The 72,089-nt window shown below is 43.8% G+C and overlaps 1 long non-coding RNA gene across 1 annotated transcript; it reads right to left on the bottom strand.

The window, feature by feature from the left end:
• Positions 1 to 53,559: 53,559 nt before the first annotated feature.
• LOC109029362 (uncharacterized) lies at positions 53,560 to 67,481 on the bottom strand. Its single transcript, XR_002008422.3, has 5 exons — positions 67,311 to 67,481; positions 66,731 to 66,810; positions 66,002 to 66,105; positions 56,264 to 56,432; positions 53,560 to 53,731 (listed from the first exon to the last, which is right to left on the bottom strand). It is a non-coding gene; the product is annotated as an uncharacterized lncRNA (long non-coding RNA).
• Between the last annotated feature and the right edge of the window lie 4,608 nt (positions 67,482 to 72,089).

Here is a 72,089-nt window from a genome sequence, read left to right as displayed (position 1 = left end):
ATATACATAACAGGCTGGGTGCGGTGGCTCATGCTTGTATTCCTAGCACTTGGGGAGACTGAGGTGGGCGGATCATGAGGTCAGGAGTTCGAGACCAGCCTAACCACCATGGTGAAACCCTGTCTCTACTAAATATTCAAAAATTAGTCGGGCGTGGTGGTGCCCGCCTGTAATCCCAGCTACTCGGGAGGCTGAGGCAGGAGAATCTCCTGAACCCGGGAGGCAGAGGTTGCAGTGAGCTGAGATTGCTCCACTGTACTCCAGCCTGCGCGACAGTGAGACTCCGTCTCAAAAAAAAAAAAAATATATATATATGTATATACATAAAATTTTTCAGTTTAACCATTTTGAAGCACACATTTCATTGGCATAAAGTACACCCACATTGCTGTGCAACACTCACCACCATCCACGTTCAGAAGTCTCTCATCTTCCCAAACAGAAACTCTGTACCCGTTAAACACTAACTTTTCATTTCCTCCTCCCTGCAGCCCCTGGCCACCACCACTGTTCTCTATGTCTCAATTTGACTGTTCTAGGTAGCTCACATGTGTTGAATCATACAGTATTTGTTCTTCTTTTGTGTCTGCTTATTTCATTTAGCATAATGTCCTCAAGGCTCATCCATCATCCATGTCTGACTCATTTTTTAAGTATTTTAGTGTTACTCTTAAATCTGTTAGGGCACACTGCTAATCTACAGAGATCTCCAACAAGCTCTTTTGTAAGAGACTCGATGGACTGAAATATTTTGTTTACAATATAAGAGTTCCTCTCACAGAGCCTCTGGAAGGGATGTGAAGAGGCCATATTAACATCACCCACCCATAAATACCCACCTTCACTTTGCCACCAGGAGCAAGTAACTGGAGATGTTGCATTTCTGTATTTAGTCTTGAGAAGCAGTGAGTGGAAGATGAAGCTAGGATTCATTTTGATTAAAAAAAGTTCTGGAAGGAGCTTTGAAAACATGTAATAAAATCCTCTTGCTTAACAGAGGCTCGGGGAACCTAAATGAATTGCTTCCATTTGCACAAGGTGGGCAATACAGTGTCATGATCACAAGTTTCAAGTTTGGCTTCTATTACAGCCCAGCCAGCCTCTGGGAATCACATGGGCCTCGGGAGATTACTGCAGAAATCCAGATCCCAGTGCCCTCATCTACAATATAGGAGCTGCTATGGTTTGAATGTGCCCCCCAAATTTCATGTGTTGGAAACTTAATCCCCAATGTGGCAGTATTAAAATCACCTTTAAGAGGTGATTGGATCATGACAGCTCTGCCAGCATGAATAGAATAATCTGTTTATGAATTAGTGGGTTAATGGGTTAATGGGTTATCACAGAAAGGGAGCTGATGTCTTTATAAGAAGAGGAAGAGAGACCTGAGCACATGAGCACACTCAGCCCCCTCGCCATGTGATGCCATCTCAAGACCCTGCAGAGAGTCCCCACCAGCAAGAATGTCCACACCAGATGCATGCTCTCAACCTGGGACTTCATAATTGTAAGCAGCCTCCATAACTGTAAGCAGTAAGTACCTTTTCTTTATAAATTATCCGGTTTCAGATATTCTGTTATAAGCAACAGAAAACCGACTAATGCAGGCACCATAACTGTACCCATTTCATACAATTGGACAGGTACAATTTAAGGTGCCTGAATTAATGCCTGGCAATAATAAATGATCAATAATGGTAAGTGCTATTATTATTATTATTATTATCAGGGTCTTGCTCTGCCACACAGGCTAGAGTGCAGTGGCAACATCATAGCTCACAGCATCCTTGACCTTCTGGGCCCAAGTGATTCTCCTGCCTCAGGCTCCCAAGTAGCTAGAACTACAGGCATGTGCCACCATGCCTGGCCAAAGTGCTATTATTAAATCAAATGTATTATTATTGTTAGGACAGGAGATTCCATCTACATGAGTTTGTACCTGCGCTGGAGGAATAAGGAAGCAGGCACCTAAATCACTGATTTGCAACTTATATTAGCCTGGGCAACAGAGCTAGACCCTGTCTCAAATAAATACACACACACACACACACACACACACACGTATATATGTATATATATGAAATGAAATATATATATGCATATATATAAAATGTGCATATATATGTGTGTATATATATAATGTGTGTATATATATATGTATATAATGAAATGAGTGCAGTTATGGTGCCTGCATTAGTCTGTTTTCTGTTGCTTATATCAGAATATCTGAAACTGGATAATATACATATGTATTATATATAATATACATATATATTTGAGACAGGGTCTACCTCTATCGCCCAGGCTGAAGTACAGCAGCATAATCATGGCTCACTGCAGCCTTGACCTGCTGTGCTTAAGCAATCCTCTCACCTCAACTGCCCAAGTAGTTGGAAATACAGACGTACGTCACCATGTCTGGCTGATTTTGTTTTATTTTTTGTAGAGACAAGATCACACTGTGTCAGCCAGGCTGGTCTTGAACCCCTGAGCTCAAGCGATCCACCCGCCTTGGCCTCTGAAAGTACTAGGATTATAGGCATGAGCCACCGTGCCTGGGCCCAAGTTACATTTAATGTGAAGGAGCAAAAGGTCTACATTTCTGGAACTTTCTGTACATTGTAACTTTCAAGATTAGTCACAATTCCCTTCACAACCCAGATGTGTAACCTTCTACTGCTTGTCCTCCTCCTCCAGAGGTGTCTGTGTTCGTAGAGTTTTCTCATCTGTTTCTCCCACTGCAGAACGATCTCTGTGCTGCTCCGCTCTGGTTGTCTGCCTTGCCTGGCAGAGGGGAGACACCCAGATGGCTTCTCCTCACACGGTTCTGCCACCCAAACTCCAAAGCACAGGGAGTGGTCCAATTAAAAAGCTGGGCACATAAGGAAAGGCAAGCATTAAAGGCCAACTCTGTTGTGCTTAAAAAAAGAAGAAGAAGAAAGAGAAACGAAAAAGAATAACAGCATGTAAATATTGTGTTTCAGGTTCTCTCGTGCTAACTAAGGAATATGGACAGCTGTTTTGAATGGGCTTAGCAACTATTCATTTTGAGTGGAACCTCCTTGACAGACTAGAATGAATGAGAAAGAATGCCTTGAGGAGAACCTCCTTATTCAGGCACAGCGCCAGCATTGCTCCTTTTAGCCGTCTGCTGCCTTCCCAGACGTTGTGGGCGAGGCGAGCTGTGCCCGAAGAAGACACCTCTTTTAGAGGGCATCTGTGTGAGTGCGGACATAGGCAGGCTCAGGCACCAAGTGTACAATTCCAGCGTGTCATTTTCATTCTGAAGCGTTGAAATGTCTTATTCATTTCTGAAAACATGTGTGCCCGCTTGGCGTCTTGCTCAGGGGGCACGAAACAAATCAGGATGGAGAGGAAAATGACCAGAGCCCACATTTCCTAATTATGTGTTTTCTCTCCCCCATCCCTTCCCATCTCCACTCTTATCCCGCCCTCCTGCAGCCCCGTTAACATGACAGATTTGGAAAGGTTTTCCCCCTGCACCCTCTTGGCAGTCCCTCTGGGCTCAGGGTTTCTGCGCTGCTTATGAATTCAGGATGCACGGGCTGTGCATCGGTGCTGCTGCCTGGCTTGGCTGAGACCACCTGACTCTGCCAAGGACTTTGAAACATGCAAGCCGGAAGAGGAAACAATATCTCTGTTGAGAACAACTGCCCTTGGCCTGAATCCGTCAAACAGGATTTATTGGGAAAGGAGGAGGGAAGGCAAGAGGAGGGAGAAAAATATACAGAGTATATTAAGTAAACACAAGTCCAGGTATGGCTCAGCGTTGCAGGGAATGGCAGTGAAAATAGGAACCTTAGGCCTGTTTTCAACACACAGCCAAATGGAAACTTCTACTTCAAGCCAGATTAGAGTTTCATCCTCAACAAGTGTGCTGGGCGTGATCCTGGGCCTTCTGTAGATGTGGTCTCATTTAATTCTCCCAAAGAACATTGGCAGGGCCATCCCATTATTTTTGATAAAACTGAGACTCGAAAAGTCAATGAGACCACCAAAGCTGCAGCTCCTAGGACTCAGGTCTTCTGGATGTGTGCCCAGTAGTTACCCTGACTCCACCAGAAAAGAAGAAGTAATCACTCTTAAAAAGTATGGCCGGGCGCGGTGGCTCACACCTGTAATCCCAGCATTTTGGGAGGCCGAGGCAGGTGGATCACCTGAGGTCAGGAGTTCAAGACCAGCCTGGCCACCATGGCGAAACCTCATCTCTACTAAAAATACAAAAATTAGCCGGGCATAGTGGTGGCAGGTGCCTGTAATCCCAGCTACTCGGGAGACTGAGGCAAGAGAATTGCTTGAGACTGGGAGGTAGACGTTGCAGTGAGCCGAAATTGCACCACTGCACTCCAGCCTGGGCAACAGAGTGAGACTCAGTCTCAAAAAAAAAAAAAAAAAAAAGATTTACCTGAGGTTATAATTAGCCATGGTAATGTAAATGTTAACGTTAGGGGAAACTGGGTGAGAACTCTCTGCACAGTCTTTGCAACTTCTCTGTAAACCTAAAACTATTCCAAAATAAAAAGTTTATTTTAAACAAATAGGCCGCAATCTGGCTGTATAAACACTTCCAAAAGGGATGCAATACAGATAACGCCTGTCAGCCTGCTATTTTGTCCATCTTTAAATTAGTGTTGAGTAGCACAGGGCCTGCACAGTCAGCGTTTGTTAAGTGCCACCAGGGCTGTGCTGCTCACAGGAAGAAAACCAGAGGGGGGCTGTGCAGTGCAGTAATCGGGCCCTGATACAGACTAGGGGGTCACGGGCAGCTTCTCTGAGAAAATAGTATGTACACATTTTAACTTACTGATTTATGAGTGTGCTGATAAGTATATTATATTGTTATGTGTTGTATTAGTCTGCTCTCGCACTACTATAAAGAAATACTTGATACTGCGTAGTTTATAAAGAAAAGAGGTTTGATTGGCTCACAGTTCTGTAGGCCGTACAGGCAGCATAGTGGCTTCTGCTTCTGGGGAGACCTCAGGAAACTTACAGTCATGGTGAGGGCAAAGGGGAAGCAGGAATGTCTTACATGGCTGGAGCAAGAGCAAGAGAGAAACGGGAGGTGCTACACACTTTTAAACAACCACATCTTGTGATAACTCACTCACCACCATGAGAACAGCACCAAGGGGATGGTCCTAAACCATTCATGAAGGATCTACCTGCATGATCCAATCACCTCCCACCAGGCCCCACCTCCAACACTGGGAACTACAGTTCAACATGAGATTTGGGTGGGGACACAGATCCAGGCCATTTCACATGTTGAAACTACTTTCAGTGTGTGCTGTGTCTTTTAGCTTTATCATATCTTTGCCATGAAAATACATTTTTTAAAATGACAATTAGCAGCCTCCCTCAGTCTCTAAAATGACAGAGAGACTGTCACTTGGAGTTAGTGTGATTTGGGGGAAGAAGACATTTTGGAGCCAGAAAGATGTGAGTTCAAACCTCAGTGAATGGACTGAGGTGTCTGGCTGCATAATCTTGGATGATTGTTCTGGGTCTCTTAACTTCAGGTTCTTCCTATGTAGAGATAATCATATCTACTTGACAGGCTCATGAACATTAAAATATATAAATAGATGGTATTTACTGATACCTTGTATGTGCTCAGGAAATGAATGAATTGATGAATGATTACATATTATCAAGATTTAAAATTAAAAATTCACTGGGAGCAGTGGCTCATACCTGCACTTCTAGTGACTCTGGAGGCTGAGGTAAGAGGATGGCTTGAGCCCAGGAGTTTGAGGTTGCAGTGAGCTATGATTATGCCATTGCACTCCAGCCTGGGCAGCATAGCAACAACTGATCTCTACAAAAAAAATAAAATAATAGAAAATTAGTTGGGCATGGTGGTGCATGCTTGTAAGTTCCTACCTACTTGGGAGGCTAAGGTGGGAGGATTGCTTAAGCCCAGGAGGTCAAGGCTGCAGTGAGCTATGATTGAACCACTGCATTCCAGCCTGGGTGACAAGAGTGAGACTCTGTCTCTGAAAAATAAAAATAAAAATAAATTCACACCTAATTTAACAAAAAAAATCAAGCATTGATAAAGGAAAAAAAGTCTACTGGTTAATCTATTGGTTAAAGAAATTGCACGAATAATTACAGCAAATTCTACAGGTTCTCATCAGTCAGTATTTTGAGCTGATCTTGAGCACGGCGGGGGCATCCAGGCACAGGTATGAGTGTTGGGTATCAAACAGATCTGAAAGCAGCTCCTCTCCCCCACAGATGCTCACTATGAGCAGATCCGGGTTGACACAGGCACTTAGAGCTGTAGGCATCCTGTAGGCTCCTGGTGGCAGGGCTGTGGGAAGTCCCAGTGGGGCAGGCAGAAGTATTTCTATGCCTACAGTGGGACTGTGGCTGTGATTTGTCATGAGGCTCTAAAATTATTCACCCTTGGTCTTCTTCTTCTTCTTCTTTTTTTTTTTTTTGTAGAGATGGGGTCTTGCTATGTTGTCCAGGTTTGTCTCGAATTCCTGGCCTCAAGGGATCCTCCAGCCTTGGCCTTCCAAAGTGCTGAGATTACAGGCAAGAACCACAAGTACTCAGCCCACCCTTGGTCCTTGAAGGAAGATAGAATGCCAGAGAGTTGTCTAAGGAGGGCCCACCACGACCAGCTGCAGCACCCAGGTATGCTGGAGGGGTAGGCGCCAGCCTGCCCATGGTGTGGCACATCCCTTGGAGAATCATGTGCCCTTCCACATGGGGGTATGGCATCCTGGAGAGACATAAAATCTCCTTCTGTTCTTGCAGGGCCAAACTGTCTTTTTTATTAGCTATCTCTATACCCGGCTGTTGTCTTTACTGTCTCATAAAATTAGCCTGACAGCCAAGGAAAGCGAAGGCAGATGCATGGCCTGAATTTATTAGCCTGAATCTGATTCCCCAAGCAGCAACCTGGAAGAAGTTCTGCCTATCACTCACTGAGATTTCTTTTTTCCCACTCACTCAGTCGTCAGCAGAAAATGCCGTATTGTTGCAGAAGGGAAGCTCACGCCTGGGGCAGCCTCCTCTTCTATAAAATGTGTATATGTGAGGGGTAGGAGGTGGGCAGAGGGTGGACTAGATCAGTGCTTCCCAAAATCTGTCTGAACCTCAATCAGCTGTTTAAAAATACGGATTCCTGGGTCCCGTCTCTAATGTGCTAAGTGAGAGGCTATTCAGGTAGAACCCAGAAATCTGAATTTTTGAAAGCTCCCCTTGATGGTTTTGCTAATCAGTCGAGATTGGGCATCATGGATCTACCAGGTTACTTTGGTCTGGAACATTCTAGATTCTGGAAGCCCAGCTCCTCCCCTAAACCATAGTTGTCAGTCCCATCTCTGTATAAAAACTAGAAATCATTTCCTAACAACCCAGAGAAGTTCTACAATCAAAGGAGTTTTTCTGCCTAAAATGGCTTCAAAATTTTCTCCTCCCCACGGATCAGTTGGCATCAGGGACAACAAACACACCATGGCCGTGTCTATGCGAGGTGTGGCCTGAAGCTCAGGAGCACTGGCATCACCTGGGAACTTGTTAGAAATGCCGATTCTGGGGCCCCATTCCACACCTCCTGAATCACAATCTCCACTTGACCAGGATCCCAGGGCGACCCGAACCTGGTAGACCCATGATGCCCAATCTTGACTGATTAGCAAAACCATCAAGGGGAGCTTTCAAAAATTCAGATTTCTGGGTTCTACCTGAATAGCCTCTCAGCACATTAGAGACGGGACCCAGGAATCTGTATTTTTAAACAGCTGATTGAGGTTCAGACAGATTTTGGGAAGCACTGATCTAGTCCACCCTCTGCCCACCTCCTGCCCCTCTCACACACACACAGTCTGAGACAGTGCTGGTGTCAATTACTGCTTCTCAACTGGGCTGCGTGTGAGAATCATCTGGAGAGTTTTTAAAACTACTGATGCTTGAATCCCAAGCCCAGGGATCAGGGAGGATTTTAAATTCCCCAGGTGACTCTTAACGAGCAGCGAAGCAACAACTGGATAAATGGTTTAAAATTAAAAGGCAAATGAGCTTTGGGGAAGGAATGTGGAGGGGGTTGTGGCGAGGGGTTCTGTATCTCATCACTGATTTGGCTTTCTTCCTTCATTAAATGGATAAAATCACAAAACAGAGAAAGAAACAAACATTTCTTCCACAAACAGAACTGGCCCTGAAAACCTCCTGAAACTGGCAGACAGGAGGAAAGCAAGGTGGAGGATGCTAGGATATGAACTGTCTCACTGTCATGAGACAATTTCCAGTTTTTCTTGGAACCTGAGCAGATGAGGCAGCACTTTCGGGGACACGCTCATCTCTCCCCTGCCTTGGAGCGGGGCATTCCCAAGTCACAGACACTGTGCGAGTACAACCCATGATGGGGAACCTCTCTCTCCCTCTTAACGGGAAAGTGCTTCTTCTGCTCTGGCTGAAGCAGATTCTCTTTCTGTCGGAAGCTAAGTATGCATTGTATAGCTATTGGGATATAATAACCATCCATTTTGGAAAAATAACAAAAGGCTTTTATGAAACTCCAATTCTGTGAACTTTGACAAAACTTGATTCCCAATATATCAAGACTCTCACAAACCTGTTTCATCGAAACTTTCAGGGTTCTTGCCCACCCCCAGAGGCCATCTCCACTGCTTCCAGCCAGAGAGAAGAGATAGTTCCAGATCCTTCCATGTGGGCTCATAGAGGGAACTGGGGGCCAGGGGAGGGTGTCAGAGGGCTCAGATTTGACTTGGCTTAGACACGACCCCGGAGATTGCCAGTTTTCTCACCTGGATTCTATCTACCCACTCTGTGGAACACAGAGCAATTGTACCTGGGTGAAGGTTAGTGAGTCCAAGTGCATGAGGCATCATTGTGGGCTTTCCCTGAGTCTGAAGAAGCCCGAGGCCTGGTGTTAAGGTCCCTGAGTTCTCAGCCCACCCCAGACCCTGCAGCGCTGTGGGAGATGCTCCTCCCCTGGCTTTGCTTAGAGATGGATCTGAGGTCACCCAGGGACCCACAGCTGCATCCTCCGCAGCGTTCTGACTAACCCTGAGTCAAGTGTTAGGGCTCAGAAAAGCTTCAACAATAAAAATAGCTCCAGGAAAGTGGCAGCTTCAATTCTTCCTGCCTTCGTGTGGGTGAGTGCCTCTTTCCACACCACTCACTGGGAGGCTCTTGGGAAACACATCTGAAACTCCAAATGAAAAGAACGGATCCAGTTAACTCTCCCAGACTTAGGGGTAAATGAAAAGAACGGATCCAGTTAACTCTCCCAGACTTAGGGGTAAAAACTGAAGCTCAGAAGCATCGTAATTGTTAAATGATGGCAGCTTGTTCTGGTGGCCTGGCCGCCCCTTCTCTGGAGCAGCTGGGCTGTACATTGAGTTGGGACATCATCCGCAGAGGACTTTTTAGATGGACTTGAGATGACCAATACAGAGGAAAAATAGCCATGACAGCTGAGACCTGGTAGTAGAGCCCAGAGACCCCACAACAGGCTCACCTGACGTGAGGTTGGCTGTAAATGTGAGTCCTAGAGAAGGGAGCTGGGCTCACTGTCCGGCCCTCTGCCGTCTGGAGCTGTCCTCCTGGTGCCCTCAGGGTGGCCCTGAGGAAGGCGCTTGGCTTCTGGCTCCAGGGCTCCATCAAGAGCAAAGGAGAGGTGAGCCCTCCAGGCTATTGAGGAAGAACCCTCTGACACTGTGACTCTTTTAGGATTTTCAACCCAGGAAAAGAAAAAAGAAAAGAATGCTTGTGACAGTATAAGATGCTATTTCAGGACAAGAAACAGTATTTTGGGTGAATCTAAGGGAGTCATTTTGTGAAGTTTCAGACAGAAGCAACAACAACAACAAAAATTTAAACAGAGAGCCCAAGAGGGTTGGCATGGCCTCATCAAGAAGAGGTTTGCCTCAGAATCTTCCATAAAAAGCCTGAAAAGCAGCACAAAGTGCGGACCAGAGGGAGCACATGCTGTAGTTATCAGAGCATCCCCTGCTGGCAGCCTTCCCCACCCAGAAAACACATTTGGCTTCAGACACCAAGGATACAGGGGACAGAGAAAGAGACACAGACAGACAGAAACAAAGAGAAGCTCGAAAAATAACTCTACGCTGTATTCATTCTTACTGAGTGCTTACCATGGAGCAAGATGCTCTACTAGCTCCTGGGACAAAAAGACATTCTAATTTTCATTGCTAAGGGGCAACTTTTTTTTTTTTTTTCTTGAGACAGAGTCTCACTCTGTCACCCAGGCTGGAGTGCAGTGCTGCAGTCTCGGCTGACTGCAACCTCCGCCTCCCATGTTCAAGCAATTATCCTGCCTCAGCTTCCTGAGTAGCTGGGATTACCGGCACACATGCCGAGTCTCCTTTGCCTTCCGCCATGATTGGAAGCTTCCTGACGTCTCTCCAGAAGCAGAGGCTGCTACGCTTCCTGTCCAGCCTGCAGAACTGTGAGCCAGTTAAACCTCTTTTCTTATGCATTACCCAGTCTCAGGTAGTTCTTCATAGCAGTGTGAGAATGAACTAACACAACAGTAGCTGGCCCAGAGTAGCTGTTCATAATAGTGGACTCTTGGGATTAAATCACCAGCTAATTTTTGTATTTTTTGTGTGTTTTAGTAGAGATGGGGTTTCGCCATGTTGGCCAGGCTGGTCTTGAACTCCTGACCTCAGGTCAGGTGATCCACCTGCCTTGGCCTCCCAAACTGCTGGGATTACAGATGTGAGCCACCGTGCCTGGCCTGCAACTTTTGATTTTAATCCCAAGAGTCCACTATTATGAATAGCTACTCTGGACTAGCTACTATTATGAAACCCATTGCCTCATTTCATCCCCATGGCAAAGCTATGAACTAAACTGCACTGGACATTTGATAGGAGCATAGACATTGTGTTAGTTCATTCTCGCACTGCTATGAAGAACTACCTGAGACTGGGTAATGCATAAGAAAAGAGGTTTAATTGGCTCACAGTTCTGCAGGCTGGACAGGAAGCATAGCAGCCTCTGCTTCTGGAGAGCCCTCAGGAAGCTTCCATCATGGGGGAAGGCAAAGGAGACTCAGGCACATCTCATGGCTAAAGCAGGAGCAAGAGAATGAGAAGGGAGGTGCAACACACTTTTAAATGACCAGATCTCTCAAGAACTCACTCACTATTGCAAGAACAGTACCAAGGAGATGGTACTAAACCATTCCATTCTTGAGAACTCCACCCATGATCCAGTCACCTCCCACCAGGCCTCACCTCCAAAACTTGGGATTATAATTGAACATGAAATATGGATGGGGACACAGGTCCAAGCTATATCAACATTAGAGCTAGATCAGGCTTCAAAGCCAGCCTTGGCCACTTATTTGCTGTGTGGCCCTGGATGATTTGCTTGACCTCTCTGTGGCTCAGTTTCTTTGTCTATAAAATAAAAGTAGTACTCATGTCTACCTTGCGAGATTGTTGTGATGATTACATAAATATATATATAATATATATTTGTACTATATAGTAATGTATATTTTATATATATACATATATATACATATATATGTATATATATATATGTAAAGCACCTAGAAAAGTGACTGGCATACAGTAAACACCATATAAATGTTGGGTATTGTTATCGTCCCCATTTTACCCATGACAGAATAAGCCTAGAGAGGTGAACCACGTGGCTGGGCAGCTGGGCTCTGAGCTCAGGACTCACTGCCTTAAACAAACATCTAGCAGGATTATCCCAAAGAGCTTTGTGACTTGTGAGGTTACTGCCAGTATTGCCTCTTGCAGGAGCGTGTGCAGGGCCTGCTGCTCACCTTAGGCACCAGCAAGTAATTTATCTGAATGGGGTTCCATGCTGTGGTTATGGACAGACGCCCTGACTCACTGTGACCCATACAGAGATGAGTGGCTGGCTGTGCAGTGGAAGCCACAGCATTCCTGCATCCCTAAACGACTGACGTCAGCTTGGCCCTCTGGAACCCAATGGTCTGTGCCAGCTTTCCAGAACCTTCCTTATTCTCCCCTAGGGAAGACGTTTCTCTGTTGCCTCCGGGTCTTGAAAGTGTTATTTGTAGACATGATTTAAAAAGTACTCACACCTGGGTCCCACTCCTGGCGATTCTGATTTAGCTGGCGTGGGGTATGTCCTGAGTATTCATTTTTTCCAAGTTATCCAGATGATTTTAATGTGCAGAAAATTTGAGAACCACTGGCTGAAGCAGTTCCCTGATAGAAGATGTGACCACGTCCCTAGCATCCGCCGTCTCCTTCCTAATTCCCACAGGGTTATGTGGCATCTGGAAACTAAGAGACTGGATTTCCTCCCTTGCAGCAAGGTGTGGCTGTGTGATTTATTTTTTTGAGGATGAGATGTGCCTCTTTAGGTACCCCCTCTCTCCTCATTCTTCCAGCAGGTGGAGAGTAGACACAGGATGGGGACTCTAACCCCCATCAGAGAAGAGCCTTTCTCTGGTGATGAGGCAGTGATGTAGATAAAGCCTGCATCCCAAGCCACCCCAAGGATTAGAGTCACCTGCCTGCCCTGGGTTGCCCACCTAATGAGAGAAAAATAACATTTCATCTGTTTGAGCCTCTGTGATTTTAGTTCTCTTTGTTAATACAGCTAAGGTTGTATTTCAGAAAATGACTACTGGATTTTTTTTTTTTTTCTTTTTGGAGACAGAGTTTTGCTCTTGTTGCCCAGGCTGGAGTGCAATAGCACGATCTTGGCTCACCACAACCTCCGCCTCCGGGATTCAAGCAATTCTCCTGCCTCAGCCTCCCAAGTAGCTGGGATTACAGGCACGCACCACCACGCCTGGCTAATTTTGTAGTTTTAGTAGAGACAGGGTTTCTTCATGTTGGTCAGGCTGGACTCAAACTCCTGACCTTAGGTAATCCGCCCAACTTGGCCTCCCAAAGTACAGGGATTACAGGTGTGAGCCACTGCGCCCGGCCTACTGTGTTGTTTTTAAGCAGGGTTGAGTGTCACAATCATCCAAGAAACTTTAAAAATACAGATGGAGCAAGATGGCTCATTAGAGACGCCTGGCATCCATCCTCCCAATAAGAAAGGACAAAGGCAGCAAATAAACAGCTAAGGCTTGCCTGGAGTCATACGGGAGAGCACTGAAGTGAATCAGGGGAGTGAAGATGCACCTGTGGTGGTTGGAAGTCCAGGAGGACCCCTTGCAGGCACCTGGCCTCTGCAGCCCTGGCTCCCCTGCCCAGGTCAATTTGAAGTCGGGGGGCTTCCTGTTACAGGTAAAAAGATAAGCAGAAGATCTCCACCAGCCCTCACTGTCACTGCAAACACCTAGAGTCCTTGTTACAGGAGAATCCCATAGTCATCGCAAGCACTTAGTCCAGTTTGAAGGGCTGCTGGGAATCCATGCAGCTGTGTTGAACCAGGTGAGCAGCATAAGATGTGCATGTCCCACCCACTCCATGAGCCAAGCTGCTGCAGCACGGCACCATCTTGAGACCAGAGCCACACCTGGAGAGCACCTGCTCTGGGGGCCAGTAGATACTGCACCTGTCTAGCCCTGGGGCTCCATCTTTATGCCAAGCCCAGGTGGGTGGCTGAACACTACAATCCCAGCTGTGCATGGCTTGGGCCCATGGGCCCAGGATCAGCTGTGACTCTGGTCTGCATAGCAGGAAAAACAACCCCTGCCACCACACTTCCAACTGGAGGAATAGTCTGCCAGTCCCATCCAGGGTGAACCCACTCTTGAGCCGCCCAAACCACTGCATGCCCTCCTCCAGGCAGAAGAAGTCCCTGAGCCTCCGAGCAGCTGATATGCCCCTGGGTCAGCAGAGTGGCTACATGCCCATGTTCAAGGCCTGTGAAATAGCCCCACAGAGTCCCCTTGCCCGCCCCCCCCAACACACACACAGATACACCCATGGCCTGCCCAACAGCCTTGTGCCCACAATAAGGGCCTGAGAAACAGTCTCACAAGCTGCCCCTGGCAGGCACCCTCCCAGACCAGCCAACCAGCCAAGAGCCCATTTCCAGACCTAAGAAACAGCCCCATGGGCCAACATTGGTGAGCACACCCCTGAGCCAGCCAGGCAGCCTTGCACCTATGTCCCAGACCTGAGAAACAACCCTGTGGCTGCCCCTGGCAGACAGGCCTTTAACTTGCTGAGCAGCTGTGCTCTCACTCCTGAGCCCAAGGAACAGCCCTACAGACCACCTCTGGCGGGCATGCCCCAGGCCAATTAAGCAGCCCTGCGCCTGCATCCTGAGCCTATGAAACAGCCCCATAGGGCAACCCCTCCCCTGCAGAAATGCCCCCAAGCCAGAGGAACAGCCATGCAGCTGTGTTACAGGCCCAAGAAAAATCTCTGTGTCCACACCCTGCAGACATAACCCCAGGCCAATTGAACAGCCATATGCCAATATCCCAAACCTGAAAAACATTTTTTGGGCCACCTGCAGGAGACAAAGCCCCAGGTCATTCAAGCAGCTGTGTGCATACACCCTGGGCCCGAGGAGCAGGCTGCATCTGGTGGGCATCTGACTGAGCAGCCCTATGTCTGCATCCAAGACATATGAGATAGCCCCGTGCTCCAAACCCCACAGAAACACCCCCAGGCCAGCCAAGCAGCCATGCAGTTGTGTCCTGGGCCTGAGAAACAATCCCATGGGTCACCCCCAGAAAACACAACTCCAGGCTAGCTGAGCAGCCATACACCTGCATACCAGGCCTGAAAAACAGCTCTGCAGGCTCCTCCTGTGAGGCACACCCCAAGGCTGGCCAAACAACTATTGTCTATGCTCTTGGTCAAAGTAACAGCCCTGTGGCCCCAATCCCAGTGAGCCAGAGCCCAAGTTGGCCAACATACCATATGCACACATGCACGCCCAACCTCAGAAACAGGGCTAATGAGCTCACCCCTGGCAAAACTGTACATCATAGCCACAAACTCTGTCAGCCTAGGACACTGAGAAACTTGCAAATGCCACTAGTGTGGCTTGCAGCTGAAGAAATGACATGAAGACTACACTACTGCATTTACCTAGAACCAAAGTCAATGCACCCCACAAAACTGATATCCGAAGACCTATTCATATGACTAAGTCTTTCCCTATGAAAGACTCCATAAAACTGGAAAAGACAACTTTTCCACTAGATGTATAGAAATTATCATAGGGACATATCAATCATGAAAAAGCAAGGAAACATGTCACCTCCAATGGAAAATAATAATTCTCCAGTAACAAACCCCAATCATAAGGAAACACATGAAATGCCAGAAATAGGATTCAAAACAATAGTCTTTAGGAAACTTAATGAGATGCAAGAGAATACAGATAAATAATTCAACAAAATCAGAAAAACAATTCATGATTTGAATGAAAAACTTAACAAAACAATAGATATCATATAAAAGAACAAAAACAGAAATTATGCAGCTGAAGAATGTAATGAATGTAATAAAAAAATACATCAAGATCGTCAATAACATACTAGACCAAGCAGAAGCAAGAATTCCTGAACTTGAAGACAGGTCTTTTGAAATAACATAGGCAGACAAGAAAGAAGAAAAATAATAAAAAAGAATAAAGAAAGCCTATAGGGTTTATGGAATACCAATAAGGGAACAAACATTCATATTGTGGGTGTTCCAGGAGAAGAGAAGGAAAAAAGTGAGGAAAACATATTTAATAAAATAATAGCAGAAAATGTTCCAAGTCTTGTGAGAGAGATGGATGTCCATTTCCAGGAAGCTCATGGAACTCCAAATAGATTCAACACAAATAGGTCCTCTCCAAGGTACATTATATAGTGTGCCCTGTCAAAAGTCAAAGACAAAAAAAAAAAAGATTTCAGAAGCAGCAAAAAAGAAGTGTCAAGTCACATATGAAGGGATCCCAATTAGACTAACAGCAGATTTCTCAGCAGAAATCTTACAGGCCAGGAGATAATAGGATGATATATTCAAAGTATTTAAAGAAAAAAAAAGACCCTGACAGCCAATAATATTATGTGCCAGCCAAGAATATTATATGCTATTCTGAAGGATAGCAAAACTATCCTTCAGAAGTGAAGGAGAAATAAAATCTTTCACAGACAAACAAAAACTAAGGAAATTCATCACCACTAGACTGGCCTTACAAGAAATACTCGAGGGAGTCTTACATTTCAAGGTGAAGAGATGATAAACCACCATTATGAAAACAGGTGAAACTATAAGTCTCACTGGTAGAGCTGATACACAAAGGAGAAAGAGAAACAAAACATCTTCTCACTACAGTAAACCACCCAACTGCAAAAATAAACAATAAGAGAGGAAGTAAGGAACAAAGGATATATAAAACAACCAGAAAGTAATCAACAAGATTAAAAGAGTTAAGTACTCATCTATTGATAATAACCTTGAAAGAAAATGGGTTAAATTCCCCATTTAAATATATAGACTGGCCAGACGCAGTGGCTCCCTGTAATCTCAGCACTTTGGGAGGCCAAGGTGTGTGGATCACCTGAGGTCAGGAGTTTGAGACCAGCCTGACCAACATGGTGAAACCCCATCTCTACTAAAAATACAAAATTAGTCAGGTATGGTGGCACATACCTGTAATCTCAGCTACTTGGGAGGGTAAGGAAGGAGAATTTGCTTGAACCCGGGAGGCGGAGGTTGCAGTGAGCCAAGATTGCACCACTGCACTCCAGCCTGGTGACAGAGCGAGACTCCATCTCAAAAAACAAACAAACAAAGAAAATAAACAAAAAGTCAGATTTAAATTGCACCATAGACCAAATGGACCTAACAAACATTTACAGAACTTTTCACCCAACACCTGCAAAATACATTCTTTTCATTAGCACAAGGAACATTCTCCAGGCATGACTATATGTTAGGACACAAATAAGTCTCAAAAAGTTTTTAAAACTCAAAATCATATCAAGTATCTCATTTGACTACAATAAAATAGAATTAGTTATCAATAACAAGAGGAACATTCAAAACTACATAAATACATAGAATTAAATCAATGCTTCTGAAAAACCAATGGGTGAAGAAAAAAATTGGGAGTAAAATTTTATAGCGGAGAAGAGACTCCATCCTAACTCATTCTGTGAAGCCAGCATCACCCAGATATCAAAACCTGTCAAAGACAAAATGAAAAAAGAAAACTACAGGCCAATATCCCTGAATCCCTGATGAAGATAGACACAAAAATTTTTAACAAAATACTAGCAAACCAAATTCAACAGCACATCAAAAAGTTAATTCACAAAGATCAAGTAGGCTTCACTCCTGGGATGCAAGGTTGGTTCAACAAATGCAAATCAATAAATATCAATAAATGTGATTCACCACATAAAACAGTTAAAAACAGAAACCATATGATCATCTCAATAGACACAAAAACATTTTTGATAAAATCCAACATCCCTTCATGACAAAAACCCTCAAGAAACTAGAAATCTAAGGAACATACCTCAAAATAACAAGAGCCACATATGACAAACCCACAGCCAACATCATACTGAATGGGCAAAAACCGGAAGCATTTCCCATGAGAACTGGAACAAGACAAGGATACCCATTCTCACCACGCCTATTCAACGTAGTACTGGAAGTCCCAGCCAGAGCAATCAGGCAAAAGAAAGAAATAAAAGGCATTCAGAAAGGAATGGAAAAAGTCAAACTATCTCTCTTCATGGATGACAGGAATTCTATTCTTAGCAAGCCCTGAAGACTCCACCAAAAGGCTCCTGGAACTGATGAACAACTTCAGTAAAGTTTTGAGATACAAAAGTCAACCTACAAAAATCAGTAGCATTTCTATATACCAATAATGTTTAAGCTGAGAGTCAAATCAAGAATGCAATCTCATTTACAATAGCAAGAAAAAGAATACACCTAACCAAGGAGGTAACAGATCTCTACAAGGAAAACTACAAAACACTACTCAAGGAAATCAGAGATGACACAAACAAATGGAAAAATATTCCATACTCATGGATTGGAAGAATCACTATCCGTAAAATGACCATACTGCCCAAAGCAATCTATAAATTCAATGCCATTCCTATCAAACTACCAACATCATTTTTTCACAGAACCAGAAAAAACTATTCTAAAATTCATATGGAGCCAAAAAAGAACCCAAATAGTCAAAGCAATCCTAAGCAAAAAGAACAAAGCTAGAGGCATCACATTACCTAACTTCAAACGATACTATAAGGCCAAAGTAACCAAAACAGCAGGTACAGGTACAAAAACAGACACATAGACCAATAAACAGAATAGAGAATCCAGAAATAAAGCCACACACCTACAGCCATCTGGTCTTCAACAAAATTGACCAAAACAAGCAATGGGGAAAGGACTCCCTGTTCAAAAACTGGTGCTGGGATAGCTGGCCAGCCATATGCAAAATAAATAAATAAATAAATAAATAAACTGAACCCCTACCTTTTACCATATACAAAAATTATCTCAAGATGTATTAAATATTTAAATGTAAGAACTCAAACTATAAGAATCCTAGAAGAAGATCTAGGAAACACCATCCTGAACATTGGGAGAAAATTTATAACTAAATCCTCAAAAGCAATTGCAATGAAAACTAAAATTGACAAGTGAGACCTAATTAAACTAAAAAGCTTCTGCACAGCAAAAGAAACTGTCAACAGAGTAAACAGACAACCTACAGAATGGGAGAAAATATTTGTAAACTGTGCATCTAACAAAAGCCTAATATCCAGAATCCATAAGCTACTTAATTAAACAAGCCTAAACCAAGTAATCCTATTAAAAAATGGGCAAAAGACATGAACTTCTCAAAAGGAGACATACAAGTGGCCAACAATTGTATGAAAAAAATGCTCTACATCACTAATCATCAAAGAAATGCAAATCAAAGCCACAATAAGATACGATCTCACACCAGTTAGAAAGCCATTATTAAAGCGTGAAAAAAAAAAACAACAACGACAGATGTTGGCAAGGCTGTGGAGAACACGGAACGCTTACACACTGTTGGTGGGAATGTAAATTAGTTCAGCCACCGTGGAAAGCAATTTGAAGATTTCCCAAAGAACTTAAAACAGAGCTATCATTTGATCCAGCAATACCATTACTGGGTATATATCCAAAAGAAAACAGATTGTTCTACCAAAAAGGCACATGTACTTGCATGTTCATTATGGTACTATTCACAAAAGCAAAGATATGGAATCAACGTAGGTACCCATCAGTGGTGGAATGGATAAAGAAAAGACGGTACGTATACACCATGACACAGCCACATAAAACGATGAAATCACGTCATTTGGATGCATGGATGCAGCTTGAGGTCATTATCCTAAGTGAATTAACCTAGGAACAGAACACGGACTATCATACGTTCTCACTTACAAGTGAGAGCTCAACATTATGTATTCATGGACGTAGAAACTGGGGACTACTAGAAAAGGGAGGGAGGGCGGGGGCAAGGGTTGAAAAACTATTAGGTACTATGCTCAGTACCTGGGTGATGCGATCATTTGTACCCCAGACCTCAGCATCACCCAGTATACAAACGTGGACAGTTACCTTCTGAATCTAAAATAAAAGTTGAAAAAATATAAAATAAAATAATTTTTCAAAGTTTTGGGATGTGAGAATTAATACTCTTAGTTTTGTTTGGAAACGTAACATTTATATTCCAGTGTAAGGTGAAAAATATATGCACAAAAGTACATTCAATAATTTTAAATATAATGCCTTTTGTATCATATAATTTTTCCTTTCTGTGAAATTTACAAATCTTATTTGAAGAAAACAATGTCAAAATTATGTTACAAGTCATTGAATTGTACAATTCAAATTGGTGAATTTTACTGTATATAAATTATACTTTAATAAAGTTGGTTAAAAATTGAAAAACAATTTAAAAATTAAAACAAATTTTAAAGGATAAAATTTTTTAGATCCTTGAATGAAAACAGAAACACAACATACCAAAACCTATGGGCACAACATAAATGGTATTAACAGACAAATGTATGGTAATAAACGCCTACATCAAAAAACTAGAAAGATTTCAAATAAACAAGCTCCAGGAGCTAGAAAAGCAAGAACAAACAAAACCAAAAATTAGTAGAAGAAAAGAAATAATAAATATCGGAGAAGAAATAAAGAAAATTGAGACAAAAAATTAGAAAAGATAATGAAACAAAAAGTTGATTTTCTGAAAAAATAAAATTGACAAACCACTAACTAGACTACACAGGGGAAACACTTCAGGACGTTGGTCTGGAAAAAGAGTTTATGAATAAGACCTCAAAAGCAAAAGCATAGGCAACTAAGGCAAAAATAAACAAGTGGGATTATATCAAACAAAAAAGCTTCTACACAGCAAAGGAAATAATCAACAGAAGGAAAAGATGACCTACAGAATGGAAGAAAACATTTGCAAATTATTCATGTGACAGGGGATTAATATCAGAATATACAAGGAGCTCAAACCTCTCAACCACCAAAAAAATAGCAACAACAATCTGATGGGCACATGATCTGAACAGAAATATCTCAAAAGAAAACATACCAATGACCAACAGACATATGAACAAATACTCAGCATCACTAATCATCAAGGAAATGCAGATCAAAACTATAATGAGATATCATCTTATCCTAGTTAAAATAACTATTATCAAAAAGACAAAAAATAAATGTTGGTGAAGATGTGGGGAAAAGAGAAGGGCGAGAAATATAAACTAGTACAGCCACCATGGAGAACAATGTGGAGGCTCCTCAAAAACCTACAAATAGAACTACCGTATGATCCAGCAATCTCACTACCAGGGATTTATCAGAAGGGAAGGAAATCAGTATATCAAAGAGACATCTGCACCCCATGTTTATTGCAGAACTATTCACTATAGCCAAGATATGGAATCAACCTAGATGTCCAACAATAGATGAATGGATAAAGAAAATGTGGCATATATGCACCATGGAATAATATTTAGTCATAAAAAAGGAGTGAAATCCTGTCATTCACGACAAAGTGGATGAAACTGAAGGATATTTTGTTAGGTGAAATAAGCCCAGAACAGAAAGTTAAACACTGCATGTTCTCACGCATGTGTAGAAGCTAAAAATAATTGATCTCATAGCGGTAAAAAGTAGAATAGCGGATAGGAGAGGCTGGGAAGAGTAGGGGGAGGGAGGCATAGGGAGTGATTTGTTAAAGGATATAAAGTCACGGCTAGACAGGAAGAATAAATTCTAGTGTTCTGTACCACAGTAGGATGACTATAATTAACAATAATACATAGTTTCAGATAGCTAGAAGGAGGATATTAAATGTTCCTAACACAAATAAATGGTAAATGTTTGAGATGATGGATATGCTAATTACCCTGATCTGATCACTCTACCTTATATGTGTTGAAACATCACTTTGTACCCCCGTGAATACATATAATTATTACTTGTCAATTAAAACAATAAAAATTTTAAAAAATACAGATACCCAAGACCCACCAGAGACTTAGCAAATCAAAATCTCTGGGAATGGGCAAGGGCATTTTAAAGCTCCACGGGCAATGTAAGGCCCTCCCTGATGAAGATCCGCTAAGAGAAACAGCCAAGATAGTTTGTTCCACTGGTCAGACACCCCAGAGCTCAGGTCCCTGGGAGGGTCTTCAACTAGGTAGGCAGCCCAGCCAGGTGCACCCTCCCTTTGCAGGGCTCCTGGAGCACATCTGTCCCCTCTGATTGTCCAGCATTCAGCCCCTCCTGGATGGCGTTGATAGCACCTTGTTGTCTTGTGTTGTTCTCTCTGACTGAGCTTCAATTTGCGTGCACCAACTGTGTCTTGCCCCTTCTGTGTCCCCAGCAGCACCTCACCTGACTCTGGGCCCACCAGAGGAGCTCAGTGTGCATTTGCCAATTGATTCCAGTAAGCCAAGAAATGAAGGGCCACAAGGAAAGAGAGAGGGACCAATGAGAAGTCCCCATTTCCTCAGCCTTCCAGCAGCAAAACATAGCTGACAAAGTGATTGTCCTCAAAAGGCTGATATTTTGAATCAGAAAAGAAGGCTTGCAAAATGCATATTTACAAATGTCCTTCTTTTAGCATGAAAGGTTGCTATGGAGACCTGTGACGGTGACACGAATTTCTGGCTTAAGACGGTGTTGGGCTCCTTGTATTAAGCCAGGTAGGTTGCTGGGCTTGTGCTGCTGCAGCTGCAGAGGCTGGGTGGCACCCGCAAGTGCCTGGGGACAAAGGAAGAGAAATCTCTCAACATGGAAAGTCTTCCAGCACTAAGGATGCTATGTTCTCTTCCAAAATGGATAATTAGTCAAGGCAAGCAGCATCTGTCTCCCAAGATCAAATCCTCTTTATTTCAAAGCCTTCACATATGTGAACCACCCCAACCCCAATCTGGCTTTGGCTGGCAGGACTTGGCCTTTAGAGTACACAAACTCAGTTCATCCTCCAGATTCCAGACAAGTGGGAGGAGCTCCCAAGGCCTTTATCCAATGCCTGTGTCTGCTCATAAAAACAATCCAATTATCAAGACCGTTGGCACTGCTGCTGCTTTGCAGGAGGCATACAGGATGCTAATAATTGCACCATCTAATTGCATGGAGCCCTTTCCTAAACTGTAAAGATCTACACCAAGCTCCAATTGAACTACATTTTCTCAATTCACATGCCAAAGACAAAACAAGAGTAATCGTGCAGAGATCATATCGAGGAAGAAAATATTGCTTTGAACTCCATGTGAATGCTTCCTCAGCTCTGAAGCCCAGACTATCTGCTTTTAGGGCTGATGGCAGAGTCTTTGAACGAGCCCTGAGTAGGGGTGTGGAAGGGAGCCTCGTCTAGTGCTGTGTCATTTGACTGTCATACAAGTTTCTCCAGAATGAGGACTGGGTCTTTTATTTTGCTTTTGTCTTATATAGGAAATTGGTTGGTATACTCGGTGACATATTGCTTGGACTTTGGGACATCTTCCCTTCTGAGAATGTGAACTGATGTCTCAGTGTGTGTGAGGACTTGACATCTCTCTGCCTGTCCATGTAGTATCCTTCTACTATCAAAGAGTGCACACTGCTTTCAGGACACAGAGGGATACAGCAAAGCAGCCATCCCAGAGACTGTGCCCTCAGGGCCTATTAATGCCTATTTCTTCAAGTGTTGTATAAGAGCTCTTCTGCTTTTCTTGCCTAACAGAAATTAAGGTAGATTAAGAGGTGTATGGGTTGAGAACTAGCATGAAACAATGAATTGATCCAAAGAGACTAACTGGAAATACCTGGAATAGATGACTTCACTCTAGCCTCTCCTGCTACCCTACCTCCCACTTACCCTAATTGATATTTGAGTGTTTTGTAATGACAAAGCCCCAAACTGTTGCTGAGGAGAACTGCTAACACTCACTCGTGCTTCTTCAAAGGTGCTTGTCTCTTGTGGTTGAGAATCGTGAATCAGCTGAGCACCTTCTCAGTTGAGGAAGACAAGAAAGAAGAGAATGCCCAAGGTGAGCTTTAATGCAGAGGGCAGCTCAGCAACCACCACTTATTCTTCACTGAACCCAGAATAGAATAAGGCAAGTTCTAGCAGAATTAGGCAAGGTTGGCTGGGCACCGTGGCTCACGCCTGTAATCCCAGCACTTTGGGAGGCCAAGGTAGGTGGATCACCTGAAGTCAGGAGTTTAACGCCAGCCTGGCCAACATGGTGAAACCCCATCTCTACCAAAAAATACAAAAAATTAGCTGGGTATGGTGTTGCACGCCTGTAGTCTCAGCTACTCAGGAGAATGAGGTAGGAGAATCACTTGAACCTGGGAGGCAGAGGTTGCAGTGAGCCAAGAGCCAAGATGGGGCCACTGCACTCCAGCCTGGGTGACAGAGTGAGAACCTGTCTTTAAAAAAAAAAAACAAAAACAAAAAACAGAATTAGGCAAGACTAAAGGCAGAAAGCAGCTCATGCTTCTCAGGACCATGACTTTGGACTGGGCCACTTGGAAGTACCTTTGAATGATGTCTCAATCCATTGACACTTGGCTCCATGCATGCATGCTCAGTGGGTGCAGAGGCTTTACCATCACTGCACCTAATGTCCTGCTTCCCCAGAAGCTTGCTCTGTCCCAGCAGCAGTTTCTAATAATGTCCCTGAATTAGCCAATGTTTCATTTTCCAAAATGGCAGCCATTTTTGTTGACTCTAGGTAATAACCCTGCCAGGAAATTTCTTAGCACTGTATGCCTGCGGCTAACCCAGATCCCACTGGTGGAATCCTGCTCATGGGCTTGATGGACCCAATCACAGCCTTGGCTTCTGTCTTGGGGGCTGGGGTAGTGAGATTGGGAGCATAACTAAAAAAGCTCTAGGATCTCACAGGCGTGGAAATCAGATTTGAGCTCCACCACTTGCTACTTTTGTGACCGCTAAGTCTCAGTTTCTTATGTATGAAGTGGGAATAGCAATAGCTCCTATCTCATAGGATTCTTGTGAAGATTAAATAAAATACTACATAGATGGTGATTAGCCCAGTTCCTTGCCCATACTAATACTATTAATAATAATAATAATAATTTTAATATTCTGGTGCACAGAGTTTGATTGATCAAAATTTGTCATTCATGAAACACTGTCACCATTGCTCCTTCCTTGTCCCCATCCCCTGGCACCTTCACCCCAGAGCGACCATTTTTACCTACCATACTTATTCATTCCTTTGTTTTGTTTCCTATGGTTGCTTTCATATATATATATATATATATATATTCACCTATGCAATATGTGACTTAGTTTTGCTTTGTTTTTGAACTTTATAAAGAGAGTATCAGGCTCTATGTAGTTATCTGGGACTTGCTTTTTTCACTCAATGTTACCAACTAATGATATGGTAATGTTACCAACATTCATCTGTGTTGATGAATGTGACTATGATTCATTCATTGTCCATTGTTGCATAATATTCTCACATGTAACTACAGCACAATAAATATATTCATTCTCCTATTCTTGGGCACTTGGGGTTTTTTCGTAAATAGTTATATTGAGATATAATTCAAATATCACACAAGTCATCTATTTAAAGTGTACACATTCAATGGTTTTGAGGATATTCATGAAGTGGAGTAACCATCACGACAATCAATTTTAGAACATTTGCATCACCCCAATAAGAAATCTCATGTATCCATTAGCAATAACTCCCCTCCTTTCCCCAATTCCTTCAGCCCCTGACGACCTACTTTCTCTCTAATGTACTTTCTGTCTCTACAGATTTGTCTATTCTGGACATTTCACATCAATGGAATTCTATACGATGTGGCCTTTGTGACCGGCTTCCTTCACTCTGCAGAATATTTTCAAGGCTCCTCCATATTGGAGGATGTGTCAGCACTTAACTGTATTGCCAAGTAATTTCCCGCATTTTACTTATCTGTTCCTTTGTTTATGGACATTTGAGTTATTTGTTTATAGTTTTCTGCACTTACTAACAGTGTTATTATGAACATCAGACCACATTATTCCCTGGGCACACGTGCAAGAGTTTCTCTAGGGTCTATTCTTGGAGCTGTTGAACTGTAAGGAAGGCAAACGTTCAACTCTACAAGATCGTGCCAAATTACTTCCCAAAACATTTTGACAGTTTACACTCTCCCCAGCAATATAAAATGTATCACTGACCCACACATTACTAATATTTGGCACAGCCAGAATGTCTAGTTTTCGTAAAGCTTGTTTACTTTTTTAAAATTTATTTTAAACGATCAAGCCGCTGCTCTACATTTGACCCATTGCCTGATAATGAGATTCTAATGGAGATCTGGACAGAAACGGCTGCTTGCTCGATGGCTTCCTCCATAATTAGCAGCTCATCTCTGTAATAGTTCTAGCTTTTACTTCCTGACCCAGAATTTTGATGTTACTGTTTATAGCACTGTGCTTTCTTCCCAGATGGGCTCTATGTTCCATCTACTGGCTGGTCCCAGAGTCTCATTCTACCTCTTCCCAGGCAGAGAGGAGACAGGGCTGTCCCGTATCTTTGATCTTGGTAATACACAGCCCCACGTACACACACACACCATACACACAAACACATTCATACCCTGAGCCTCCAGCCACATCTAAACAGGAGGATGAGAGCAAGCAGGAAGCCATTTTGATGGCGTCAAACCCAGAGAGAAACCCCACTTCATTTGAATGGCTCATCCTGTGAATGCCAGAAAAGGAGGGCACTCTCAGGGTTTGCTTTTGTACCGTCTGTCAATTTCCAGGCCATCAAATTCAAGTTATGGTGCATGTGCTTGTAATTCCCATGCACTGAATTCTCTCCAGAACCTCATTTTATTTACTTACTGTCTTTCCCATTAATTAAATTTCAATAGCATTTTCCCTCCAGAGGGCCCTACAAATGACTTCTATAATAAACACTTCATGAAAAGACTAACTCTGAAAGTCAGTAGAGACAATAGAAGCAGAAGAGAGACTGTGAAGAACAAAGGGACTTGGGGAAGGGGGCTTTTAGGATGGCAGTGGACAAGTAAGTTCTTGCCTTGCACCTGCCCCTGGAGAAGGGACATGTGGCTCAGTTGGGTGTAGTCAGCAAACCCCTCCAGCTCATAGCTTCTTCAGGGCCGAGGGCACCTTGCCTCTGATCTTGCTCACATCCAGTGACTGACTGAAGAGCTGGTCTCAAAGCCTGCCCCTTCAGCCTAGCTCCTTGGGTTAGCCAAGGCTCAGCCAGGCCTGCACTGCTGTTTTCTCGAGCTGTCCTAGTTGCTCCTGCTCCCTCTTGCAGAGGTTGACCCCTACTCAACATCTTGCACCCCAACTTTTTCCACGTTGGTTTATGGAGAATCTATGTTTGTGTGACTACATTATGAACTATTTAGGGAATCTCAAATTGTTCTACTTAGCTTTTGCAATTTTTTTTCAAATATAAATAGTACTGAAATTCATATCCTTATGAGCGCCTTTCTCACATCCTAAGATAGAAGGTATCCTCAGAGCTAATTCCTAAAATGGACTGGGTCAAAATGTTGGGCACATTTTAAGGCTTTTAATGCTTATTTGCAAATTGCCTTCAGAAATGTCAAACCAATTACCACTCCCTGCAAAAATATATGACAGTGTAGGAGAGTCTATGTCTCTGAGTCTACGATGACATTTCTTTTTTTCTGTTTTTTTTTTTTTTGAGATGGAGTCTCGCTCTGTTGCCCAGGCTGGAGTGCAGTGGTGCGATCTCAGCTCACTGCAACCTCTGCCTCCTGGGTTCAAGTGATTCTTCTGTCTCAGCCTCCCAAGTAGCTGGGATTACAGGCGCCCACCACCATGCCAGGCTAATTTTTGTATTTTTAGTAGAGACAGGATTTCACCGTGTTGGCCATGCTGGTCTTGAACTCCTAACCTCAAGTGATCCTCTCGCTTTGGCCTCCCAAAGTGCTGGAATTATAGGCATGAGCCACCACGCCCAGTGGATGATGGCATTTCATGTTTGTAAAATTGTTCCATGCGCATGGAGATGGTTATATTATTTTTGTTTTAGTTTTTATTTCTTTGATTACTTGTAAAACTGAATGTTTTTTGTAAGTGGAAAGCAGCAAAAGTCTGTGTAAGATAAGAAGGAAGGTAGAGGTATAGGAAAAGAAAAGAAAAACAATGTTTCAAGAAGAACAAATTTTTTAACAGTTTTATTAAGGTAAACTTTATAATAAACCACATATATTTAAGGTATACAATTTGGTAAGTTTTGAAATATGGACATACCTGTGAGGCCATCACAAAAATTGAGATACTGAATATATCTATGGCCCACTAAAGCTTCCCCCATCTGTTTGTAATCTTACCCTATCATTCCCCACTTCCACCCCACCCACCACTCTCAGGCAACTACTGTTCTGTTTTTTGTCACTATGGATTAGATTTCATTTTCAAGCATTTTATTTAAAAGAACTCTATACTACTGATTATACTTTTGTCTGACTTATTTTACTCCACATAAATATTTTATAATTCATCCATGTTGTTGCATGAATCAACAATTCATTCCTTTTTATTGCTGAGAAGTATTATTTTGTATGGATATACCACAATTTGTTTATCCATTCACATCCTGATGGACATTTGCGTTATTTCCATTTTTGGCTATTACTAAAAAGTTAGTGTATACATTCATGTTCCTGAGTGTGCATGGACGTGTGCTTTGATTTCTCTTGGGCAAGTAGAGTGGCATGTCTGTGTCCCATTGTTTCAGGTAGGAAGGTAAATCTTTTGACAAGAAGCCTATTTGACCTTTTTTTTTTTTAGACAAAAAGTTTCACTCTGTCACCCAGGCTGGAGTGCAGTGGTGCGATCTTGGCTCACTGCAACCTCCGCCTCCCAGGTTCAAGCAATTCTCCTGCCTCAGCCTCCTGAGTAGCTGGGACTACAGGCATGTGCCACCATGCCCAGCTAATTTTTTTGTATTTTTAGTAGAGACAGAGTTTCACCGTGTTAGCCAGGATGGTCTTGATCTCCTGACCTCATGAATCGCCTGCCTCAGCCTCCCAAAGTGCTGGGATTACAGGCATGAGCCACCACGCCCAACCCATTTGACCAATTTTTAGAGCTCATGTTGTAAGACAGATACATTGAAGATAGGGTACCTTGGCTCTGATGCTGAACTTTTTTTAACTGTTTACATTTTCATTTCTTCTTTTTCTTTTCCACCACTATGAATTTAACCGTTTTCCTTTCCAACAGCTGAATATGGATATTCAGCTGTTGCCCTTGCAAAGGAATAGAGTTGTTCCCCTTGCAGTAGCAGCCTTCAGCCTCAGAGATTTTTTTACAGTCTTAGGGTAGAAGCAGAAGTGGGCCAGGCTAGAAGCTTCAGGAAGGATCCCCCAAATCTCCAGGCTAGATCACATTAAGACATTGTTGGCCATGGAGACGCAGTCCTCACCGAAGCCAGTTCTGTGCCTGGGGCTGAATATCCTGACTTCTGCCCTCCTAAAACTTATGCCGTGAGACTGTCCTGGATACACAAGTACGTGTTTGAAGCTGGAGGAAGACTCTGAGGTTTGCCAGTGGGCCTGTCAACTGACTGGAACAGGTCCAAGATGCCGGGATTCCAGGATCAATTCTGGGGCTCACTTTGGCCTTGGCTGCTGTGCCCTCCTCCCCTTCAGTGAATTCCGCATCAGTCTAGGTTTCAACTATGAGTGAAACTCTGAGTAGTTTCAACATAGCAGCCAGGGATTTGAAAGTATCTTTGTCTTGTGAGCCTGATGTCCAAGGCCCATCATCCCGCCTGGCATGACAGACTTTCCTCCATTCCATGCCACTCACTGACCACCAGACCCCACTGCCACTCTGTGGCAGGCCCTGCTCAAAGCATGACGTTGTTTCAGCCTCCTTGCATCCTGTAAGACATAGCTATATTATCTATTACATAGTTAAGGAAACTGGGCCTCAAAACGGTTAAATCACTTGCCCAACATAATTTAGTAGTGGCAGAGGCAGGATTTAAAACTCAGCCTGAAGTTGTAGGGAAGGAAACAACTTTTTCCCCTATTCTCCTAGATCCTCCAGCTGGGATCTGCAAATTAGACTGAGAAAGACAGATCAACAAGAAAACGCGAACAAGAGTGTGTTAACACATGAAGTGCACATACATGCAGGAGAGACTCAGTGATGGGTAATTCTAAGGGATGGTTAGAACTTGGGCTTATATGTAACCACCCAACGGGTTCACCTTGCCCACTGTCTGGACAGAGCTGATTTATCAAGGCATAAGAATTGCAATAGTGACAGAGTTATTCAGGCAGAGCCGGCTGTGCAGGAGACTGGAGTTTTAATATTACTCAAATCAGTCTCCCCAAGCGTTTGGGGATCAGAGTTCTTAAGGATAATTTGGTGGGCTGATTAGTTGGGTAGGAGATGAAATTATAGGGAGTTAAAGCTGTCCTTTTGCTCTGAGTCTGTTTCTGAGTGGGGGCAACATGATCAGAAGAGCCAGGTTATTGATCTGGGTGGTACCAGCCGATCCATCAAGTGCAATATCTCAAACACTGATCTTAGGTTTTACAATAGTGATGTTATCCCTAGGAGCAATTTGGGGAGGGTCAGGATTTTGTATCCTCCAGAGGCATAACTCCTAAACCATAATTTATAATCTTTCAACTAATTTGTTAGTCCTACAAAGGCAGTCTAGTCTTCAGGCAAGAAAGGGGTTTGTTTTGAAAAAAGGCTATTATCGTCTTTGTTTTAAACAATAAACTAAAAACTAAGTTCTTCCCAAAGTTAGTCCAGCCTACGCCCAGGAATGAACAAGGACAGCTTGAAGATTAGATGCAAGATGGAGTTGGTTAGGTCAGATCTCTTTCACTGTCTCAGTTACAATTTTGCAATGGTGGTTTCATATATAACAGTTTAATAAAAAATACAATAAATTGGTAGAAAAGTGACAAGATAAAGGAAAAATGATTTATGCTTTAGGGACAGCAAACAGTAACAAAGTAACTAGATAAGGGAAACTAATGAAAAATAAGGGTTGTTTTAGCCAGTTTGTTTTGTAGATTCCTCTGCTGCTGTATCTGGGTATTGCCTCCAGTGATTAAGAATCATTGATTAAAAATTGTCCTGCCCTTCCTGGTAGGAAAGGGGAGGGCAGAAAGTTTGCCTTGTGTCTACTTCTTTTCAATTTCCTTCCACTCAAAATAATTATTATATCAAAGTGGCATATTTTGGGATGGCACACTCTGAATCCCTCATAAGTAATAATGACGGAGAATTTTTCAGAATGAACAACAAGCACCAAACCAAAGATCCAGGAAGCTTAAAGAATACCAACCAGGATTAATGCCAAAAACTATGCCTAAGCATATTACATTCAAACTGCAGAAAACCAAAGACAAGGAAAAAATCTTGAAAAAAGCCAGAGGGAGAAAAAGAAACAGAGGAGCAAAGGTAAGCATTACATTGGATTTCTCATCAGAAACCATGAAAGCAAGAAGAAAACTTAGTGAAATATTTAAAGTATTGATCTGTATCCAATGAAATTATCCTTCAAAAGTAAAAGAGAAATAAAGAGTTTCTCAGGCAAACAAAAATTGAGAGAATTTGTTGCCAGTAGACCTACCTTGCAGGAAATATTAAAAGAAGTTTTTCAGAGAGAAGGAAAATTATACAGGTCAAAAACTCAGATCTACATAAAGAAAGGAAGAGTGTCAGAGAAGGAATAAATGAAGGCACAGATGATTGTAGCATATAATTAAGTGAACTGAATGACAGAAATGTTATGAGTTGGGAAGGAGGAATTGGGATAGTCTGTTTTAAGGTGTCTGAACTGTCCATGAAACAATGTAGTATTACTTGAAAGTGAACTTAGATTCATTGTAAACATACATTGTGAACTCTACGGTAACCACTTACAAAAAAATTAAAAGACATGTAATTGATTTGCTAAGACAGAAAAGACAACAGAATCATATAAAAGGCTGCATTAAAAACATAAGCATATTGAGTTTTAGCTCTTATTAACACAAAAGGCACAATCAATGAAAGAAAAGATTGTAAGTTGGACTTTATTAAAACTAAACACTTCTGCTCTACAAAATATGCTGTTACGAGAATGAAAAGACAAGCCACAGATTAGGAGAAAACATTTGCAAGACACATATCTGATAAAAGATTTGTATCCAGAATATACAATTAACTCTTTAAGCTTTATAATAAGACACAAGCAATCTAATTTTAAAATAACCAAAAGATCTAAATAGACACCTCACCAAAGAAGCTATACAGATGGCAAGTAAGCATGTAAAAAGATGCTCAATTAGGGAAATGCAAATTAATCAATGAGATACATTACACACATTAGAATGACTAAAACTGAAAACACTTTTCAGTTAGACAGGAGGGCTATGTTCTGTTGATCTCTTGCACAGCGTGGTGACTATAGTTAACAATAACGTAATATATTTCAAAATTGCTAAAAGAGTGGATTTTAAATGTTTTCACCATGAAGAAGTAACTACGTGAGGTGATAGATGTATCAATTAGCCTTATTTGATTATTCCACATTGTATACATGTATTGAACAATCACACCGAATCTCATAAATATATACAATTATTATTTGTCAATAAAAATAAAATATTTTTTAAAAAAACACTGACAATACCAAATGTTGGTGAGAATATGTAGCAACAAGAACTCTCATCCAATGCTGGTGGGAATGCAAAATTGTACACCCATTACGGAGGAGAGTTTGTCAGGCTCTTACAAATCTAAATATAGTCTTACTGTACAATCCAGAAATCACTTTCCTCAACAGTAATCCAACTGAGTTGAAAACATGTCCATACAAAAACCTACACACATAAATGTTTATAGCAGCTTTATTCATAATCACCAAAAATTGAAAGCCAACAAGATGACCTTCAATAGGTGGATGGATAAACAAACTAGTACATTCACACAATGGAATATTATTCAGTAATAAAAAAAAATAAGCTATCAAGCCAAAAACTGACATGGAAGAAACTCAGCTGCATACTGTTAAGCGGAAGAAGTCAGTCTGAAAGGTTGCATACTAAATAATTCCAACCATATGACATTCTGGAAAAGTCAACAGTATAGAGACAATAAAAAAATCAGTGGTTGCTAGGTATATGGGGGAAAAGGGAGAGGAATAAGTAGGTGAAGCTCAGGGAATTTTTAGAACAGTGAAACTTTTCTGTATGATACTGTAATGGTGAATACATGACATCATGCATTTGTGAAAATCTATGGAACTGTAGAACACAAAGAGTGAACCTTAATGTAACCATGAACTTGTTAATAATAATGTATCAATGTTGGTTTATTTTGTGTGTGTGTGTGTGTGTGTGTGTGTTTTGTTTGTTTGTTTGTTTTTTGAGACGAAGTCTCACTCTGTTGCCAGGCTGAAGAACAGTGGCGCGATCTCGGCTCACTGCAACCTATGCCTTCTGGGTTCAAGCAATTCTCCTGCCTCATGCTCCCGAGTAGCTGGGACTACAGGCGTGTGCCACCATGCCCAGCTAATATTTGTATTTTTAGTAGAGATAGGGTTTCACCATGTTGCCCAGGATGGTCTTGATCTCCGCCCGCTTTGGCCTCCCAAAGTTCTGGGATTACAGGTGTGAGCCACCGTGCCCGGCCTCAATGTTGGTTTATTAATTGTAACTATTGTACCATCCTAAGGCAAGATGTTAATAATAGGGGAAACTGTGTGTAGGAGAAGAGGATATAAGGGAGCACTGCACTGTCTGCTCGATTGGCCTGTAAATCTTAAATTATTCTAAAAATAACATCTATTAATTTTTAAAAATATAAAAAAAGTCAAGGAGAAACAAAAACATTCAAGAAAATCAACTACAAAATACGTTCAACAACAACAGTATGCCTGCTTTCAAATTCTTACTCATCCTCTCTGCAAACCACCTCAAATCCCATATTCTTGGCTGGGGCCTGGTTGTCCAATCTAGCTCATGCCAAAATCCTGTCTTGAAGCAGGGGAGTCATGCTTCAATTCTATGACTCAGAAGTTCTCCAAATGTAGTTGAGATAAAGCTTGTTAAGAATGTAGCATCCTGGACCTGAGGTCTAGTGATTCTGACTCAACGGGACTCTATAATCTGCATTTTCCTTAAGATCATTAGTGACTCTGAGGTATCCTTTGAGGGTTGCTACAGCTGCTGATGGAGTGCTGCGGCAGTATGATGTTTTCTCACTAAAGTGAGTCTACCCTTTTGCTGGTTTCAAGAAGAGTTTTTTGAAAGTCCACTGCCATAATGCTTCCGAAAGATCAGATCTCTATACCTGCCTGAACTAAATCAATACATCTTTGCCTTTTGGGAATTAAACTTTTGGCCTCCCCTATGACTGGCCTTGCTGTGGTCCCATCACACATCAAGTCCAGACCTATGCAAATGATATTTATTTTGGTGATGGGATTGGTCATACTGAGGAGTGCCAGGAAAGACGTGAACACTAGACATTCATTCTGCAAATGTTTACCAAGTAACCTGCTACGTATCCCAGTGACTGGAGCCTTGTCTTTGCTCCCTCAGGCCCCATTTTCTGGTTCTCCTGGGGACTATGTGTGTCAGTGTAGTGCTGGAAGTTCTAGTCAGTGCAATAAGGCAAGAAAAGGAAATAAAAGATACAGATCAGGAAGAAAGAAGCAAAGCTGTCTCTACTTGCAGAAGACATAATTGTCTACGTAGAAAAATCTGGAGAAATCTACTGTATAGAATTGGTCCTAAATCTTTAAATGTCTAGTAAAATTCTCCAGTGGAACCATCTTTTCCTGTAAATTTCTTTTTTGGGAATACTTGACTTATGAATTCAATTTTCTTAATAGTTATATGACTATTTAAATTATCTATTTTATATTAACTTGTGGGAGTATGTGTTTTTTCAAGGTATTAGGTCGTTTCATGTAAGCTGTCAAATTTATGTGTGTTTACAGTTGTTTATAGTATTCCCTTATATTATTCCATTAATACCTTTTTGATATCTGCAGGGTCTTGTTTCATTCCTGATATGGGTAACCTGTGTATTTCCCTTTTTCTCTCTGTCAGTTTTGCTAGAAGGGAATTTTTTTGCCAATTTTACTGATCTTCTTGAAGAAACAGCTGTTTGTTTCACTGATTTTTAAAAATTGTTTTTCTAGTTTTAATTTCATTGATTTTTGCTCTTGTCTTTATTATTTCCTTCTGCTTGCTTTAAATTTGTTTTGCTCTTCTTCTTTCTAGGTTCTTGAGACAGAAGCTTAGATTATTGATTTCAGACTTTTTTCTCCTTTTCTAATGTATATATTCAGTGCTATAAATTTTCCTCTCAACACTGTTTTAGTTGTGTTTCACAAGTTTTTATACGGTGTATTTTCATTTTCATTCAATGTATTTCTAAATTTCCCCTGAGACTCCCTCTTTGATTCATAGATTTAGAAGTGTGTTGTTTAGTTTCCGAATGTTTAATGAGTTTTCTGTTATCTTACTGTTATGTCTAGTTTGATTCTATTATAGCTGGAGAACTCACTCTGCATGATTTCAATTCTTTCAAATTCGTTAAAGGTTTCTCTCATGGCCTAGGTGTTGTCTATCATGGTATATGTTTCATGAGCACTTGCTACAAGTGTGTATTCTACTGGTATTAGGTAGACTCTTCTATAAATGTCATCAACCTGTTGGTCAATGATGTCATTGAGTTCTTACACATCTTGCTGGTTTTCTGCTGAATTGTTCAGTTCATTTTTCCAAGACAGACATCGAAGTCTCCAACTGTAATTGTGACTTTGTCTATTTCTGTCAGTTATTGCTTCATATAGTTTGAAGCCCTGTTGTTTACTGCATACACATTTAGGATTGCTGTGATTTCTTGGTGGATTGACTGTTTTTATTATTATATAATGTCTCTCTGTTTCTGGTTATTTCTTTTGCTCCAAAGTCTATTTTACGTGATATAGTATAGCCACTCCTGCTTTCTTTTGTTTGCATAATGTATCTTTTCCTATCCTTTTACTTTCATCCTACCTATATAGTTATAGTTGAAGTAAATTTATTGTGGACTGCAGATAGTAAGAACCTGTTTTTTGATTAATTCCACCAATCCCTGTCTTTTAATTGGTGTATTTAGACCATTTACATTTAATGTAGTCATTGATATATTAGACCTTAAATCTGCCATTTGTACAATCCTTTCCTGTACAATCTAGGTGAATATTTTTATTAAAATATTTGCAGATATTTTTATAATTCTTAGAAGGAGGGTTAGAGGGAGAGAATTCTACTTCGTATTAGTCAGGGCCTGTTTGTGTGTGTAATTTACTTTATAAAATTGGTTCACACAATTGTGGGGGCTGGCAACTTTAAAATCTGTAGGACAGGCCAGCAGGTTGGAAACTAAGGTAGGAGTTAATGATGCAATCTTTTCTTCTACAGGACACCTTGGTTTTTGCTATTAAGGCCTTCAACTTTTTGAATGAGGCACCACACACATTATTGAGGCTAATCTCCTTTGCCTAAAGACAATTGGTTGTAAATATTAACCATATGTACAAAATGTCTTCACAACAACACCTAGATTAGTGTTAGATTTAATAACTGGGTACTATAGCCTAGACACGTTGATACATAAAGCTAACCATTACAGACTTCACCCCATTTATTTTCCGATTTAGGTAAGGTGAGAGTTTCTTAGGAGGTAAAATCACGTATTGGTTGTTTTGTTTTTCTGTTCAACTAAAACATAGCAGGCTACTGAATTATTGGAGGATTTGACAGTCTCGTGTGTCGACCTAACATTTCATAACCCAAGGCAGGGCAGTTTTTAAAACCAATAACATAAAGAATAAATGAATGGAAATTTGGAATCTCAATTCTGCATTTAACATTGTCTCAAACATTTGAAATTACTTATCTTCTATAACCTGTGGGGAGAAGCAAGAGAGATCAGATTGTTGCTGTGTCTGTATAGAAAGAAGTAGACATAGGAGACTCCATTTTGTTCTGTACTAGGAAAGATTCCTCTGCCTTGAGATTCTGTTAATCTATAACCTTACCCCCAACCCCCTGCTCTCTGAAACATGTGCTGTGTCAACTCAGAGTTAAATGGATTAAGGGCGGTGCAAGATGTGCTTTGTTAAACAGATGCTTGAAGGCAGCATGCTGGTTAAGAGTCATCACCACTCCCTAATCTCAAGTACCCAGGGACACAAAAACTGCGGAAGGCCGCAGGGACCTCTGCCTAGGAAAGCCAGGTATTGTCCAAGGTTTCTCCCCATGTGATAGTCTGAAATATGGCCTCGTGGGAAGGGAAAGACCTGACCGTCCCCCAGCCCGACACCTGTAAAGGGTCTGTGCTGAGGAGGATTAGTATAAGAGGAAGGCATGCCTCTTGCAGTTGAGACAAGAGGAAGGCATCTGTCTCCTGCCTGTCCCTGGGCAATGGAATGTCTCGGTATAAAACCCGATTGTATGCTCCATCTACTGAGATAGGGAAAAACCGCCTTAGGGCTGGAGGTGGGACCTGCGGGCAGCAATACTGCTTTGTAAAGCATTGAGATGTTTATGTGTATGCATATCTAAAAGCACAGCACTTAATCCTTTACATTGTCTATGATGCCAAGACCTTTGTTCACGTGTTTGTCTGCTGACCCTCTCCCCACTATTGTCTTGTGACCCTGACACAACCCCCTTTTCGAGAAGCACCCACAAATGATCAATAAATACTAAGGGAACTCAGAGGCTGGCGGGATCCTCCATATGCTGAATGCTGGTCCCCCGGGTCCCCTTATTTCTTTCTCTATACTTTGTCTCTGTGTCTTTTTCTTTCCTAAGTCTCTCGTTCCACCTTACGAGAAAGACCCACAGGTGTGTAGGGGCAACCCACCCCTACATAACCAAGCTGACTGTTAGTACAATAGTTTTTTGAAAGAAAACTGCCCCTTGATTTTAGCTCTCCCAGTCAGAATGGGGTGCTAAGTATGACAGCTTTTGCAGAGGCAGCATAATTTTTTTGTCCTGGTAACTTTCTCAGTTTGCAATGAAATATTAGAGACTTGAGAGTATATGGTGAATTAATAGGACTTTAGAGCAAACACAACAATATTAGAAAATAATGGTGATTAATAGCCTCTTCTAAAGGAAATTTGCTTTCAAATTTAAGCTGGAAAGGCACTGGGATAACTGGAAAAGGATTACAATCATGTGGCTTTTTGGATTTTAGTACTTGCATTATGAATTACATGTATCTTGTTCATGATGTCTTTTTACTAAAAAAAAAGTTTTAAAACCAGAGAAATCTCAATGATGAAGAAAGCATCCAGAAAAAAATAATTAAAAAAAAGAATAAGTTAGTAATTTCATTAGGGAAAGTAAGACCATTCTTTTAAAACAAAGAATTCAAGAAAATAAGTGACTATGTGCAAAACATGTGCTATGAAAGTGAGGGAGGATACAGGATGCTGTGAAAGTGAAGAAGTCCTGGGGCCTTTGGGGAGGGAGAGACACACTGTGGGTAGAGGTCCTGCTCAGGGACTCAGAGAGGAGGTAGAACTTGAGTGAGAAATTGAGGAAAGGCTTTGAGTGAGCAGAAATGGAAAGAAGGCCTCCCAGGGAGGGGCCACAGCACAGGCAAAGGTATAGTTAGAAGAGCTACGTTGGCCGGGCAAGTAAGGAGCTTGGGGCAGCAGGTGCTTGAGGAGCAATAGAGGCCCAGGCCACGGGGCCGCCCCCAAGGGAAGGAAGACTGCCCTGTGCTCTGAGGTGGGCTCCACTCTCATCCAAATCAGTTCCTCCACCCGTGTCTCACCAGGCCTCAATGGGCCTCTGCACCATCAATAACAATGCATTACTAACGTCAGAAGATGTTCTATTCTTCCCAGGATCATCAATAAAATTGCAAACAGTCCTTGGAAGAGGAGTCATGCACTAATGCCTCACCAGGGTTATTTTCTGAGAAGAAGCCTCAAGGGGTTCTTGGGGTGGAAGTGGAGACAGGTCGAGAGAAAGTGGAAAATTGCAATTTATCCAGAGTCTGCTGTTGCTTTGATGTTTGTGGTGAGGATTTAAGAGGGAGAGAGTAATGAGGGGAGCCGTGATTAAAACACATAGACTGACACCCAGCTGGAGGAACAGAGACTAGAGATGAGAAGCACTTCATGGGGGAATATCCCAATTGGAGCTGCAGGGCCTGAAGGATGGGAGGTCTTGTCTGAACACATTGTGAGTGAATGACTGAGTACACGAATGAAGCAGGTGGACAAGCAATTTTCCCTAAAGGACCTTTTCACTCTAGTACAGTGACGTGGTATTTTCTAGGTCAGAACTCCTTTAAGGACCTGATCAAGTGTATAAATTGCCCTTCCCAGAAAAATGTATATATGCAAATGAAAATAATTTTACAATCATTTCAGACAATTTAGAGAACTTTCCCCACCCCAAAAGTCCATGAAACTCTCCTGATTATCTTCAGACATTTAAAGGAAAGTCGTAAGGTGAGAGACTTCTGTGTGATTCTCCTGTAGGAAAACACTGGGACAAGGAGATGAATTTGGGTCCAAGATGCATGGAACAAGTGTCAGTTGCTCTGGAACCCTTGGCGAAAGCAGGATCTCCACCGGCTAATGTAACCACCAGAGGGGTTCCTCCTGCCCAGTGCATAAAGAAAGACCACAGCATTGCAGTAAAGGAAGTGTTTAATAGACACAAGGCTGGCCATGCTACGTGGGAGATAGAGTTAGTATTCAAATCGTCTTGTCTCAAAGATAGCAGGTTAGGGGTTTTTCAAAAGCAGTTTCCGGAAGGGTTGGGGTAGGCTAGGCTTGCTGCTGATTGGTTGGGGTGGAGACGAAATCATAAGGGGTGGAGGCTGCCCTCTGGTGTCCTGAACCTCTTCTGCATGGGGCCACAGGAGTGAGGTTAGGGGTCCAGGCGAGACCATGGACGTCAGATATGCAAAAAAACAAAAAACAAACAAACAAAAAACCCTGGAAAGGTATCTCAAAAGGCCAATCTAAAATAGTGGTGTTATCTGAAGGCATAATCGGAGAAGGTGCATATCTTATAACTTCTGGAACGATGGCTGACCATCGTTTGTCTCTGCGCCTTAGCAGGACTCCGGCTCCCCTCCTCCACACAGCCTGATGGCCTCCCATTGGCTTTACAAAAGCAGCTGAGTTTTGGGGGAGGCCTATTATCATGTAAACTACAGCCTAAATGTCTCTTAAAGTCAGCTTGGCCCAAAAGCCCAGGGATAATTAAAAAGGAAAGGCAAGATGGGTGGTGGGTTACTGCAGATCACTGATACCATTTTTGCAAAGGTGGTTTCACTATTATGGCTGAAAATCCATTATCACTAGTGGCCTGGCCCCCTTTCCTTTCCAGGAGCATGTAAGATTCCAGGGTGAAAGGGTATTGCATCCTGCCACGTGTGTCCTGGAGGTCACCTCGGCTGTGCTTGAAGTGGGTCCTCACCTGCCTGGGGCTGTGGCTCTATCACCTGCGGGGACCTCCACCAGACTAGAGTCATCCTTCAGAGGCATCTGCCTGTCTGGAGCTGCACTTACCCTAAGGAGCCATCACCTGACCCCGCTGGCCCTGGTCCTCAGTGGTTAGCTCTTCATGGCCATCCCCACCTGAGGATGGGTCATCTCAGAGAGGCCTCCCTCAGAGGGGCCAGGTCCCTGAGGAACCTGCAGCTCTCCTGTCCCCTTCTCACCTCTGAGTTCCAACTACCTACTTTCAGGTTGGCCAACTCCCTCTTCTCCTTTCTCTCCCTCATTCTTTCCCTTCTGAAAAACCCTAGCTTCAAACACGAACACCTATGTGTGTTTGTGCCCCTGGCACCCACCATTTTTTCTCATTTTACCATCAACTCCTGCTCCTAAAGACATTATTTCTATCAGGACAAGCAGATTCTAGGCCAGCATTGTATAATACAAATACGATGCTGGCCACACACTTAATTTTAATTTTCTAGTGACCACATTCAAAAATAGAAACAGGGAAATTAATTTTAATAACAAATTTTATTTAACCCAATATGTCAAAAATATCATTTCCAATATGGGATCAACATAAAAAGTTACTATTGAGATAGTTGGTATTCTTTTTTTTTATATGCAAAGTCTTCAAAATCTGGTGTGGGTTTGCACTGACAGCACATCTCAATTCAAAGGAGACACATTACAGCTGCTCAAAGGCTGCACGTGGCTGTCCCATTAGACACAGGGGTGGATCCCAGAGTGTGGCTGTGTGGGTTACTGGAAAAGGGAAAGATTCATTTTAGTTATACAAGGCCAAAACAGTATGAACAAAGTTGGGGTAATTTCTCAAAGGGTTGTTGTGCTATATTAAAATTTTTTATTTTTATTTTTATTTTTTTTTGAGACGGAGTCTCACTCTGTTGCCCAGGCTGGAGTGCAGTGGTGCGATCTCAGCTCACTGCAAGCTCCGCCTCCCGGGTTCAAGCAATTCTCCTGCCTCAGCCTCTCGAGTAGCTGGGATTACATGCGCGTGCCACCACGCCTGGCTAATTTTTTGTATTTTTAGTAGAGACGGGGTTTCACCATGTTAGCCAGGATGGTCTTGATCACCTGATCTCGTCCCTCCCAAAAGTGCTGGGATTACAGGTGTGAGCCACCATGCCCGGCCCTATATTAAATTATTAATAAACGACTTGGTACTTAAAGGATAATCCTGGACCATAAAAAAGGCCATTCTAGGGAAATGGAGAAATGAGATGGTGGGAAAAAGAGGGAGGAGCAAGTATCATAAACAGGCTTCAAAGAGCCACTCCCGGGACCCCAGGTTTCCTCTGTCTCAACTGTGCATGGACCAGTCTGCTCCTGGTAATGAATCCAGGCAAGCCTGGAAGACCGAATGTGGGCCACCAACCTCTTCTCTGCCTCCTGTACCAGGACTCGAGATCCTGGGGTGAATTTTAGTGGCCTCCCCATTATTCTCACGCTTGGTTGCACATCAGACTCACCTGAAGAGTTAAAAGACCTCTGACTCCCAAAGTGTTGTATTAATGTTAAATTTGCTGGAGTGGGTAACTGTACTATGGTTATGTAGGAGGATGTCTCTTAGGAGTTACACACTGAAGTATTTTGAGGTCAAGGACCGTGATGTAACTAATCTCCAAATGGCCCAGAAAAAAATATTTTAAAATATTATGTGTGAATGTGTATATGTGTGTGTATTGAAAGATACAGAAAAATAATTAAGCAAATAGGTTAAAATGTTCACAATCAGTGTAGAGGACATATGGGTATTCTTTGTAGTAGTTTGATTCTAACAACTTCTCAGAGTTTAAAATAAGTTCCAAAAACAGTTTTAAAAACATCCTTTTAAACTTGATTCCCAGGGCCTACCCCTAGAGGTTCTGGCTTAATTGGTGGGTTTTTTTTTTAAGGCTCCCAGGTGACTCCGAAGTGTCCTAAGGTTGAGGATCCAGTGGCTCTGAGTCAGAGAAGCACCCACCTCTCCCCCTCCCTCTTCAGGCTTCCAGGCTCAGCCCACCACTGTAAATGGGCTTTAGCAGAGATATGATCAGCATTTTAGCTTGTGGTTGTTTTGTTTTGTTTTGTTTTGTTTTTAACAGAGTCTCGCTCTGTCGCCCAGGCTGGAGTGCAGTGGCACAATCTCAGCTCACTGCAACCTCCTCCCAGGTTCAAGCGATTTTCCTGCCTCAGCCTGGGTAAAATTACAGGCGCCCGCCACAACGCCCGGATAATTTTTTGTATTTTTAATAGAGACCAGTTTTCACCATGTTAGCCAGGATGGTCTCAATCTCCTGACCTCATGATCTGCCAGCCTCAGCCTCCCAAAGTGCTAGGATTACAGGCGTGAGCCACCGCACCCAGCCACTTGTGGTATTTTGTTACCTACAGGAACACAGAGTCATGTAGAAGAAAGCATCCTCTTTAGCGATCCTCAAGGCACTGGTGGTGTGCCATGCAGCTGTTGAATATTCATTGCCCACAAATTTTCCACAGGGCTGGACATATTGTCTGTCCACTGCCGGTCCAGGCTGTCTGCTGCCACTTTGTAACTGCTCAACTGTCTGCGTCGCTTTCATCAGAGGCGGCCTGTTTGCTGGAAAGCTGTACCGGAGGTCATGGGCTGAGTGGTTGCTTAACACCTGTGCCTCCTTTTAGGGGCTGGCTCGGGAATGGGCGAGGAGTGGGGATGAAGGACCCTGCCTTTCTCCTCCAGGAAAGCACTTAGAGGAGCTGGGGGCCGGGGGACTGAGCTCAGGTGGTAACTGGAGAAAAAGCCCCCCAGGGACCCCCGCTCCAACTGCACACTTCAGCTGAGAGCTGACTTGTTCCTCTTCCGCTTTCAATGATTAGAAACGCAGCCTGGTCCAGTCTATCCAGCACATCCCTTCACTCATCCCTTGAGACCACTGGCACGAATTTGTGAAGTGAGAAGGGCATTCTGGGGCTGCATAGTGGAGCCTCCCTCCGGGACCATTAGATGCCCTGAGGGGTGGCTCACCTGAACTCATTAACACCTTTTAAAGCCATGGCACTCTGGCTGACTCACGTTCTGTGTGGTCCACCAAGAGCTACCAGATCTTTTTTGGCCTTGTGTCTGCCTCATCTTCTCAGTGCTGTGTTTGTGTGATGGGATTTTTGTTTCTAAGCAGACTCGGAGGCCCTGTCTTTACAGGACTGAACCTCTCTGCTCTGTGACCTGGAGCAGGTTCCAGGACCTGGCTGGTCTTCGGTCAGGCTCCGGGAGAGCAGTGAAGTCCCTGTCTCTATTTCGTCTTTGCATATACCTCCCCTCCACAAAGAAGGCACCCAGGGACTAATTTACACTGGGACCAGGACAAACTTGGGAGTGAAGCAGTGACAGCACGATGTCACTAAAGATGGGGAGAGAATGGAGGGCAGGGAAGACAGGAGAGCAGGGCAGCAGGTCACATGCAGAGCAGTAAAGAGGCAGGAGGAACAGAAGGGTGTGAGCCATATGGAACAGGGTGTGGGATCATTACCAACTAAGAAACCACAATGGTGCTGGGGGCCTTGTGAAACCGCCTTTGCAAAATTATGACTGAGACAGTGAAAGAGATCTAACTTAACCAACACCATCTTGCTTCTAAACTCTAAGCTGTTCTTGTTCATTCCTGGGCATAGGCTGAACTAACTTTGGGAGAAACTTAGTTTATAATTTAAACAAAAATGGTAACAGCCCTTTCCCAAAGCAGACCTTCTTCTTGCCTGGGGACTAGATTGCCTTTGTAGGACCAACATTAGCCACCAGATTCGAAATTATGGTTTAGGAGTCATGCAGCTGGAGACTACAAGATTCTGACCCTCCCTAAACTGCTCCTAAGATCAGTGCATGAGATATTTTGCAGACCCTGCACTTCATGGATCAGCCGGCCCCACCCAGATCAATACACTGGCTCATCTGATCTCGTGGCCTCTATCCAGGAACTGACTGAGCACAAGAAGACAGCTCCAACTCCCTATGATTTCATCCCTGACCAATCAGCATTCCTGGCTCACTGGCTACCCCCACCCACCAAGTTATCCTTAAAAACTCTGCTACCTGAATGCTCGGGGAGACTGATTTGAGTAATAAACTCCAGTTTCCCGCACAGCCGCCTCTGCGTGAATTACTTTTTCTCTATTGCAATTCCCTTGTCTTGATGAATTGGCTCTGTCTAGGCAGCGGGCTAGGTAAATCCCTTGGGCAGTTACACTGTGAACTATACAAAAATAAATTCCACATGAATGCACTCACACAGGATCTGCTGAAATGTTGCCTAGAACCACGGAGAAGTTAGCTAGGCTAGGGCAGGGCAGGGAATAGGCTGGAATGAGCTGATGATGTACGGGGTTGTGGGTGGTGGGGTGGATGATATTTGGTGGTCTTTGATGGTTCTCAGAGGAGGTGGCATTTGGATTGGGCTGCCAACCCAAAAGAGGTGAGCAGGCTTTTGACTGTCATAGGGGAAAAGCTTAGGCTTGATAAAGGACACCTGGGCCAAATTCCCTGGACTTGCTGGGAGAACTTGCACAAGCATTTAAGAGTTCTTCTCTTTTTGCCTATAAAATGACTTTCAATGGTGATAGAGTTGGAACAGATTTGGGGCCCTCGCTACCAAATCACCTTCTTCCTACTCTTTTCCAGGATCCATTCAAATGCAAACACTCGGGAGTGGGAGGCAAGCGGGCTGAGGAGGTGGAGGAGCTGGCCCAGGTCCTTAAAGCACTGCAAAGTCACACTCTAGGCCCAGGGATGAGGTGGATTTTAGCGGGAAGCTTAGAAGCCTGGCTCACTGGAGAGTGCCCCAGATCTGGCTCTTATGGGCAAGGCAGCTGCTGTGTTGGCTTGGCTCTGGGTGGTCTGAGGATGAAGAGAATCTTCCCTAAAGCCCAAGGAGCCTGGGGTTCTCCCAAAGCAAATCTTTGAAGGCCTCACTTTGCCCCTCCTTTTTCTTTGACCTTGTCTTTGCATTAGAAATACATTCTAAAGCCTTCCCAACTCAAGACACATTGGCCCCTTTGTTCCTATTTTGGGTGCATAGCTCATACTTTTTGTTGTTTGCACTTTTCAGAGGGTTGCAATCTGACCTTATGTCTCATGCCCATTCTGTCGCTGTAGCCATCCTGTTATAAAAGCTATATGTTGTGTGGGAATGAAGCCATGAGCTCAGCTCTGTGCCCTGGGAGCAGGGAAGCTGTGAGAAGTCAGCTCTCTGAAGCCCCTCTACCTGCAGAAGATAGGGACGGGGCAGGGTTGGGGCTGTCTATGGGGAGGATGTGGCAAAGGTCTGCAGGCTATGTATGCACTTCCTACCTCAAGCCTAGGTTGTAAGAACTCAGGTGTAACCATCCCTGCAAATGATTGGGCACTGGGCCCAGTGGGTTTGCTGCGACAATGATGGAAGCTGGGGCAGGCATCCAGGGAGCCTTGTCAGTATTGGGCTGTCTTTCAATACTAGAGAAGCAACATTTATTCTGTGTATTGGAGCACTTGCTTCCTATTTCCTTGTGACCCAGTCTCTAATAACTTTATGCCTGTTGGCCAGTCTGTAAGCTTTCTTAGGAAAGGAGCAAATAGTATTTTTCTTTACTGAGCCCTGCAGTGTTTAAGAAAGCACTGAGCCCATAGCAGCACTCAACAAAATAAGTACTGGCTAAATAAGTAGAAGACAATGCACCTCTGACGATGTTTAGAGTTTTACAGTAAAGCATCAGAGCAAGGGGGTGGGGCACATCTGTCCAGGGCTTGTTAGGGCAGGAGAGGAGAGAAAGACCAGAATAAACGTATTGAGTAGTTGCAGTGTCATTTTTTTGGTGATTTATTTGAGGACAATATATAGATAAAAATCCCCACTTGTGCCATTTCTCCAAGTCATTTGTGCCCATTCTTCTTTTCTTCTGAACAAGGTCATTTGTTCCTTCACAGTCCTGGAAGTAGTGCTATGAGTCTTGGTCCTGGCCCTGGGGTGGGAGTTGGAGAGGCTACCCTCTCACACATTTCCACAGGAAAATCCATCTCTTGTACCTACAACTTAGAGCTAACCAAATGTCTATTTAGTGCAAGATCAATCTGCCCTGTGATTGCCTCTGCCCTCCAAAATGGACTGGAATATTTAAAGAAGAAGTGCCTCAAATGAATGAGTAGGGTTGACAGAACAGTCTTAATAAAGTTTCCCTCTTCCCGTTATTTCCCCAAGGTGTTGAAGCCTGGATGTGGTTTGATTTTGTTTCTCTTGCTATTGATTTTTTTGCTCAGCAGTGTCTTGCTGAGAGAGGATCCCGACTCAATGGAGTCAAGGCTCATTGTCTAATCTCCCCCTTCCTGGCTGAACTCTCCCATTCGGACAAATCTCACTAGGGCAATAGAGCTGCTCTTATCGAACTTGCTCTACTCCATCATTACCCTCTGATGTACTGGAGTAGTTGCTGATGAAGAAACTTATTTTTCAAATATAGAAACCTAAGCTGCTGGTTCCCAACACAGAAGGAGCAGAGTGAAATTACAACCCGCAGGCAGTTTGCATCTGAGCTCTCCAACAGTAAGCACACAGCGTGTTGTGAATAATAAAACCATATCCTTGTAACTCTCTTTCTCTCAGGAGTGCAGAGCAGTTTGCCAACATGATCATATCAATCCTTACAATATTTATATAAGGCAGGCATGAGGTTCCGACGTTCTCCGTGGACTCCTCCAGCCCCGGTATGAAGAAGGGGTGGCGGGTGGGTTGCATTTCCCTTCAGCCCCCCTGTCTCAGCGGCGTCTGGCTCAATAAGCCCTGGCCCTTCTGAGTGTTGCCTTTGTAAAAAATGTACTATGTGGGTGGGGATAATTAGGAATATTTAAATGCCTTGCTTCACCAATTGAGGAAGAGGAAACAAAATGTTTCCCAGGCATGTATCTCAGAGGGATTGAAAGTGTTACAGACACTAATGCATCTCAGCCATCTGCTCCTGTGTTGAGGTATCCTCTGCACTCTCTGCTACCCTAGCATTCATGTGCTGGGCAGGATCCAGCTGGTGACATTCAATCTGTCCCTGCCTCCAGCATCAGAGGACACATCCCTGGGAACTCAGGCAGCCCAGGCAGCAGGGGTCCCTTGCAGGTCAACAACACACTCCTTTCCATCACGTTTGAGCTGGAACTCAGCAACTCTGCAAAATTTTAGTTCCTCTTTTTCTTCATTTTTCCCTTCCTCCCCTTGTTTCTTATTCTCCATGCCTTTCCTTCAGCCTCTTCTTATTTTAATTGGCCTCCAAGCCCTGAGTCTGCCCTTCACACTTTCTTCTCAACTCTTTCCTTTCCATTTCTCTATTCATCTTTTTTACCTTTCTTGTCTGAGGATATGAGTTGAAATGAATCCTTTAGTGAGAAGGTGACTCTATTTACATGCAGAATTTCAACGCTTTCAAACCTCTCTTGTTTGCGAACCTGTTGGAAAGCACTGATGGCCACGCAGGCAGCAGGTGTAGAGAATGATCCTCTCAATGCTTGGTAGCTGAGAACAATTCATATTTATCACACTGGCTTTGGTCAAGTCAAATGTGAATGGTGTTTGACTGTACTCATTTTACCTTTTTTTTTTTTTTTTTTTTTGAGATGGAGTTTTGCTCTGTTGCCCAGGCTGGAGTGCAATGGCACAATCTCAGCTCACTGCAACATCCGCCTCCTGGATTCAAGTGATTCTCCTGTCTCAGCCTCCTGAGTAGCTGGGATTACAGGTGTCCACCACTATGCCCGGCTAATTTTTGGTGTTTTTAGGAGAGACAGGATTTCACCATGTTGGTCAGGCTGGTCTTGAACTCCTGACCTCAGGTCATCCACCCACCTCGGCCTCCCAAAGTGCTAGGATTACAGGCATGAGACACCGCACCTGACTTTTTTAACATAAAAAAAGTGCTTAAAGCTTGGATCAACTCCTCTTCTGATTGATCAGTATTTCTGGGCATAGTGTTTTTTGTTTGTTTGTTTGTTTGTTTGTGTTTATACTTGTTATCTGGATACGTTTTGGGATCAAAGAAATACCAAATCACAGAGGTTATCGAATAGAGTTCTTTAAAAAAATATTTTCACAGCCGGGCCAGGTGGCTCATGTCTGTAATCCCAGCGCTTTGGGAAGCTGAGGTGGGTGGATAAAACCTGAGGTCAGGAGTTCGAGACCAGCCTGGCCAACATGGTGAAACCCCATCTCTACTAAAAATAACGAAACTTAGCCGGGCATAGTGGTGGGCACCTGTAATCCTAGTGACTTGGGAGGCTGAGGCAGGAGAATCACTTGAACCCAGGAGGTAGAGGTTGCAGTGAGCTAAGATCACACCACTGCACTCCAGCCTGGGCAACAAGAGTGAAATTCCATCTCAAAAATATATATATATATATTTTCACATCTCCATTGGAAATTTTAAAAAGAAACTTTTTTTTTCTGTTTAATTGATGCCAGGTACTCAACTCCCAATGCCATCACTCCCACCAATGCAGACTCGGAGGAAGAGTTGCAGGAAGCAGGGATCCTACTGGTCTTTCTGTCACTATAACCCAGCCCTGGCATGGAGCCTAGCACATGGTAGGGGCTCAAAGGACATTTGCTGAATGCATGAGTGAGTAAGTCAGCTGAGGGTGCCACGGAGGGGGCTAGAGGACGCTGTGCTGCAACCAAGAGCTCAGGGCATCCTGCTGTCCTTGAAGCAGAGGGAGGTTTTGCTGGGACAACAGAAGACCAGAGAAAGTGAAAATCACACTTTGTTCTTGCCCAGGTATCTCAACCCCTCTGCCATCCAAAAATCACATTTCTGTTTGGTATACTAAATGTTTATTGAAACTTTTGCTATATGTAGACTCTATGTTAAACTCTAGGGATACCAAAATAAACAGGACATTTTCTCTACCGGCAAAGATCTCTCAGTATGGTAAGAAAAAGAATGATTTTTTAACTAAAAGGTTATACCTCCATGTGTTACATTTTCGACTAAGCTGAAGCAATATTTTATTTTTTTAAATCCGGTAGATGAATCAGTTTGAATTGCCATTCTGTGTGTCTCTGTATTTCCTAAATCTTTTGTGCTGAAATAGCACAAGAATATCTGCACATTCCCACAGACGGCCCCTGACGGGACTGTGTTTGGGCCAAGTCCATATTTCCTCCTTCTCTTGCATCATTTGTTCTTTGCCCTTTGCAAATCTCAGCACCATTTCCTCCAGAGCAGCTCCTGGAATTTTCGATGGGAGCTGTCACCTGGAACCAGTGAGCTTTCTCTTTCATACCTGTCATAGAAGGAGCTCACTTCTCACGAAGACCCGCCCATTTTACCCCCGACCCCGCTGTGACGTTAGGGAAAGTTTCCTTCTCTAGAAGTGTCTAGAAACATGCTTGGCTTTAACTAATGCATCTAGAGTGTCCCATCTGTTTAACAGCACTTTGCTCAATGAGCCCACGTACTTGTGTTCCACTTCCTGCCTTGGCGACAGTCTCAGCAGGACAAGCCTGGCCCATCGCAGAAGCCCCGTGTCCTGGAGATGAATGGGAACTTAGTCAGCTAACATTCTACCTGATGCTGGAACTCAAGGTCCTTGACAAATGACCATGTAGTTTACATTCTGAGAAGTGACAATGACCTCTCCATTGTTGGAGAGCACCATTTCCAATTCTGAGCACTTTAGTTTGTTAGAAAGCTTTTTTCAGCAAGTTGTTTTCGTCTATTGAACTCAAAATCAACCTCCTTGCCACTTCCTTCCTTATTTACTTCCTCTGTCTTTCCCTTGACATTTACTCACTCTTTGCTCCTCTTCTGTCTTGTCCTAAAATAAAACCGATTTATTCCTTCGTCCTCACAACACCTCCTCCAATATTTGAAGACAGGAAGATAGTTCCTTGTTTTCTCTCTTCCAAGGTAAACACACTCAGAGCCTCCGGCCAGCCTAGGTCAGGAACCGTTTCTAAAGCCCTCAGCACGTCCACCCTGCCTTTCTAAATGAGACATCTTAATTATAATGCCTTGTAGTGAACATTATTTTCCAATTATCATCTGACCAGCATATAGTGTTACTGTTACTTATTATCTGGACACGGTATTTTTATTTAATGGAGCTTACAATTACATTCGCTTTTTAAAGCAACTGCATTACTCTGTTGGATCACATGAGCTTTTGGCCAAAGAAAAAGTCCAGATATTTTGAAAACAGAACTGATGGCAATTAAAGCAGATCTCCCCCGTTATGCCATTGTGCAATCAATTTCTGGACCTAAATGTGTTGGTACAATACCAGCTATATTGACATAAGGGTATTCTTCAGAGTCATCCCAAGCTAGTTTCTGGCTTGTCACTTGAACCCAAGCTCTACCTCTGTACCCGTGCCTGCCCACTGGAATGTAAGGTCCTCAGTTTCAGCAGCCCAACTTGGGTTGAGACAACATCTCTGCTTTTTTTTTTTTTTTTTTTTTTTTTTTTGAGACAGAGTTTTGCTCTTTCACCCAGCCTGGAGTGAAGTGGTGCAATCTCAGCTCACTGCAACCTCTCCCCCACCACCCCACCAAGGGTTCAAGTGATTCTCCTGCCTCAGCCTCCTGAGTAGCTGGGATTATAGGCACACACCACCATGCCTGGTTAATTTTTGTATTTTTTTTTTTTTAGTGGAGACGGGGTTTTGCATTGTTGGCTAGGCTAGTCTCGAACTCCTAATCTCAGGTGATCCCCTGGCCTCAGCTTCCCAAAGTGCTAGGATTACAGACTCTGCTTCTTTTTTAATTTTACCTAGTACCAAGCACAAACTGTGGAAGAAGTCAATTCCTAATTAATATTTGTTGAATGGCTGAATGAATGCATCGTATGAGGCTTTATTAACAACAGTTGTTTCCCAGAACGAGCTAAGATTGCCATGAAATGCATAGACTCCTTGCATGCTTTATGTTGTATTTCTTTAGATTTTTGTCTTAAGAAAACCATGGATTCATTCTAGTCATGGAAAACCCCCATACTTCTCAGAGAACTTTGAGCAATTTTCTCTTTAAAGAAAGGGGTGACCCATTTACTGTACTCATCATTACAGTTTAGTTGCTAGAGTTACTTTCTAAGCACACCAGAACAAGAATATTATCTTTCTGATATGTTGGCATTAAAAACGATGTTGAGAAAAGCACATAGACCATCATCACATCCCTTGGCACCAGCAATTTCTAAGCAGTATGGCCAGAGCCATTGCTGTGAGTAGGTTTTTCCTGGCTGAGACCAACCAGGCCTGGGGAAAATAACTTGCAAGTTATCTAAACCAGCAAATACTTGCAAGAAGGTAACAGGAGGGCAGATTTTGTTGTCCATTCCTATATCCATCATTGTCAAAGCAATTATTTTTAAAGACCGTGTGGCTTCTAGTACAATCACTCTAACCTACTGCCACTCAAGGAATTGGTATTACGGATGTTCTCCTGAGACCTATAGTCTCTGTTTCAGCCTTTGGAGACTTTGAATGAAAAAAAGAAAAATTCAAAGAAAGGCTGGGTGGAGCAATGTGTGTGCTAATACAATCCCTTGCCCAGGTTGTCTCCTCAGAAGCCTAAAACTAACAGGACATCCTGCACAATGAGGCCACTTGTCTTTAGGAGTCTGCAAGGGCTGTGTCTTATCTGGTAATAAGGCATGAGGGCGTTCTCTGAAATAATAGAGAAAAAACTTGGAGGGCGAGAAAATAGATATGTTTAACTCTCTGAAGAAATAAAAATGGTAAACAGGAAATGGGTTTTCTTTCTACTTTATTTGAGCTGTGCAGGCTGTTCCAAACCCTGGGATGAGAATTCTCGACATCTTTACCACTTGGGGTGGACAGAGTGAGCCTAATTTCCTCTTCCATGAAATTCTCCTAAACCTTAGAGTCAAGAAGGCCTTCGTCACATCAAGCAGTGCTGTACTGAATCACTAAATTGGAGTGAGGCTTATACTGGGCGTGGTTCAAGATCCCTTATTAAAAAGAAAGTGATGAGTTTCATAAAAATTTAACTGAGCCTCCTGCCTTTTGGTGTTCCTTAGATACTATGGAAATGGCTGGGGCGTGCTGAGCTAAGTTGCTAGGATAGGAAGCTGAGGAAGGGTGTTTAGACCCCTGTGTGTTTTGAAATAGTTGATCACCCTGGTCACTGCATCCCCCAGACTCTCAAGATTCTGTGCTTGGCAGGACAATGTTTATAGTGATTAAAAGTACACACTTTGGAGTCAACTAGACATGGATTCCAATCCCAGACTGATAGGGTTTGTCTCTGTGTCCCCACCCAAATCTCATGTTGAATTTTAATTCCCAGTGTTGGAGGTGGGGCCTGGTGGGAGGTGATTGGATCGTGAAGTGGTTTCTAATGGTGTAGCACCACCACCCTAGTGCTGTCTCGTGATTGAGTTCTCAAGAGACCTCAAAAGTATATAGCACCTCCCCCTTCGCTCTCTTCCTCCGGCTCCAAACATGTAGGACGTGCCTGCTTCCCCTTTGTCTTCCGCCATGAAAGTAAGTTTCCCGAGGCCTCCCTAGCCAGGCTTCCTGTATGGCCTGCAGAACCATGAGCCAATTAAACCTCTTTTCTTCATAAATTGCCCAGTCTCAGGTAGTTCTTTTTTTTTTTTTTTTTTTTTTTTTTTTTTTTTTTTGAGACAGAGTCTTGCTCTTTTGCCCAGGCTGGAGTGCAATGGCACAATCTCAGCTCACTGCAACCTCTGCCTCCTGGGTTCAAATGATTCTCCTGCCTCAACCTCCTGATTAGCTGGGATTACAGGTGTGCACCACCATGCCTGGCTAATTTTTGTATTTTTAGTAGAGATGCGGTTTCACCACATTGGCCAGGCTGGTCTCAAACTCTTGACCTCGTGATCCCCCCACCTCAGCCTCCCAAAGTGTTGGGATTACAGGCATGATCCACCATGCTCAGCCATCAGGTAGTTCTTTATAGCAATGTGAGAATGGACCAATACACAGACACACCACTTACTGACTACGAAATCATGAGCAAGTCAGTTGAACTCTCTGGACCTTGGTTTTTCTTACTGTAAAATAGTGATGCTATCTCCTAAGTCTATTGTGAGCAATAAATTAATTAATGCCTGTTAATTAGTTATCACAGAGCCTGGCATGCAATAAAATATTAAAACTCTTTTTCAGCTGGGTACAGTGGCTCACGCCTGTAATCCCAGCACTTTGGGAGACCAAGGAAGGAGGATTGCTTGGGCCCTGGAGTTCAAGACCAGCCTGGGCAACATGGCAAAATCGTGTCTCTACAAAAAAAAAAAAAAAAAATTTAGCTGAGTGTGCTGGCCCATGCATGTAGTCCCAACTGCTCAGGAGGCTGAGGTGGGAGGATTGTTTGAGCTCAGGAGACAGAGGCCATGAGCCGATATTACACCATGCCACTGCACTCCAGCCTGGGTGACAGAGTGAGAGCACGTCTCAAAAATCAAACAAACAAACAAAACAACAACAACAACAACAACAAAATCACCTAATCTTTTAAAAAAAGTTAACTGTTGTTACGGTAGGAGCTGAGAGAAGATATATTTTTGACAATGTGAAGCTATTCCCAAGAGACCAGAATATTTAATGAGATATTACTATTTGCATAACCCCACACGATGCATCATGGAATATGTAAAGGCAGGAAACATTTCAGCATCAACAGCTTTCCTCTGGGTTTTCTTGTTTGTGGCATTCTAATCATTAGAAAATTGAAGCTGTAAACAGATGTTCATATTCTGAAATACAAGGAAACACTCTCTGAATTGGTAATTGAAATCTTCACATAAGCCTACAGCATCATATTTGTATTATTACTATCAAAATTCTCAGCACCAAAAAACATGCATAAGAGCTACATCAAGGACTTGCCTTGGAGTGCCCTCCTCCCCAGCTCTTGCCTACATTCTGCAGAGATACTAAGCTGCCCAGTTAAGTCATGTACCATGAAACAGCAGGGAGAAAAAGAGAAAGAAAGACCTACATATACCACAGGCCAAATGGACACCTCCCAGGACGGAGAGCCTGAGACTGTGAGACCCAACAGGGTTGCAGGGCATGGGTTCCCAAAGGCTCTGGCCTCTGCCTGGGAGCTAAAGAAGCCTGGAAGCTTGGAGTAAATCGTGAGTGTTATTTTCACTTGCTGAGTAAGTTATTAAGAGTAACAAAAAAGAGAAATATGCATGAGACTGGATTGCAGGAGGAGGAAAGTGAGGTACCTCCATGCAGGGCGTGCAGAGATGGGAGACAGAGAGAAACAGACAGAAAACGAGAAAGACAGAAAACGAGAAAAACAGAAAGAGACGGACAGACAGAGAAAGAGAGAAATGGAGAAAGAGGGTAACAGAGACAGAGAAACAAGAAACAGAGGGAAACAGAGATGGAAACAGACACAAAAACAGAGAGAGAGACAGAAAGAGAGAGAGAGAGAGAGAGAGAGAGAGAGATACACAGACTCCTCCCAGGAACCCAGATCTGGCCCCTTTAGAACATAAGGACAAAGTGGTTAAGGAAAAGAGGGAATTCAGGGTCTCATTTTCTTTAAGAGTTGGAGCCTTTCTCTAGGGTCAGGATACACTGAAATAGGTTCATCTCGAGTTGCAAGCGCCCCTACTTTCCGTGTCATAAACTACGAATCAGGAGGATGGCAGAGCAAGGTGGGGCAGATACATGCCAGGTGCCAGTCCCCACTGCATCAGCACGGGGAGAACCCAGCTGCTCATGGCTTCAAAGGAACCTACGGGGTCTCCAGAGTCCTGGGCAGCGCTGCAGAGCACCACGCTCCCTTCCCCTGGACCTGGTTGGCTGAGCAGAGACACAGATCTTGGCAAGACCAAGGCTATATAACTTCAGTGCCCGGGATAACAACCAACCCGAGAACACTAATAATTTAACCCAGCAACTGAAAATAATACCCATAATTTACTCCTAGCTTCCGACTTCCCTTAGCTCTCAAAACAGTCTTTAGAGCCTCCAGGAATCTCTGTGTGCCACAGTCCCTCTATTTACCCCTTCCTGCCAGTGGGGTTTTCCTCGGAGCCCTCCTCCTGCAGGGCATGGCGAGGTGAGACTATGAAGGCCACTGTCCCTGAGCAGCCACCGCCAGGGCACTCGCTCCTCTGCTGGTGGGGCTTGGAGGACCATGGCCAATATATGGAAACGTCCAGGAAGGTGCCTCTTGGATGGTAATATCACTTTTCACTCATGGCAAGTTTCATTTGGACTAAAAACAAGTGAGTATGTCTTCCTTTTCCCTCCCCCAAATCTAGATGTAGGGGTGTCAGGTCTCTCCCTTCACGTCTGTGGCGGTGGAAGGAGGTGGGAGGAGGTAGGAGAAGCTGGCCCCACACGGGAGAATGTGGCTTGCTGTCTTCTCCCCGCCCGGAGCTGCCCACGGCTGTGGCTTGAGCAGGAGTGGAGAGGCACTCCAGACTCTTCCTTTCACTTCCTGCACTGACAGATCAATTTGGAGTAATTTATTTACAAGCTGGATTAGTAAGTCTCCATAGAGTAAACACAGTGCTCCTGAATATAGAAATGTAGAGGAATCCCTTCCCAGCTGTTCCCAGGCTGGAGCTAAATGCTTTGAGGATGAGGACGTGGGAGGGATGAGGAAGGTGTGTCACCCAGGCACACTCAGGGTTCCTGGGCCACAGCAAACAGAAAGCAAGAGCCAAGCCACCCCGCCAGGAACAGATGCCCAAAAACAGTCTTCATGAAATCCCTCCTCCCTCCGGAATCCTGTCCCCGGCTCCGGGGTGGGCTCACAGTGACTGCTCTCTGCCACAGAGGACACAGAGTGCTCTTACGAATGTCCTTGGTCCTCTCTCTAGAATGACCTATCCAGAGCACACCTTTGAGTCTCTGCCATTTGGTAATACAATGGGCGATTTAATATAAAAAGAATGCCTGGTCTCTGAAACGCGCTGGCCTGCACTGGCGGTGGGAGACAAAAGACTCATCGCTAAGCACAACCCTCCACTCTGTCAAACGCAATGGGAGAGATTCTAAAATGAGGCTGGTCAACACCTGCTCTGGGACCCCGGGCCCTCCTCATATTGAGAAGAGATGCCTTGTTACAAGGCCCTGTCACATGATTTCTCTCTCTGTGCAGGAAGATGGTTTTCATAAATAGCAAAAGGTCTGTCTGTGGGACAGTCATTTACCCGTGCTTCTAGAAAAAATCCGTGCTCTGCTGGCCACTAAAGATGAATAGGCCCCAGCCTTGAGGCTCGGGACTGGCCACGAGGCAGCTGCAGAAGAGCACTAACCTGGACACAGCCAGAGAGGTGCACAGGGACAGCCGCTTCTGAGAATTTCACTCCACACGTGACGGCCAGAGGAAAGGGAGAATTGATGTGGCAGGTCCTGAGCTGGGACATGAGAAGCCATGGCCAGGTCAGTCTTCCACGACTCTTCTTGTGCCAGTACCTTGTGGAACTGATATAATTCTGGATGTATGAGCAGTTTTCATACAACACTCTCCCTAAAGCATCGTAATACATGGGACGGAGAAGGGCTTTTCAAAGGCTACTCTGCCTATGTGCCAACTCTGCCCTACTCTGTTGCTGACGCTAAGAACCAGTGTAGGGGAGAAAAGGTAACATCTTTTCCTCACCCATTTCTAGGCTCATGGCTGAGGCCCCTGTAACAAAAGATAGCGCAACAAGAAAAAAGCATACAAATTGATTTAGTGTAAGTTTTATGCGACACAGAAGTCTTCAGCAAGGAAGACCCCCGAAGGAAGGTCTTTTATGTTAGGTTTGATGAAGAGTGGACAACAATGGATACGTGTAATTGGACAAAGGGGCATGATCTAATGGTCATAAAAATTTTTTTCTTTTTTTGTTGAGACGGAGTCTTACTCTGTCACCCAGGCTGGAGTGCAGTGGCATGATCTTGATTCACTGCAACCTCCACCTCCCAGGTTCAAGTGATTCTCCTGCTTCAGCCTACCAAGGAGCTCGGATTATAGGCGCGTGCCATGGCACCCAGCTAATTTTTGTATTTTTAATAGAAATGGGGTTTCACAGTGTTAGCCAGGCTGGTCTCGAATTCCTGACCTCAGTTGATCCACCCATCTCGGCCTCCCAAAGTGCTGGGATTATAGGTGTGAGCCACCCTACTAATGGTTATTAATTGAGGAGAACTAGTCAGGCCTGTTTGCTCAGATTCTTCTCTGTGTCCCTGAGTTTTCAGATAGGGACATTCCTTTCCTCCAGGTTTGGGGGGGGGGGTACCATCACAAGAGGGTCTTATTACTTCCTTTAGTCATTGATGGCATGCTTCAGGGCAGAAGAGTAGGAGAAGGTCAGAGAGAACTTTCTGTGTCTGCTGCTTTCTTAAATGCCAAGGTGCCGTATTTTGCATAGCATGTCCTGAACCCAATCACTAGCCGTGCAGTGATGACTCCATTGAAATTGGGGTGGTGTGAAGTCCTCTAGGAGCCCCATTAGAATTAGACAGATTGTTCAGATTCTTTAGAATTAGAGGGACCCTGACAGATACGTGTGTCTGCCCAAACACACACATGTGGAAAAGAACAGAGCTAGAAAGCCTCCGAGAGGAGATGGTATTTGAGCTTCAGCTTGTGGCAAAAGTCGAACTATTCCAGTCAGACAAGAGAGGGGATCGAAACAAACTCTGAAGCCAGGAGCACCAAGAGGGTTATCAGGTAGGTGTGGAGCAGACTTTTGCTCCTCCGCAGAGGTCCTGCTTTTGTGTGCAAACTTCAGCTTGCGAGCTTAGAGCAGAGAGGAACTTGGGAACATTCAGTCCAGATGTCTTTTTATAGATAAGGAAGCTGGGGCTCAGAGAAGGTCAAACAGATTGTCTAAGCACAATTACTTTGCTGCTGAAGGAGAGAAGCATTTTGTTCCACAAAGCCCTAATATGCATGGGATGAACGCAACCTGACATACATCTTGCTTGACACCTGTGGTGTTTGGCCCGCCTACAGCACCTCACTTGGTGTTGTATCTGTATGGAAATAAATGGCCTGTTAGGCTGAAATGATCTATGGATGACCTTCAGGGCTTTGGAGATGGTCTCTTTCAGGGCAGGTCACTTTAAAACCAATAATACGGAAGCAGGGAAGATGCCTCTGGTGGCTAAGGAAGTCTGTCTCCTGCGTTTTTATGCTGGGCACTTTTCATTAGATAAGTAAGTATATGTCAGAAAAACGTGAAAAAAAACCCATCTGTGTCTATAACTAATTAAAAAGATGTGTGATCAACAAACACCCTCTTCTCCTACAACCAGGGAACAAACAGCTCATTACTTTCCTTAAAAGGCATCCTGGAAACCTTTCCCGGGGAAAATGCGCTGAGCATTGATTATCTATCTACACCCATCATAGCCACACGGCACATTATTCCATTTGTTGGGAGACCTTACTTTACCAGTTGCAGACCAAGTTTCCAGAGTAGAAAGCATGGTCTTAGTCTCACCCCAACTAATGGTTCTTCAGAGGTCTCCCAAAACTCCTGCCGCCTCTTCTGCACGTTGATGAAAATAAATGGCACCAATCTCAATGTTCTTTGCCTCAGACCAAATGGGGCCAGAAGCTTAGAAGCAAGAAGCTGAGGCATCAGCAGGGTACTCCCAGGACAGGGCTTTCTTTGGCTGTGATCATTACGTGATTCCCTGACAGGCTGCTGTTTTCGTCGACGGTATCCGTAACTCACTGACTGAAATCTTTGACCTCTGTAGTACAGATGGGATCCATTTGCTGCCAGTAATTATGTGTGACCTCTTGGTGAAGGCAGGGGAAGAAAAGAAGCTGAAGAGATCTTCAATATTTTTGAGAATGCATTACAGGGATTCAAGAGTGTCAAAAAGAGACATGGCTGATGAGGAAAGGAATAAACTACTCGCTTTTTTTTTTTTTTTTGAGACGGAGTCTTGCTCTGTCGCCCAGGCTAGAGTGCAATGTTGTGATCTTGGCTCACTGCAACCTCCACCTCCCAGGTTCAAGCGATTCTCCTGCCTCAGCCTCCCAAGTTGCTGGGACTACAGGCGCGTACCAACACGCCCAGCTAATTTTTGTATTTTTAGTAGAGACGGGGTTTCTCCATGTTGGCCAGGCTGGTCTCGAACTCCTGACTTCAGGTGATCCACCCACCTTGGCTTCCCAAAGTGCTGGGATCACAGGCGTGAGCTACTGCACCTGGCCACAACTACCGTCTTTTAACAGAAGTTCAGAGCTTCACACGGGTAGAATCATGTATGGAAAGGATTTGATGAAGATTCAGGGTGGAACATGCCCTGGGGCAGCACACAGTCAGAGCCATAATTCAAGGCCCTTTTCAGCTCATCACCTTATTTCTTTCCTTAAGATTTCCCAAGTAAGGCCTGGCACTGTGGCTGACATCTGTAATCCCAGCATTTTGGGAGGCTGAGGTGGGCAGATCACTTGAGCCCAGAGTTCCAGACCAGCCTGGGCAACATGGTGAAACCCCATCTCTGCAAAAAGCACAAAAATCAGCCAGGCGCAGTGGCACGAGCCTGTAGTCCCAGCTACCTGAAAGGGTGAGGTGGGAGGATCACTTGAGCCTGGCAAGCTGAGGCTGCAGTAAGCCGTGAGCATGTCACTGCACTCCAGCCTGGGTGACAGAGTGAGACCCTGTCTTAAAAAAAAGAAAAGATTTCCCAAGTGAGGGCCCAGCTCTTCTCCAGCACTTCTCAAGGCATCGACCACCAGCCAAGGGCACCCTCTCCCTCCTTCATCGCTGAATGCTCCTGGTCAGCCAGAAGGAGGGGTGCGAAGACCTCAGCAGGTTGATGCCTGCACCGCCTCCTTCACAGGCTCACAGAGAAAGCCCCTGCTCTTCAGACTGGGGAAGCATCTTCATTCCTCTTTATTCATCTTCCCAGTACCCACAGAGACGAGCAGAGTGTACTGTACAAAGAGGGTAACAGATATTTGTAGAATATTCCTTGAAGAAATGAATGGAGAAACATCGACAGGGTATGGTTCTAATACGCTCACATTGACCTCTTCCACCAGGTTTGAAGATATTATTTCCCTTTCCTCTCAGTCCCAGTGGTCCTGAGGCCCAGGTTGGAGCCACTGTTCTCTCATCCACCTGAAAGCTGACTCATCAACTTCCCTGGATCCCAGCCATGGATTTTCCCTGAAACCAACTCTTCCTGTCTTGGGAAGCCGGCTCGGGTCAGTGCCTGACCGTTTCTTGGGAGAGGCTCTGGTAAGGCCAGCCTCGGCCTTTCGTTCATCTACTTCTGCTCTAAAAGTTCCTCATTCTTTTTTCTCTTTAGGCATTACGTTATTTTTCCTGCAAAGTGTTACGGTAACTCATAGTAATCATAGAAAATTTGCAAAATAAAAGAAAGTATAAAGAAACAAACCAACAAAACCCCCCAATGATTTCTAAAGGGCCTGTGTTTCTAGTCCTTGCTCCATTCGGGTCCCCTCCTTTCTTCTGCAAACTTCCTGCTTGTAATCCTCTTTGTGGGAGGACTCTCACATTAGCATTTCAGGTCTCTTTATCTTTGGAGCCAAATATTAGCATAAGAATTAGCATATTATAACCCAATTACTTTTCAGTTACAAACAATCCCAACCAGATTGGGGTTATTCTTAATTTGCATAGTTTTGACAAGGGGGTGAGAGATGCAATGGGAAACTGTGGTGTTCTCAAGTAAACATAACAAAGGTTTGCTTTGGAGATGAATGTGGCTTGGAAACAAATAAAAAGATAAGACATAATGAGAGGATGTGGAGGCTTCTGTGATGGGTGAGTGCTGTTCTGCCCGGAGAACCATGGAATAAATGATTTCTCAGCATCCCTTCCAGCCTCTTATAATGTAACATGGTTTCAGGAAAATAATAGGGCTTATCGAGAGAGTTCTCTCACAGCAGAACAGGCCAGCTGCCAGTTCCCTGTAGGTCTTCATGAAGTTTACCCAGGATCCCTGTCAAGGGAGACAGTGAAGAACTTCAGGATACTTCAGGAGACTCTCCATCCCCATCTTCCCAGGAAGCTGGGTAGCTCCCAGGACAATGCATCAAAATACCTACATAGATGGGCATCAGTGAGCTAACACATGCTTGGTCAGTGTGAGAGAATAACCAAATTGCCACTATTCCAGAATAGGCTTGCTATCTAATTACCATAAGATTCCAAGAATCTATTGCAGATCTACCATATGGACAGAGCTGTACTAGGTAGGTACAGCCTAGTTAGTGAATGCTTCTTAGGATCAGTATGAAAATGAGAACAAGAGAACTCTTATTGAGGGATCTGAATCAGATATAAACAGCAGGATCACTGGATTTTCTCGGAGAGGGCAAAATGGACTTTCTAGTGTTATGCAAATGTTGGATATCTACAAGCTTTCACCCCCAGACTCCACAAAGTATGAGCGAGCACTGTAGATTTCACTAAACACTATGTTAGGGAGATGGAGAGGAAGTTACAGAGCACAACACGTGGCATTTCACTATAAAATTTCTTATTAGACATCCCTTTCCTAGTCTTTGTTCTCAGCATTAAACATTTTCTCTTTATTTAACAACCTTTCATTGGTTTCAACCTCTGGTCCTGCACTGTACTGAGAGCTTCTGAGGTTGTGCGGAGCCAGGCACATGCCTGGGTGGGTGCAACCCCAATGACCAAGGAGCTGGCCAAGCTGGTTGAGGTGAGGAGATACTGACCAGGGAGAAAGAAGGCAGGGCATGGGCAAAGGCAGAGATAAACCGTACTGGCTGTGGCTGTGCAGTGTCATGCCAGAAGTGACAAAAGATGAGACGTTGCCTGCAACTGTGAGGGAGCTTTGCCTTCATCTGTAGAGACTCAGAAGGTCATCAAAGGACTTATTTACTGGTCTGGTTTCCATCTTTACTTTTGTCTGCCTTGGCCTCCATGTGTTCTGGAAACGTATCAGTGATATCTTCTAGCCAAATACCTGTCACATATTTGAAAGCAATAATGTTTCGTTACTTGAGTTTTCCTCTTTAGCTTCAGTAGTTCTGACTCTTTAGCCTTTCCTCATGGGGCCTCTTTTCCACCATGAGTTCTGCCCTTTTGTTTGTGTCTTTCTTCTCCGGATTGTCTCAAGTCTTTCCATGTACTTTGAAAAGTGCAATAATCCAGATGGCATGTGGCTCCCTATGAGCAGGAAGCATAAGAAAATGACTTCTAGCTTCCCATACAATTTTCTCTTTAATGTGTTGTAGAATTATAATTTGTGCCCCAGAATAACACAATACGGTTGGCATGTTTTCCAGCTTGGAGTGGTTATAATTTCTAACCATTCCCCCTATTTTTACCAGCTGGTCTCTAGACAGCTTATATGAATCCACGTCCATTGATCTTAGTGTGCCAGTTAGCATTACTGTCCAGGGTCCATTTTGTTTTAATCATCTTAGTTTATATTTTACTGTACATCTGCCATAAATCCTGGATTTCTTCCCTTCTACCCACAGAAAAATCTGGTTCTAGAAAATGAGGTGCTGGGTGTCTTCTGAACATGGCTTAAACAATGCATTGTCTGCAAGTCTTAGAAGTAGCTAAAAGGCAAGCTCTGCGGATTATTTACAGGTGACTTATCAATGTCAAATCTAATTTCTGATTATTATGCAATTCCCTCTTTTTAGGCTGTCATCATTTTTCATTACTTAAGGACTATCTCGGCTCTTGGGCCTTCACTAAATTGTTACTGTCAGGATTTGGGGAGTTATTTTGAAACCTATCAGCAGTGGGTGACCTCCTGGTATCCTGATTCAGAATTTTCCATAATCCCCACTACTACAATTGTTAAATTGTTACCTGTGTAAAGCCTCCTCCTTTTTATAATTGAGTAAAATTAATTTCCTTTCTTCCTGGTGTAAATTTAGTTGATCTCATTTACCCTTTGTTAGGAAATGGTAATGTGTTGATTAAATTAAGGGCTTCACACGGATTTAGAATAGTTTTATGTGGGGAGGAGTTGCCAGGAGATTTTCTCAGAGACTGATAAATAGCTAAAGAGAAATAGAGAGTTAACAGTGACATGAAGACAGAAATACAAAGCTTTTTCGAATGTGCAAGCAGCTGTTAGCTTAAGGACATTGGTTACATATGAATTTTAGCTTTGGATTGAGAGTTTTCTAGTGTAAAGTTCAAATGCTGAAGACCTCTGGGAATGGTGCCACCATTTTTCTTCTGTTTAATCCTAACTAGAAAAAGGTAGGGGAGGAAATAGTGCATAGGGTTTTTTTTCTTCCCATTAAAACAAAAATTGGTGTAAAAAGGAGTGAAGAGTTATGGAGAAGGCTGAAATCATTATACGCAGGAAGATTTCATTCATCAGAGAGAGTACATTTAATAGAACAGTAACTTTTCTTTTCTTTTGTTTTCGTGTGTGTGTGTGTGTGTGTGTGTGTGTGTGTGTCAGAGTTTCGTTCTTGTAGCCCATGCTGGAGGGCAGTGGTGCGATTTCAGCTCACTGCAACCTCCACCTCCTGGGTTCAAGTGATTCTCCTGCCTCAGCTTTCTGAGTAGCTGGGATTACAGGCATGCACCACCACACCTGGCAAATTTTTGTATTTTTAGTAGAGATGGGGTTTCACTACATTGGGCAGGCTGGTCTCAAACTCCTGACCTCAGGTGATCCACCTACCTCGGCCTCCCAAAGTGCTGGCATTACAGGCGTGAGCCACCACGCCCCGCCAGAACAGTAACTTTTCAATGAGCTTTCCCAACTGTCTCTCTGGTGAGAACCCTGTCGGGGATCCAGGGCAAGTCCTGCCACCCCCATCGTATAGCGGGGGATGAGCTTGGGGGTTCCAGAGTAAGGTAGAGGCTGAGCTAGAGGTGAGCCTGTGAACATCTTACTGTCAGCACCACCTTCACCCAGCGCCATCACCAAAGATCACATCAGTAGGATTCAGGATGGAGACCAAAAGAGCCAAGAGAAGGCAGTGAAGACATTGCATAATGCTTATTAGTGAAGGTAACCACTCTTTCAAGGCTATCTGTGTCCTAGTCAAGGCACTGGTGACACACTGAATAACACAGTGGATGCAGCCTGACGTATCCCACTGTGAGTGACACCATGAATGAAGGCTACGCTGAGAGATCTGAAAGGTGCAGTAAAGGAAGAGGGAGAAACTGGCAAGACAAAGGGGAATTCAATCAAGATGTGTAAGTGGCTCTTCAGATTTCATACACCTGACTGACCTAATGGTTAAAAACTCAACGGCTGTGCTTATTCATATATTCACTGATATTTTAAAACAAAAGTATCTTGAGCACCAGCTGCATGGCAGGTACTGTAGCTAGAGGCAAGAGATCCAGGGGGCATGGACATGGGCCCTGGCTGGAGCATCTTGGAAGGACAGTGGAGGCAACGACCATGTGGGTTGGGACTAAGGTCTTGCCTGGTGACATCTGAGCTCTCCTCAGCCTCCAAATCCTCTCTCAAAGCCACAGCTTCATCCTTCTGCCCTTACCCCTTGCTGATTTGCCTGATACCCTCTCTAAACTCCCCTTGCACTATGCCCTGTGTCACATGCTCCTCTGTGATTTAGTTTTTAATGACTTTCTCTATTCTAGAGCATCCTTCAACACATCCAAAGGGCAGAAACAATGCCTTTTCCCGCACACGAGGCCTCCTCCATGGTGGGGAGTTTGTGCATATTTTCATTTTTTGCCAACTCATCGTCACAGATCCATCTCCCTCTTATTCACGTGTCCCTTACAATTTTAGTAGGTCCTCACATCCCTAAGCTTGGATCCTTTCCTTTCAGAGGCTTTGCATACCGCATTTCCCTAACAACTCTAAAACCACGGGGTGCTTCTAGGAGTTTTGGTCTTCCCTTTTTGAGACTTGGCCAAGATCATAAACCAGACCTAAGGGTGCCCGCCTCTGTCAGGTGAAGAGGACACAGCAAAGCCACCTAAAATTGTCTCCTCCACTGGTTTTTCACATTATCTGAACCTCCACTATCATATTTACTCTTGTCACAGTCACTGTGTGAGAACAATAATTTTTTTTAAAAGTGGAAATGAGAAGATGAAAAGGGAAAAGGAAAGCATCAGAATGCCACCCTTTGAGCCAAGAACTTTATTCAATTTTTTCCATGTCATATGGAATTGTACGTAGTTTCAGGTTTTCTTTTAAAAGCCTTTTGGCTCTTGAGTCAGGCTTGAATCCTAGATATGAATCCCACCTCCGTTCATTACTAGCGGGGTGATTTGGGGCAAGTGGCTGAACCTCTCTGTGCCTCAGTTTTCTCATCTGTAAAATGTGATTAACAGCAGCACCTACCTCATAAGGTTGTTGTAGGATTAAATGAGTTAATACAGTAAAGTGCCTGGCACATAGTGAGCACTCAAAAAAATGCTGGCTGTTATGAGGAAAGCAGGATATCTGGGCAGGATTGACAAAGGAGTGTGGCCGCACAACCACACAGATTTCTATCAATTGTCTACATAATAACTGTTGCTTCCAAGCAGCTCTCTGGCCAAGCCTTCCCCTGGGGACCCAGGCACTAAGGACACGAGGAAGCCCAGTGGAAAGGCCAGGCGAAGGGAGCGCTGAGGTCTGGGCCTAGCTGAGCATCTCCATGAGGGGCCCTCTGACAGCAGGTGGGAGGGCGAGATCAGGGCAAAGGGGGCCTGTGAGGAAGAGGGGATCATTACAGAGAGAACCAAGAGGAGTACAGGGTCAGCTCAGCCCACTTAGCACCTTTGCACCTGCCGGCCCTGATGACTGGCCATGATCATTCCATTTTGGGGCTTTTGAAGAGGTGGGGATGTCCTGGGCCCAGCCAGGATGAGACTGGGGAGTGTTCTGCGGCTGAGTTTTGCTGTGTAATTAAAGTCCTGGTGTCTAGTGCCGAGAAGAAAAGAGAAAACAGCATTGGAACCCAACTGGCAGATGTGCTTGTTGTGCTGAGAGAAATTCACAGAACCTTGTGGTGCCATCTGGCTGAGAGCTGACTGTTTGGATGATGCAGTTCTCACTTAAGGAGGTGAAGCATCAAACTCCCTGGCCCCACCCACCTGCCTCTGCATCTGGGTAGCTGAAGGTAAGGGCACTCAGCAGCCCCGATGTAATGCCACATCCCAGTGTGCTCAGGAGGAAGCCACCAATCTTTGTTCTCTGCCTAAGGAAGGAAAAACAGCTAAAACGAAGCATTCTAGGACTGACCTTTGGTACAATGTTGGAAATATGAAAGAAATATAAATGTAACATTTTAAATTTCTGAAACGAGGAATAATTATCAATTTCATATATACAAAGTAAGCCCAGTAGGCAGGCCTACTAGAGCAGTGGTCTCCACATTTTTTGGCATTAGGGACGGGTTTCATGGAAGACAATTTTTCCACAGATGGGGGGTGGGGGGATGATTTTGGAATGAAACTGTTTTGCCTCATCCTCAGGCATTAGATTCTCATAAGAAGCACCCAACCTAGAGCCCTCACTTGCACAATTCACAATAGAGTTCATGCTTCTATGAGACTCTTATGCTACCGGCTGATCCGACAGGAGGCAGAGCTCACGTGGTAACGCTCACTTGCCCACCGCTCACCCCCGGTTGTGTGGCCTAGTTCCTAACAGGCCACAGACTGGGACTGGGACCTGCCCGAGGCTATGGGGTTGGGGATCCCTGTGCTAGAGGCTCTCAGAAGCATTCTTCATCTCCAGATAATATTCTGTCCCTCCACATGTGAAGGAGACACAGAGCTTTCCTGATGGAGCCTGGCAGGTCTGTCTGTCTTTATACACACCCATTGTACAGAGAAGTATTCTGGACCCAGGGTATATCATGATCATTGTCAATTTTCAGAACATCTCCTGGGCTGGTGAACTGTGGTTAGATAATAAAGAGTTGCTGGTGAAATGCCTCAGGGTGTGGTTAGAAAAAAGAAAGAAAAACAAGTGGCAATATAGGGTGCGGGGGGAGGTATGGGGAGGCTGGGTAACTATGATTTTTAACTCAAGAAGGAAAAAGGGAGAGGAGAAAAAATGAAGACTCTATAGCTCATCTAGAGTGAGCCAAATTGGATCCCAAATACTAACACTTAATGCACTAAAAACTGTATAATTCAAACATCTCTCAACACAGAAGATGGGTACCACGTGTGTAGCAAAACATAATTGAGCTGAGGTGAATCCCTGTCCTTAAAAGAGGTTTATAAGCTAATAGTGGTGATGAAGGTGAGGAAGACTCTTAGTTCCACTCAGAAAGTGAGAGGATCTGAATACTCCAGAAAAGGAAAAAGATCAGAGGAGAGATGAAATGAGATTGGCAAATTGTAGATGATTGTTGAAACTGAGCAATGAGTATTGAGAGGCGGGGATCATTACCTGACTCTTCTATCCAGGAGGCCGTTAGTGGACCAGGAAGTCAGGACAAGATCTGAGGTGAAGAGCTGGTGAGGAGTGAGACAGCTGCCAAGGTCCACCTCATTCCCCTAAGGAGCTGAGCTCTTTCTCTTCCTTCGTTTTAGACAGGTTCATTAAAGCTGGCCCACTCCACATGACCTAGAAGGACTGGCTCAACCCTGAAAGGTTTGCTCCATAGCCCAGAATGACAACCTCTGACATCACAAGTGCAGGATTGGAGAAGGTATAGTTGGCATGCAAGGCGTATTGATTTTTTTACAAATCCGAGCTTCATGCTTGCTGCTGAGAACATTTCACCGGGCCACGAAGCTGCTGCAGGAAGTTTTCAAGTCCTCTCCTCCACACCGTGACCTTAACTTAGAGAGCACTCTCAGCCCCTCCTCCCATCCCCCTGCACCTGCCCAGGTGGGCCCCACTGCTCTCCACACCCACACCCACCTGGGCGTTGCTCTCCACCGAGGAGGCTCTCCCTGCTTTGCTGTGCTTTTGTCAACTTTCCTGCAGCTTCCCTGTTCTGGGAGGCTGAGCTAGAGTGGAAACTGACCAGCTTCCCCAAACAGGCAGCTCCGAGAAGGCATCTGCTCCGCGTCTGCTCCCACTGAGCCAAGGTCCAGCCCAAACGCTCAAATTAGAGCTTGTTAGCCAATTGCTGAAAAACTGCAGGGGGACTCATTTGTAAGCAAACTAATGAGACATCCCAGGATAGAAAGCCTGGTTTTATTTTTAGCATTTCAGAGGTGACACCCCAAACACCTCTATAACCACCTGCCAGTCTGAAGAGGGAACAAGCAGAGCTCAGGATGTGGTGCCGTGCGAGGGCGGTAAGTGGAAGGAAGCAGCGCATGGGGAGGGTGCCTTGGAGACCAGCGGAGCACAGCAAGGGGAGGATGCTCAGCTCTAACACCTGCTCTGTCTTGGACATAATGAAAAAACAGCTCTGACACAAGGAGTGTGTCAGAACACCACAGTACCCTCTGGGACTCTGTGGGAAAACAAAAAACAAAAAACAAAAAACAAAAACAAGGGAGACTCCTCCCCTCTTAACCTCGAATGGTCCCTCTTAACTCCAGACCCTTGAGCGTCTTGCTCCGCCACTGCATGGGGCAGGTGCAATGTGCTCTGTGATCTGTGATCTCCTTGCTATATTCCTGGCAGGGGCTCTGCTATTGTGGGCTTTCACAGCATGACTCCAGCCTTGCTGCACTCAGGCCTTACTGTCACCAAGTGGGCTGGGGCTGCCCACCAGGGGGGCATGCAGGGCCTTTCCCTCTCCCCATGCCCTGGTCTCAGGTACACTGCTGCTGCATGCCAGCTCTTTTCTGCTGCATCCTATGCAGCCACTGGGCCACTTGTTCCTCCCAGGCAAGTGCTGAAGAGACACTCTGCTCTTCAGCAGATTGGTGCACACCTATATTTAGCCACATTGTGGAATATAGTGACAATGATACTTTGTACTCAGGATACACCTTTTATCAGAGGAGTGTGATGCACTCTGCAAACATCGTCAGCACAGCACCCTTGGGGAGGAAAGACTGTGCCAAGTCTTCCAATCCCCAGGCTTACAGCTAGAGAGATTGAAGCCAGGGAGGCGGAGTGTCACCAAAATCTCCTAATGAGTCAGGAGGCCTGAACGGAGTGATGAGGTACTCCTGGAAGGTTTTCATCACACCTGCCTCTTTCTGAGCCTGCAGAGCCTATAGTTCCCCCTAGAGCTGGTCCTCTCTCCCTCCCTGGCACAAAAGTGTTCCTTGGCTCACACAGCTGTCCGTGTGCCTGGGCACACTTGTAACTTGGCTTTAAAAGCCATCTGCCAGCTCACTAGAAACACAGACATGCTGTCTGTGCTGGGGCTTATATTTGCATCACCGCGGTACCTCGATGCTCAGGACAGATATTTCTACTCAAACCTATACCTTGCCTAAATGGAGCTATGAGGGTGTGACCCAGAGGAAGTGCTGTGAAACTCTGCATAAAGAGATTAGTTCAGATGGCCTCTCTTTTATGACACAGGGTAACCAATCAGATACTCCACTTCCCAGAAGTGGTTGGACACAGCCTGCCCTGTAGTAGAGAGACAAAGCAGTGGGATGAGGGGGTCCTACGTAGGGATCCTCAGGGATTCCTTGGGCACAAGCAGGATCTCTCTTCTCAGAAAAAGCCAACAATACCATATGTTAGAAGCTCAAAACCAACTGTATTCTTTTCATTCTGTTATCACTGATAATTACTAGCATGCCTTTGTAGCAGATGCAACGGATGTGGCAACATTTCTCATGCCTTAGCAAGGCCGAAATGGCAAAAAGCAATGCTAACCAAAGGGTCTTTGGATAGAGAATGTTCTGTGTAGGGGTAGAACAGCGCTTTGGTTCTGGACACAGGCTCTATATTCCCCAGACCCCAACATAAACCCCACTACGTACCCTGTGCCACAACTGATGATTGACATGACTTCATAGTGAGGCGCGGTCTATGTCCTCCCTCCTCAAACCCAAGCAGATATTTGCAAATTCCTGTACCACTAGAATATGGTGGACATGATGGGGTGTGACTTCCAAGACTAGAGTATAAAAGGCAATACCACGTCCATCTTGGCACCTTGCATTGCTCCCACGGGGAAGCCAACCTCCACGCCCTACACTCAGCAGCTCTGTTGGATAAGCCTGTGTGGAGAGAACAGAGACCTCCAGCCTCCAGCCAGTCCCAGCTTCCCAGGCAGGTGTGTGGTTGGGCCATCTTAGGAGCAGACTGTCTAGCCCCATCACGACGTCAAATGATGGCAGGCCTAGCCAACTCATGACTGCAATTGTGATAGGGACCTCCCAGGGAGAACTACCAGACCAAGTCCTTCCTGAATTCCTTATCAACAAAGGCAGAAATCATTTTTGTTTTTTAAGCTACTATGTTTGGGGGTGATGGTGTTATATAACTAAAATGCCATGGGGCAATTCGAAGTAGAAGGGTTCAGTGAGACGATGTATGGGGGAGAATCCATCTGGCCACTGTGTAGAGAATGGACTGCAGAGGAGCAAGGATTGGGGCAGGATGACCAACTATGAAAAACAGCCATAGCGGTAGTAATTAATCCTACTTCATAGAAGCATTTAAAGTATTCCATGAGATACCAGAGGTACAGTGCCTAATAATGCCTGTCTCAGAGTAGTAGCAATGATGGGCATGTCTCATTTTATTGTGCTTTGCTGTATTGCACTCTGCAGATACAGTGTTTTGTACACATTGAAGGTTTGCAGCAACCCTGTGTCAAGCAAGTATATCAGGGCCATTTTTCCAACAATAGCACTCACTTCATGACTCTGTGTCACATTTTAGTAATTCTCGCAATATTTTACATTATTATTATTATATCTGTTTTGATGATCTGTGATCAGTGATCTTTAATGTTACTATTGTAATTGTTTTGGTGTGCCACCAATTGCACCCACATAAGACAGCAAACTCAATCAATAAATGTATGTGTTCAGACTGCCCTGCGAATTGGCCATTACCCCATCTTTCTCCCTTTCCTTGGGCCTCCCTATTCCCTGAAACACAATAATATTGAAATTAGAACAATTAATAACCCTACAATGTCCTCTAAGTGTTTAAGTGGAAGGAAGAGTCGCATGTCTCCCACTTGACTTTGAAAGCTAGAAAAGATTCCGCTTATTAAGGAAGGCAGGCCAAAAACCTAGTTCGGCTGAAAGTGAGGCCTATTGCTCCAAACCGTTAGCCAAGTTGTAAATGCAAAGAAAAAGTTCTTGAAAGAAATTTAAAATGTTACTCCAGTGAACACATGAATGATAAAACAGAGAAACAGCCTTATTGTTGATATGGAGAAAGTTTGAGTGGTCTGGGTGGAAGTTCAAACCAGCCACAACATTCCCTTTAGCTGAAGCCTAATCCAGAGGAAGGCCCTAACTCTCTTCAATTCTGTGGAGGCTGAGAGTGGTGAGGAAGTGGCAGAAGAAAAGTTTGAAGTTAGGAGAGGTTGGTTCATGAGGTTTAAGGAAAGACGCTGTATCTATAACATAAGAGCGCAAGGTGAAACTGCAAGTGCTGATATAGAAGCTGCAGCAAGTTATGTAGATGCTCTAGCTAAGATCATTGATGGAGGTGGCTGCTCTGAACAACAGATTTTCAATGTATTCAAAACAGCCTTCTATTGGAAGAAGAAGCCATCTAGGACTTTCATAGCTAGAGAGGAGAAGTCAATGCCTAGCTTCAAAGCTTCAAGGGACAGGCTGACTCTCTTCTCAGGTGCTAATGCAGCTGATGATTTCAAGGTGAAGCAAGTGCTCATTGACCATTCTAAAAATCCTTTGTCCCTTAAGAATTATGCTAAGTTTACTCTTCCTGTGTTTTGTAAATTGAACACAAAGTTTAGATGATAGCACATCTGTTTATAGCATATTTTGTTTACTGAATATTTTAAGCCAAAAATTAAGACATATTACTCAGAAAAAAACATTTCTTTCAAAATATTACTCATTACTTAGGTGCTTATTGACAGCCCACCTGTTCACAGAGGAGCTCTCTGATGGAGATGTACAAGGAAATGAATGTTGTTTTTCTGATAGTTTACATATAGTCATTCTGCAGCCCATGGATCAAGGAGTCATTTTGACTTTCAAGTCTTATTATTTAAGAAGTACATTTTGTAAGGTTATAACTGCTTAGTGATTCCTCTGACAGATCTAGACAAAGTAAACTGAAAACCTTCTGGAAAAGATTCACCATTCTAGA

Source organism: Gorilla gorilla, chromosome 14 (genome assembly GCF_029281585.2).
Source record: "Gorilla gorilla gorilla isolate KB3781 chromosome 14, NHGRI_mGorGor1-v2.1_pri, whole genome shotgun sequence".
NCBI lineage: Eukaryota > Metazoa > Chordata > Mammalia > Primates > Hominidae > Gorilla > Gorilla gorilla.
Note: the sequence above shows the minus strand (reverse complement) of the source record. Positions and strands in the feature narration are given on the sequence as shown.